Source organism: Lolium rigidum, chromosome 3, assembly GCF_022539505.1.
Source record: "Lolium rigidum isolate FL_2022 chromosome 3, APGP_CSIRO_Lrig_0.1, whole genome shotgun sequence".
In the NCBI taxonomy this organism is placed as follows: Eukaryota; Viridiplantae; Streptophyta; class Magnoliopsida; order Poales; family Poaceae; genus Lolium; species Lolium rigidum.
The window spans coordinates 38,727,916-38,800,004 of NC_061510.1; the positions used below are offsets into that span (position 1 = coordinate 38,727,916).

General features: G+C 44.2%; 2 protein-coding genes and 1 non-coding gene across 3 annotated transcripts; 1 reads left to right on the forward strand and 2 right to left on the reverse strand.

Annotated features, from left to right (window-relative positions):
• Window positions 1–27,825: 27,825 nt before the first annotated feature.
• Window positions 27,826–32,665, forward strand: LOC124701461 (transcription factor-like protein DPB). The gene is made up of 9 exons (XM_047233523.1): window positions 27,826–28,130; window positions 28,687–28,769; window positions 28,999–29,042; window positions 29,959–30,036; window positions 30,113–30,259; window positions 30,338–30,406; window positions 31,239–31,337; window positions 31,435–31,505; window positions 32,194–32,665. The coding sequence occupies exons 1-9, from the start codon at window positions 27,826–27,828 to the stop codon at window positions 32,435–32,437; spliced, it is 1,140 nt and encodes a 379-aa protein (XP_047089479.1). The 3' UTR covers window positions 32,438–32,665.
• Window positions 32,666–33,567: 902 nt separating this feature from the next.
• Window positions 33,568–33,670, reverse strand: LOC124704790. The gene has a single exon (XR_007003674.1). It is a non-coding gene; the product is annotated as a U6 spliceosomal RNA (small nuclear RNA).
• A 1,655-nt stretch (window positions 33,671–35,325) lies between these two features.
• LOC124694697 (peroxidase 44-like) lies at window positions 35,326–36,576 on the reverse strand. Its single transcript, XM_047227653.1, has 2 exons — window positions 36,364–36,576; window positions 35,326–36,264 (listed from the first exon to the last, which is right to left on the reverse strand). Exons 1-2 carry the CDS (start codon window positions 36,574–36,576, stop codon window positions 35,326–35,328), a joined length of 1,152 nt encoding a protein of 383 aa, XP_047083609.1.
• Between the last annotated feature and the right edge of the window lie 35,513 nt (window positions 36,577–72,089).

A 72,089-nucleotide genomic window follows, 5' to 3' on the forward strand; every position in this document is an offset into this window, starting at 1 on the left:
TGGTAGTTTCATTCGTGCGGGCAAGCGGCCAGCTTTGTAATATAAGTTGGTATACGTTTATCAGCACGTTTGACATGGGAACAAATTATGGAATGCACTCGACGCTAAGTTTGATGCTACCGATAGGAGTGGTGAATTATATATGGTATTATAGAATGGTTGAGAACCTATGTAAGTTGAGCAAGCTTATTAGATACAAATCATGGCAAAGGAATTTGAATTTCTTGAATCTTAACTATATGCAGCCAAGGACGCAGATGAGATACAGGTTTCTGCTGCCCCGTTGTGCGCATCATGGGCAAACGTCGGCAAGTTCCTTGGTGCGAGCGGCTGGCTGGCTGTTTGCGGCTGGTCCAGTGTCAGTTATGGTCACCTGGGACGTCAAGATGTCGTCAACGCATACGCATCCTTATCCATGTCGCGGGCCGTAGCGTATGCCATAAGACCATGCACTATGTGGAGTCGACTCAACGAAAAATCTGTCATACTTAGAATTGCTTGTAAATTATCTGCTATGTGTTAAGTCGGTTGTGGGTCTCAAATTGCCCCACTCTTGAATAAACAACTACCACATTTTCAGCTAATCTTCTCACAATTATGCCAAAGGGCCCATAGCTGCATACAAAGAAGCGAATCAAGATGTTGATTCGTTTTTCTCGTCAGAATGTAGGAACCAATGCACCACTATGTGGTGAGCCGGTTCATAGCACCATATGATTCCAAGGTAATTTCTTTGTTGCTCCCTTTTTCCTTTTAGCTGGTGGAAATTGCCTTGAGGAGCTCACGCGCGACAGCTTTAATACACAGCTTCTTTGCCGTGTCTACCATGTGTAGCTCTCTCTTTTATCTTCGCTTTTTTTTCGATGGAACCTCCAGAGATTTGGGTGAATGGGTGTCATGGTACGGGAGGCACTACTCATGATTTTGTTTTCCTCTTTTAGGGAAAATAGATGAGCAAACCTTCCAATTAAACAAGGTTCAACAAACGGATTTATTTAACATGTAATTAAGCCTCAGACGAACAAGAAGTATTCAACAACAACAAAAGAATGCTCCAGTTTGTTGCCGCCCCCTTCCCCTCCCCTTGGCGTCAACGACGCCGTACCATCAGCGGATGTAGCCGACTAGGGTTCCATTGCCGCATGAGTCACCCAGACGGAGTAATGCGGGACTCCGACAAAACGTCCCCCCAACCCCCCACCCCAGCTGTATTTAAAAAAAAAAACTTTGATGGATATAAGCAATTCACCAACTTAATTCTTTGGCAAACTTTTAAAATAGTAATTCACCTTAAACAATAAATCGTTGCTTGCTCTATCTTCATTTGCACCCCGTTTCGCCTTTTCATCTAGCAATTCAATGACCCGGACATGACACCATTATATCATTCTTCATGTCTTCTATTTCCTCTCACCCCGTGGCTACTCCACCAGCGACGCCCTCCTCGTTTCGACATCGGTTGCCACGCCTTAATATTGCCATATGTCACCCCCCGATGATCCTCGCCGCTTCCAACACGATAAAAGCCGACAATGCGGCCATTTGATCATCCATGTATGCATTGACCCTTGTACACCGTAGAAGCCATACTGTCTCAGCCAGCCTTCCGTAGACGCACTTGTCAACATGTCGCCGTGGTGCTCGAGGTCGACAGCGCTAAAAAGAAAAACAAAGGTGGGAAGGAACGATAGAAAGACAACCTTTACAACCGTATACAATAGAAAGAGGAATAGAAAATTGGCATCATTCGTGTCTGCTTGTCAGTTATTTAGAAAAAAGAAAAGTATAGACAAGGAAACCTCTCGTCCTCTCCAGGTCTCCTAGCCGTTGAGCTTCTCCTGCAGCACAATAAAATGGTGAACGTTGCTTCTCCCATGAAGTAATCAAAAGTACTGCACAACTACGAAATGTGAACGGCTCGACTGGGCAGATATATACGTCAGCGGGCGTCCTCGCTGACGACGATGTGCGCGCCGTCGCTGTGGTGTGAGCTCGTGCGTCGATAACTTGAGCACGTCCAGGCGCCATGCGGTACAGCTAGTCCCGTTCGGATCGATCTTGCGATGCGAAAAGCGAGACGGAGGTTTTGGCAATACGCGCGGTGTTCTTCCCCGTTCCGGCGTCTTTCTGCATCGTCCACGAGCATTTTGTGGAGACGGGAACCATAGGAGCCATACACGGTCCCAGAGACAAGGGGAAAACTACAAGGAGTTGAGTCTCATTTCCTCCCATCTTGTTATTTTATACTAGGACTTCCATTTTATTACCAGGCATGGGAGTACTTCTTTTCATTATACCTTCCCCTGCAACTTTGTACTCCCTCCATCCTAAATTAGTTGCCTATAATTTCCAGTTAAAATCAAACTTTTTAAAGTTGGCACTTTTAAATGCACATAATATGATAATATTATAAATATTGACACTTTTTCGATATAGTTGGTCAAACTTTGAGAAGTTTGGCTTTATCTAAATATTATAGGCATCCTATTTAGGATAGAGGGAGTATGTCATGATGAGAACGAACCGATCCAGACCTTGCCTTGGAGTGATCGCCGTGTAACCAATTTAAGAAGCCATGGGTCGACCTATTTCAGGACAAGTCAACGGCCTCGCTAACCGGATGGTTATCTCATGTTGGCCATGTTTTAGCTTCCGTATTCATCTCATATGAATGAACAAACTACCTAAGGAAAACGAGAGGAAACTCGGGAGGTTGTGCCATTAAACTTGATATGGCCGAGGCGTATGAATGGGTAGAATGGCCATACCTACGGTCCATAATGAACAAGATGTGTTTTGATGCTTGATGGATTAGTGTCGCCATGAGATATGTGGAATTAGTGTCCTTCTCCTTTAGGGTGAATGGATAAATGTCACAAGGATTTAAACCGTCAACATGTATTCAGCAAGGTAACCCCAAATCATCATACCTATTTCTACCTTGTACAAAGGGCTTATCAAGTTTACTCAAGCTTTTAGGCTCTCAATTCCTATTACTTCATCCATCCAAAAATATGTTGCATATAATTTTTTTTCAAAGTTAAACATTATAAATTGAACATTGTAAATTGATAAAAAAATATAAACATATATAATATGAAATTAATATTACTAGAATTATCTTGAAATGCATTTTCATACTATATGTATTTAGTATCGTAGATGTTGGCATAATCCTATATAACTAAGAAGTTCATCCCCACTAACCTATTTTTCTACACATGCAGCTATGCCACGTCAACAGGCCCACCACATAATGTAGCGTTCATGTCATCCCGTGCATAGCTGCCATGTTACTGTTGATGTCTTTCCAGCTTACCCTATCCCTATCACTTCCCCTGCAAATTTCCTCGATAAAAACTGCCCTTGCAATTATATGAGCCGCTCAACTCCCTTGGTCTTCCTATAGTGGAGGTAGATTTAATTCATGCAATCTAGAACCGATGATTTTACTCTTCAGGAACCATCCTTTCCCCTCCCCGCTATCAAATCCTCCTCCTCTCGCCTTATAATGCACCCATCGACATGATCGCCGATCTACACAAGGAGTGGCGAGCGGCCAATGATTCATTCGCGATCTACACATTGTTGTTTCTCCGTACCAAGTTTGCAGGAAAAGTGTTGCATCTATGTTACATCAATCTAATCGATATTTCCTCGTCAGCAGAAGGCATATCTGCGTATTTGTGGCTGGATCAGGTTTGTGATCAGTGTACCTCGATTCCTTCTCCTGCTTTGTTCGAGATTTTCTGCTAGCCTCCATGCTCCAGGCATCAGACGTAATTTGCCGTGGTGATTACCTTTGTATTCTTCAGTGGTTACGGTTAGCCTTCCAAATCATTAGCCCACCATGTGCTTCTTTTCTGGCCTCCACTGCATGCGGCTGATCTATTTGATGAAATGCCAATGAGGCCATGAGGTTACGGCAATTGATCAATATTGAGGTAATTTTTGTAATTGGTTCTGGACTTCATCTTTTCTGGCAGCGTTCCTTCCATTTATCAAATGAGGGAAATTTCCTTCCTTTTAGATCAAAACGGAAGTTTGTACATTAGTTTCCATGTTCATGGATATTTGAAACCTGCACTATGTGAGGAATTTACACCAAATTTATTGATTACACAAAGCTTCTATGTGGTTTAATTTGTCAACCCTTTTTTTCTCTGACATGTAAGTTGCAGGGCTGCAATCTGAACCTACGGCCATTCGCCCCTACAAAGTACTCAATGAGTGTCATCAGCGGAGGATGTATATTTGACTTCATCTATGAGTGACTTCAGACCTTTGAGCCGTGAATCTCTTCTTCCCTGCTGTCTACTTCCTGCAACTGCCGAATGGTACTGGTCTATACTGTCGTCAGTTGAACCAGAAACGTTTGATAAAATGAAAGTCACGTTCTGACTCTTGATGGTGCCATACCATACCACACGAAATACTTAATCCAAGTTGAATATGCAGCTCTTTAGGTGTTTTCGTCAGTGATTGCTCCACCATTTCATATCAACAGTTCTCTACATTTCACGTACCACCGGAGACCATATTTCGATTATATTTATGGATTTCTCAGAACCACACTTGAGGATCTGCAGTATGACCTATGGAAATAATTTAAACATTGCAAAAACATGCAGTTATGAAACGATTGTGATTTTTCCTATTGAAAGGTTGTTGTTGTTGGCTACTGTTAATTCTTGCCAGTTGTTGTTCAGCAAATGTGAAGAGTGAACTTCAAACAGTTTTGAAGATCACATAGGAATTTCCATGATTCTAATTTTCTAGAAGATACTTTGGTAAATCATATATTCCCCTTTTCAGGTATGAATCATCGATTTATGATTAAATTGTGGATCACAAGGGTGAAATCTATTTTTTTCGTTCACCAGTGCCGGCATCCTCTGGTCATGCGGAAGATAAAAGGTCCATTTTCTTGCCGTCGCAACCTTGGCTACACCCGGTGATCTTGCAGCCTCGGCTCCACTAAGCGCTCTTGTGGCTTCCATCAACTGCCCACATGTGAAACTGATGGAACGGCCAAGAACAAAAATATTTGGGAAAAAAGTTATCTCCGTGTTTTGCATTATATACTCTCCTTTTTCATTTTCAAAGATGGATGATTTGAAAGATGCACTCCAAGAAGTATAATTCCTCAGTATTTTCTATTGTGAAAACCAAAGAGTTCTTGAGATGGACTAGAACACTGTTGAGACAACCAGATGCCACATATCAGTGCAAGCCCTCTTGCATTTCACACCTAAATCAAACCTAAAAATAACTCATTCTCCTATTGGTTCGAATGTTATAGTATGCCGCCACCCCCATTTCACACCTAATACATAGTCTGTTATAGTATTCATGTCCGCATCAGGAAGCCCGCAATTACAAAAGTTTCTCCTCTACTGACATCATTTCCCGTGACCCCATGATTTACCCATGATATCGCATTATCTTTTATCTATAGGAAGGTCGATGAGTACCCCGCTATATCTTTTAAAGTAACATAGGTGATTTTCACATTATTGCAAATGAATAATGAAGCATAGAACTAGCAAAGCATGATGCTACTTTTTCAGCATGTACAAATCGTCTTTCTTGCCGGCAGGACCTTCATATGGTTTCTATTTGTTGTATAGATTATGGCTGAAGATAAGCATGGACAATTAAATTATTCGATGTCTGCCCATGACTCCTTTTTGTTATTTTTGTTTCATGTGATTTGCAAATTTGTTATTATTATTTGCATACCGCAAAAATTCCGCAGCAATGCGCGGGGTATCATCTAGTTTTTTATATTCTTGGTCACAGTTTTACTACACGGAAAATTATGGGCAACATATTATGGGACGGCATGCTCCAATTTGTTATCAATGGGGCCCTCCGCTGCGAAAGAAGAACGAAAGTGAAGGCGAAAGCATGGTCTTGGTGTGGAAGCACAACAAGCAAGGTGAAGACGTACTCGTCCTCACGCCCCAGCAGAGGTGAGCAATCGTCGGACCGATGTGGTCCGAATCCCAATGTGAACCCTGCCCCTCCACTTGGCTCCAACGATGTTGTGTCATCTGCAAATGGAGCCAACTAGGGTTCCATCACCGCATGACTGACCCTGAACGAGCAACGTTGGACACGGATAAAACACATCTCTCGCCCCATGGCTACTCCATAGATTCGTCGACTCCCATCGCCATCTCCTCTTCTTAGCACCGATTGGCATGCGTAAATCTTGCAATATGTTGCCCTTTGGTGCTCCTCGTCGCTTCAACACGGTAAAAGCCGCCACCATTGCTTGTCAACATGGCCCTTTGATCATCGATGTATGTATTGACCCATGTTAGCACTTATTAACCATAAACTGTAATTATCGAAGACATGCTCTCTTGACACATGTGCGCCGTAGACGCACTTGTGAACATGTCATCGTTGTGGTTGACGTCGAGTGCGCTGGCTAAAAGAATAAAACAAAGGTCAGGAGGGCGATAGAAATACGATTGTATACAGTAAAAAATGAACATCCAAGTATCTCGTTTCTTGTCAATAGAAAAGTAGACACGGAGATTTTTGGTGAAAAAATAAAGTAGACAAGGAGACTTCTCTTCTTCGATCTTCTTTTTTTCTCATAGCCGTACGTGGAGCTTCTAATAAATGCTGAATGTTTCTTCTCGCATGAATGAATGAAGTAATCAAAAGGACTAAATAAACGCTGGTAATACTACTCCCTCCGTCTCAGATTAACAGGCGTGCACGTAGTTTAAGAAATTGCTTTTACCATTACTAGGACAAAGCCCGTGCTTCGCTACGGAATAAATCAGAGATCTATCTCGGTTGGCCTATATTGCGATTGTCATCCATACACGGTCTTTGTTCTTGTATGCTAGCACCCACCAACCATGTGCGAGGTTAGTGTCGTGTGACTCTTTATTTCATCGCTCTCTCTTTCTCCCCATTGCACCACCCCTCAAGAATTTATGACAAGCTAAAACACGAAGGTCTTAAAAGAAACAATCATTTTTTCTACAATGAACTGTTTTTGTTAAATATTTTTTGATAGAGCAAATCGTTCTTGACATGGTGAGATGCTACTCTAAAAATCAGTATCAAGCAGGAATAACAACACAATTCTACAATAATGAGCGGAAGGTCGTTTTGACTCCCGAGCACAAGTTGCTTGGCATATTAGAAAATAAAAAATTACATATTCAAAAAATTATGAAACAAAAATGTAAAAGTAGTAATTAAATATCCTAACAGTAAAATCTCAATTTCAAATGTTTTTCTATTATGAACAACACAAAAATGATGAAGTATGTATTTTTAGAGATTTGAAATCACTATGCTCAGATCTACACATTTGTTATTTTTGTGTGTCCATGTACAATGAAACTTAAGTTAAACTAAAAACTTTTCAGGTGCGAGTAGTACCAGCTGGTCAATTCCATCAGCTTTGTCATCTGAACGCTGCAGGTAGGAGAGAGCGGCAATGATATTAAGGCAGAGGAAGCAGCGACACTGCAATGGCGCGCGCAGCCGTGCGTCCGATCCACACCAGATATTGATATGAAATTCCCACCTGCCTGCGCGCTGCCGTGCGTCCGATCCACGCTGCGGCGCGTGTCCTTGTGTGCTCTCTGGCGAGCAGCCGCCTGCAGCATCTTGAGGGAGAGTGTCCGCTGCCGGCCATGGCACATCTCAGGAGATGCAGGTCGACGAGCAGTTAGTCAGGGGTCAATACTGTCGACTGGAAAATCATCAGACCCTGAGTCCAAAATAAAGATCTGAGGGCTCAGCCTCCTCCCGAAGTCTCAGTCGTACCACCATGGCTAGCATCAGTAGGATAAGAACGAACCTCCCGAGCACTAAAAATCGAAATCGAAACGGTAGTTGAGGGCCACGGCCGCTCGGGGGCCTCGAGGCGTTGAGGTGATGGTGCCGCGGGCGGGATGGGCGCCGGTTGGCATCGCTGGGGGCAGTCTGCCGCCGCTCGTACGGGAGGCAGGTCGGGCCGCCGACTTGTCCTCCTCCGCAACCCGCCGCTGGGATCCCCCCCCGGCCCCCGGCAGCTTCCCCTCTATCCCGGCGGCTGCTCATCTTCTCACGCCACCCCCGGCTCCACTTCATCAAGCCCTCCATCAGGTGCCCTTCCCCACCGCGGCCGTCGTTTTCCTTTACCTGTCCGGCTGCTTAATTTCCAATACAGATTATATCCTCCCCATATGAGCCATCCGAGTCTTCCGCTCTCATTGATCATTAGAGCATCTCCAGTCGCGTCCCCCAAACCGTCCCCCAAAGCGATTTGGGGCGCGCCGGACAAAAAAAGCGTTCCAGCCGCGTCCCCCAAAGCCCTTTTTTGTCCGGCGCGGCCCGATACGGTGTCCGGCGCCCGAGCCCGTCCCCGTCCCACGGGGGACGCTCCGGGACGCCGGACACAACGAAAGCGAGGCCAACCGACGCGGGCCCGACGCGTCGGCGGCACGGTTAATTTTAACCTAACCGTCGCCTACCTCGCGACGGAAGTTATTCGCGCGCGGTGACACACGGCGGCATCTTTGCCTTAATGGCGACGGAGGGCGGGCGAGACGTCTCGTCGGTCTCTGCGCGGCCTCCACGCGTCGCCGGCGTTCGCACGCCACCGCCCGTTCCCGCGCGATCTTCCCGCCTCTTCTCGTCCGTTCCCGCGCTTTCTTCCCGACGCCGGCGTCTATAAAAGGTCTCCCGGCTCATCAATGGTAGCCACCACACCCCGCCGGCAACAAACACGGCCCTCGTCGCTCCACGCGCCGTCTCCTCCATCACCGGTGGCAATGGCGAACCGCCCGGCGATGGCCACTTCCCTCCACCGCCGTCTCCTCCATTGACGAGCCGGCTGCGGCGTGCGGCACTCGAGGAGGCACTCGAGGAGGAGGCCCGCCGGCGGCGTGAGGCGCAGCAGGGCGGCGGATCTTGCGGCGTTCTCCGCCCTCGCCTCCGCCGGCGAGAGGCCGCGGCGGCGGCAGCGTGGCGAGAGCGGCGGTGCGACACCGTTGCGGCGTTCGACGCCTCGACGGGACAAGAGGCGCGACAGCGCCGTGCACGGGAGGAGATGGAGCGGCGATGGGTCGAGCGACCGCCGGCGCCGGCGCGATGAGCGGCGGCCGTTCCGTGAATGGCGTGACTCGATCGAGCGCCGGCGGCGTGAGTCGATCGAGCTCCGGCCAGCGAGCGGCGGCGGAGGAGCGTCGACAGGCGGGAGTCGGCGCTTACGGCGCTATGGGGAGGCGGGCGGAGCGAGTTGGCGGCGGCCGACGCGTATGCGGCGGCGATGATGGAGCGCCAACGGATGTGGAGGAGGAGGCGCCAATGGAGGAGGAGGCCGAGGCGGAGGAGACCGAGGTGGAGGACGACGACGACGACGACGACGAGTTCGGCCGAGTCCGACGACGACGCCCCGCACCCGGACGAGACGGCCGATCGGCAACGCGCCCTCGTCGAGTCCTTCGCGTCGGAGAAGAAGCTCCCGGGACGACGCCGTGCCCGCGAAGAGGCGGAGATTTGTCGCGCCATCGAGCTCTCCCTCCTGCCGGCCCCGGCGGGGAGGGCGGAGGAGGACTATCGGCGGGAGCGGCACCGTCCGGCCACCGCCGAACGCAAGGAGAGGAGGCGCGCGCGGGAGGAGGCTGCGGCGTAGGGGAGGCGACGACGGGCGGGGCCGTCGAACGCGCCGCCGGGCGGTCGATAGCCTAGGTTTAGATGAAATCTAGCCGTTTTCATTCAAACTTTGTAATATATAATCAAAATTGAATGAAAACCTTTATTTTCCTGCACAAATATTCATTTGGGGCCGGCGTTTGGGGGACGCGGCTGGGGAGCGACGTCCCCCAAACGCGGCACGAGCAAAACACGTCCCCCAAACGCTCAATCCGGCGCGGTTTGGGGGACGGTTTGGGGGACGCGACTGGAGATGCTCTTAGATCTTAGATCTGTTGGCTGCTGCTTATGCTTTTCTAGGCGACTTGTTGACATCGAGGAAACTTGAGTATATGAACCGGTAAAAGTTGTCCTAAAGAAACGAGGTGGTACTAATCTGGGCATCTCTTTAGATATCTCCTGGTTAGCACGGGCCAAAGATGCGGAACAGAGATAGCAGCACAGTCATGTGGCCCATCATAGCTAGAACAGGGACAAAATTGCTGGCGAAGCTAGGCCCACCCCGAGCGCTCAATCAAACCAAGAAAACGTTTGACATCCGCGGTGGCATTTTCATGTATTATGTATTTTGCTGGGAGGGCAAAACCGTCTAAAAAAAGCGTTGACGAAAAATCTGGCAGAAACCTTAGCTCCTTTATTATTACTAGTACAAAACCCGTGCGTTGCCACGGCGTCCCGTTGAATCAAAAAGATATCCTTTTATATCTTTACCCCAAAAATATATAATGAGCCTTTATTTTTTTTTGTTTTGAGAATGAGCCTTTAATTAACATAGCTACTATATGGTATATAAGTGCGTGCATTGAGACAGCCACATTAAATCTAACAAAAAAAATCTAACATAAATAGTAATTATGCATGTGAGTTGCAACATGAGAGAAAAAACTTGGCGCCTGATTAGATGACGTTGACAGGTACTCTAAAATAGTACTCGTAGGGTTATTAAATATGTTCCTCATCCAAGTTAATGTTGTAATTATATTTTATTTTTATCTTTATTTTGCATTATGGCATCGTGGCATTCGTTTTTGTCATGATCTTGCTAAACGCTAATATTTCTTTTGCAAACCCCCTACTTTTTGTTATTTTGTTCTAGTGTTGATGTAATATTATTTATATGTGTTGGACATAATTTAGCAAATATTCGATACTATTTTCCCTCATTCTGAATAGTAATAAAAAAAGGTTAAGGCAAAAAACCAAATAAAATTTCAAAGCTCTCCTAGGCAGAGTGTCCCAAATCCCAAGTGAACCTCTGTCCGTGAGTGCACCACAATCAGCTCCTTTACATTTACTTTTTCAATTTGGATTTCTTAGGCCACGGTGACTTCTCTAATTCGTCTGATTTCCTTTCCTTCTTCATGCCCACGAGAGATTCAATTCATCCTCTTAATTCTTTCCTTTGTCATGCATCCGAGGATGCAATTCCTCCCTCTAATTCGGCCCCTTTCTCTATTCATGACTCCGAGAATGCAATTCCTCCTTTCAATCCGCCTCCAATATCGTTGGCCCATGTAGCCATGTATTTGCCTTTTGTTTCAAGGCAACTTGTTACAACCCAGAAAAAATCTGTATATAAATCGGTGGAACCTTCCATCTGGAAGCGAGGTGGTACTATACCTGTGTGACCCTTCCTTAGCTGAAGGCTTACAACGAGGAGGTCGATCACGATTTTGCTTCTACAGTACATCGATGGAGCCCATTAAATTTAGCCCACCTCGGTCTTCCGTAACGCGTAGCGTGGATGGATATGGATCGGACGCGGAAAAAAAAAGAGAAACAAGCGAACGACTAAACGAATCGTTAGGTAATATGTGCGGTGGCATTGCTCGTAAATTCAACTGAAAATAAAGGGTAATTAAAAAACGGACGAAATTTTTGGGGAGAAACTTTACTTCCTTTATTAGTAGGTAAAGATTAGGTATAGATTTTAGTCAATAAGATATGAAATATATGGCACAAAAATTATATCATTGGAAAGCTTTTTTGCATTCGAATCTAACGATATATATTTTGTAGACATAAAAGTTATATTTTGTTGATCAAATCAAGGGTCAAAGTTTATCTTGAACTGTGTGCGTGCCTGTTAAATCGAAACGGTGGTAGTACCGTTGTCTCAAAGGAAATGTGAACGGCTCGATGGGCTGGGCAGGCACGTATGTACGTCAGCGGCCGTCCTGGCTGACGGCGACATGCACGCCGTCGCCGTCGTGTGAGCTACGCACGCTTGCGCGGTTGCGCCAGAGCGACCTGGTCGTAGATATATTTCACCACATCTAGACATCTAGTCCCGATTGGATCGACCTTGCGATGCGAAAAGCAAGACGGAGGTGCGCGCGCGGCGATTTTTCCCATTCCGGTTGGCTTCTTTCTGTATCGTCCGTCCGTCTGTCCGACTGTTATGTCCACGGAGCATTTCGTGGAGAGGAAGTCAGAGACGACGAGCGGAAAACTACAACGAGCTGCGTCCCGTTTCCTCCCATCTCCGTTGTTAGAGCATCTCCACTCGTCCCCCCGAACAGGTTCCCGGCGAGCGTTTTTTCATCCGGACGGCGTAATTCGGCCCAGTCGCGCCTCCGGTTCCTCGTTTTCGTCCGGATTTGGGCCTAAATTCATCCGGCGATCCCACGCCATCCCCGGCCCCCCGGGGAGCGCTCGGGGACTCCGGACGAAACGAAAGCGCGCGTGGCCCCAACTTGTCAGCGACAATGGCCTCCGATCTACGGCAATACCCTCGTCTTCCCGATCTACGGCAATACCCTCGTCGAACGAAAGCTTTGAAATCTCAAGTGGTGCAGCATAGATAGATTATATATATTTCGAATATAATTCGAATAAACATAAAAATTACATATAAAAACTTTAAAAATAACTTAAACTACTTCTTCTTCCTACGTGGCCCCGCCTCATCGTCGTCGCGGCGACGCTTCCGGCTCGTCACCTCCTCGTCGGAGGAAGTTGAGTCCTCCTCCTCGTCAGTGTCCTCAGCCTCTTCGTCGTCCTCCTCCTTCTCCTCGGCCTCTTCCTCCTCCTTTTCCTCGGCCTCTTCCTCGGCCTGCTCCTTGGCCTCTTCGTCCTCCTCCTCGTCCTCCTCGTCGTCATCCCATTCGTCCTCGGCCGGCCGGCGGAGGGGAATCGTCGCTGGCCGGACGATGCGGCTTTATCCCACCAATGGCGCCATCCGGGCGGCTTCCCTCGCCGTCGGTGTCCGATGGCCAAGAGAGATCGCTCATGGTTGACGGAGGATGGTGACGAGAGAACAGATGAATGGCGTCGGCCGTCGGAACCGTATATGTAGGTCTCCCGACGAAGAGAGCGGCGGTTGCTCTTCCGCGGAGTTCGTGCTCCATTACGGCAGTTCTCGCATCGAGGCCACTTCGACCGTTCCCGACGAGCCGTTTCGGCTCTCCAGACCACTTCGCGACGGTTCAATGCGTCGAGGTGATGGCGTGTATTTCACACGTTCGTTGGGCAACCCCAAGAGGAAGGTATGATGCGCACAGCAGCAAGTTTTCCCTCAGAAAGAAACCAAGGTTTATCGAACCAGGAGGAGCCAAGAAGCACGTTGAAGGTTGATGGCGGCGGGATGTAGTGCGGCGTGACACCAGAGATTCCGGCGCCAACGTGGAACCTGCACAACACAACCAAGGTACTTTGCCCCAACGAAACGAGTGAGGTTGTCAATCTCACCGGCTTGCTCTGTAACAAAGGATTAACCGTATTGTGTGGAAGATGATTGTTTGCAGAGAAAATAGTAAAAACAAGTATTGCAGCAGATTTGTATTTCGAGTATTAAAGAATGGACCGGGGTCCACGAGTTCACTAGAGGTGTCTCTCCCATAAGATAAAAGCATGTTGGGTGAACAAATTACGGTCGGGCAATTGACAAATAGAGAGGGCATAGCAATGCACATACATGACATGATAAGTATAGTGAGATTTAATTGGGCATTACGACAAAGTACATAGACCGCCATCCAACTGCATCTATGCCTAAAAAGTCCACCTTCGGGTTATCATCCGAACCCCCTCCAGTATTAAGTTGCAAAGCAACGAGACAATTGCATTAAGTATGGTGCGTAATGTAATCAACAACTACATCCTCGGACATAGCGCCAATGTTTTATCCCTAGTGGCAACGAGCACAACACAACCTTAGAACTTTCTCGTCACCGTCCCGTGTGTCAATGCGAGCATGAACCCACTATCGAGCATAAGTACTCCCTCTTGGAGTTAAAAGTAAAAAACTTGGCCAGAGCCTCTACTAGAAACGGAGAGCATGCAAGATCATAAACAACACATGTATAATAACTTGATAATTAACATGACATGGTATTCTCTATCCATCGGATCCCGACAAACACAACATATAGAATTACGGATAGATGATCTTGATCATGTTAGGCAGCTCACAAGATCCAACAATGAAGCACAATGAGGAGAAGACAACCATCTAGCTACTGCTATGGACCCATAGTCCAGGGGTGAACTACTCACTCATCACTCCGGAGGCGACCATGGCGGTGTAGAGTCCTCCGGGAGATGAATCCCCTCTCCGGCAGGGTGCCGGAGGAGATCTCCAGAATCCCCCGAGATGGGATCGGCGGCGACGGCGTCTCAGTAAGGTTTTCCGTATCGTGGTTTTTCGCCTCAGGGGTTTCGCGACGGAGGCTTTAAGTAGGCGGAAGGGCAGGTCAAGGGGCGTCACGAGGGGCCCACACTATAGGTCGGCGCGGCCGGGGCTTGGGCCGCGCCGCCCTATAGCCTCGGCCACCTCGTGGCCCCACTTCGTGTGTTCTTCGGTCTTCTAGAAGCTCCGTGGAAAAATAGGGCCCCGGGTCTTCGTTTCGTCCAATTCCGAGAATATTTCGTTACTAGGATTTTCGAAACCAAAAACAGCAGAAAACGAGGAACTGGCACTTCGGCATCTTGTTAATAGGTTAGTTCCAGAAAATGCACGAATATGACATAAAGTGTGCATAAAACATGTAGGTATCATCAATAATATGGCATAGAACATAAGAAATTATCGATACGTCGGAGACGTATCACGAGGAAACTCCGACGATTGCCCTTCCCGGTGACTGCGCCGTCGCTATGCACGCGGGTGCGCGTCCATGGGCTCGCGGCTGGAAAAATGGGCCTCCCCAGGCCAAAAACTACATCCATCCGGCGCTAAATAACGCCGGATTTCGGCCTGGGGAGCCCCAACGGCTGGGATGCTCTTATCTTGTAGGCCTTCCATTTTTTATCACCGTACTTACTTTTCTTTGTACCGTTCCTGTGACTTAACTGTCACACCGGAAATGGGAAACAGCTGTGTGGATGCATGCCTCCATTCTTGTCCCATTCTTTGGTTTCCACTGAACCTCGAGTACGCACGGCACAGTAAAATTTTGTTTGTTTCTTTCTGAGTGGGTACGCTACGGCAGTTCACGGTGGGACTTGGGAGGTAGATGGAAGTGTCCTCGACGTGGGTTCGCATTTCCGAGCGGGTCCAGTTGTCGAACCGGCGCGTAGGACGTGACCGCGTGCTCTCAGCCCAGGCCCACTAAGGACGACACGCTGCGACTGCGAGGCCCCCCCTTGCATCATCCGCGTGCCAAGCTCTGCTAATTCCAAACCACCATGGGCCCGACCTACCATGGGGTTAGAAACAATAGTGGGCTCTGCTTACTCCTGAGGAGTCCTCACTTTCTCAATTTCTGGAAGGTGGGTTTTTTTTTTTTTTTTTGAGAAAAACGTCCCCACACTTTATTTATTCAACTATCTGAAACGGGATACATAAGTTCATCGGTGGATTTCCAAACCAAACAGACCTTCCAACCTCCAGGGACGTAGATAAACGAGCTAAACGATGGGCTTCGCCATTGGAGGCTCGGCCCTCATGGCGAGAAAACAGCTTCGTCAAACTGTTTTGCCCGGTCTTGACACTCTCGGGTGATACAGCTGAAAATTCCTCTATCGTGCTCCCGAGAACGCATGCAATTTGCTACTTCCAAGCAATCAGTAGCTACCTTTATTCGCCTCGAGGTTTAGATCGGATGCCGGGGCCGGGGCCTCCCCGCACGCCGGGCTTTCCGGGATTGCCGGCACTCGAAACTCCTTCAACCTGTCACCGAAGAACTCCCCGGGAACTCCCCGTAGCAGATCTAGCAACAGCTGCAACCGCTCCTTTGTTCTCCGATTTTGCCAAGGCAGCATCAACATTGATCTTACACATATTTGGTGGCGGGGCAATCCACTTTGTTGCTTTACTGACGGAGCTGACCTGATTAACAGACTTAGCCTCCGTTACTCTTTTTACTTCCTGAGTATAAACCAAAGTACTCAGAAAGTTTTTGATGAAACTGAAAGTAGACAATGGACTCTGATACTCTTCATCGAAAATTGCCTTTCTTCTTGCATACCAGATTGACCACATAGTAACCAAGTTCTGGAAGGTGGGTAGGTGGATGAAAATGGGCACTTCTCCGGTGCTCCTCTTCTACAAGTTTTTTAGGCCCGTCAAATACAACAACGGTAGAGATCTTCCCATATCTATTTGTAAGTGGAGGCACGATCGTAATTTCAGTGTAGGTTCACCGTCCGTAAAGTCATGTATAGGCCCGTATGGCGCGCGTTGTGTTGTACGTCGTTTTTGTACACATCTACGGTCACGTGCGTGTACCGAAATAGAAATGTCCTATAAAAATCTTGCTCATGTGACTTTTTTTTCTTACGCGACGTACACATACCGTATCAATATAGACGGGTATACGGCTGGATATGGGTTTCGGTGAACCAAACATAGAAAAAAACAACTATGACCTTTCAACTTTATTTAGGGGGGGAGGGGGAGGGGGGCAGCACTGGAGCAGACCTCGAAAATGGGTACTTGTTCGCTTCCGAACACTTCCAAAAAAAAAATCCACATCTTGTTTTAAGGAATCGGATACGTAAGTATGTTCATGTTGTTGTTTAGCAGATGAGCTCGCCATACTATCTACTACTTGTGTTGCATCATCTTCAGCATAACGGCTAGAAATCAGCTTGTTCGGTTAAAAAACAATCGTATAATCCTAAATAATTGTTCGATACAGATATTCAGGAAAAAATCCATACGGTATTTTGTTCCGTGTGTTATATTGACTCGTTCTATTGTGTGACAGTCACTCATTTTACGAGTTCCTTTTCAAACTCATTTTATCAACTATTATTAGTTGCATGGTTTGCCAATCTACTACCTATCAACTACTATTGCATGTATTTGAATCTATAACGAGTCGTTATCCGATATGCTCCAAACCCGCCACAAAACGTGGTATAGGATTTGGTAATAAAAATCTAATCCGATTGAAACCCTAGTTTCTAGAATGTGTTCTAGCACCTAGACACCACAGGAAACCATAGGCCGACTTTTTCATAAGCTTAAGCCAAAAAAAAGCGGTCCTTAAGATTATGCTTTTTGTTACGAGTGTTAAGGCTCGTAGCGAATGGACTCAAAAGCTGATAAGTTTGGAGTCAGATTTGTGCTAAATGTAATAGACTTGCCGTTGTGACTTATTTGCAATCCAACTTGCAAAATGTACAACCATAGCAGACTTCACAATGGAGTCATGGTAATCAAGAGACATGGCAACCATTCTTTGCAACTTACATTCATGACCATCCAACCCTCCTCCTCCTTTCGAGTTTAGATCACTCTCACACTACAACCGTCGAATCCCATAAAACCAAACAAATTAACAATACTAAAAAAAATAAACAAAAGCAATCTCTAGCCCTTGTGGCCTTGTGACAAGTTCCTTCTCTCCATAAAGAAAGAAAATAATTGATTTTGAGAGTGTTAAGTTCGCCGTGAATGGATTTAGATGCTAGTTAAATATGATAATCAAATCGTCCCAATGCAAATAGTATCTTGACAATTGTATCAATTGTTGTTAAGTTATCTTAGGCCTTCTCTAATACATTGTTTTCAGTGTTTTCTTCGGGATGGTGAGGAGGCGGCTACATCTTAATGGCACAATAAGGTCCTCTCCGTCCTATCCTCGCTCCGGTGGTACGTCTAGCGTTACCGGAGAGCGTGTGGAGTTTTTTTGTCCAACGGATCTTCTGAGATCCGGTCCGTCTTCGTGTTCCTCTCTGTTGTTACATGTTTGGCTCTTGTGAATTATGGGTCTCATCATTGGCGAAGGTTGCTGCTCTGTTGCGTTGGTTATTCGAGAACTTAGCACGATAGACTTTCCACTCGTGTATAATAAGTTCTACTCCGACAAGTTTTGTCCAGCTCCAGTTGGAGGGGTGATGACGCGCATTTGGCTCGCTCTAGTGCTCATAGTCTTCGCTACTCGTGGTTCAAAGATCTTTTTATAATTTATAGTGTTTCTTAGAGCATCTCCAACAGGCGCTGTAAAATCTCGCGCGCTATACCGGCGATTGGGCGCGCTGTATACCGCTCGCGCGCGGCATAGCGAATTTGCCCCCGGCGGAGGCTGTATTTTGCAGCGCGCGTTGGTGTGCGAAAAACGCACCTCCGCCAGAGGCGCTATTTTGCAGCGCGCGCGCGTCACAAACTGCTAATCCGACCGTTTTTTTTTTGAAAATTCATCAAACAAACTATGAAATTTGATCGAAAATACGAATATATTTAAAGTGCGACGATACAATGCGACATTTAAACGAAAATACTAAATAAAACTACTGGTCGTCGGACTTGTCGTCGGACTCCCAGTCGAAGTCGGAGCTGCTCAGTGTCGTGTCCGACACCGGCGTCGATGTCGTCGTGTACTGGAAGTCGGAGGAGGACGAGAGGACGGCGGTCGACGGCCCTGCGGCGTTCTTCCTTTCCTCCTTCCTCCTCGCCGCCGCGTTGATGGCGTGTATTTCACACGTTCGTTGGGCAACCCCAAGAGGAAGGTATGATGCGCACAACAGCAAGTTTTCCCTCAGAAAGAAACCAAGGTTTATCGAACCAGGAGGAGCCAAGAAGCACGTTGAAGGTTGATGGCGGCGGGATGTAGTGCGGCGCAACACCGGAGATTCCGGCGCCAACGTGGAACCTGCACAACACAACCAAAGTACTTTGCCCCAACGAAACAGTGAGGTTGTCAATCTCACCGGCTTGCTGTAACAAAGGATTAACCGTATTGTGTGGAAGATGATTGTTTGCGAGAGAAAATAGTAAAAACAAGTATTGCAGCAGATTTGTATTTCGGTATTAAAGAATGGACCGGGGTCCACGGTTCACTAGAGGTGTCTCTCCCATAAGATAAAAGCATGTTGGGTGAACAAATTACAGTCGGGCAATTGACAAATAGAGAGAGCATAACAATGCACATACATGACATGATAAGTATAGTGAGATTTAATTGGGCATTACGACAAAGTACATAGACCGCCATCCAACTGCATCTATGCCTAAAAAGTCCACCTTCGGGTTATCATCCGAACCCCCTCCGGTATTAAGTTGCAAACAACGAGACAATTGCATTAAGTATGGTGCGTAATGTAATCAACAACTACATCCTCGGACATAGCGCCAATGTTTTATCCCTAGTGGCAACAGCACAACACAACCTTAGAACTTTCTGTCACTGTCCCAGGTGTCAATGGAGGCATGAACCCACTATCGAGCATAAATACTCCCTCTTGGAGTTAAAAGCAAAAACTTGGCCAGAGCCTCTACTAGTAACGGAGAGCATGCAAGATCATAAACAACACATATGTAATAACTTGATAATTAACATGACATGGTATTCTCTATCCATCGGATCCCGACAAACACAACATAGAGTATTACGGATAGATGATCTTGATCATGTTAGGCAGCTCACAAGATCCAACAATGAAGCACAATGAGGAGAAGACAACCATCTAGCTACTGCTATGGACCCATAGTCCAGGGGTGAACTACTCACTCATCACTCCGGAGGCGACCATGGCGGTGTAGAGTCCTCCGGGAGATGAATCCCCTCTCCGGCGAGGTGCCGGAGGAGATCTCCGAGAATCCCCCGAGATGGGATCGGCGGCGGCGGCGTCTCGGTAAGGTTTTCCGTATCGTGGTTTTTCGCCTCGGGGGTTTCGCGACGGAGGCTTTAAGTAGGCGGAAGGGCAGGTCAAGGGGCGTCACGAGGGCCCACGCTATAGGTCGGCGCGGCCAAGGCCCGGGCCGCGCCGCCCTATAGCCTGGCCACCTCGTGGCCCCACTTCGTGTGTTCTTCGGTCTTCGGAAGCTCCGTGGAAAAATAGGCCCACGGGTTTTCGTTTCGTCCAATTCCGAGAATATTTCGTTACTAGGATTTACGAAACCAAAAACAGCGAGAAAACGAGAGCTGGCACTTCGGCATCTTGTTAATAGGTTAGTTCCGGAAAATGCACGAATATGACATAAAGTGTGCATAAAACATGTAGGTATCATCAATAATATGGCATAGAACATAAGAAATTATCGATACGTCGGAGACGTATCAAGCATCCCCAAGCTTAGTTACGCTCGTCCCGAGCGAGGTAAAACGATAACAAAGATAATTTACGAAGTGATATGCCATCATAACCTTGATCATACTATTTGTAAACATATGTAGTGGATGCAGCGATCAAAACAATGGTGATGACATGAGTAAACAGGTGAATCATATAGCAAAGACTTTTCATGAATAGTACTTCAAGACAAGTATTAATAAGTCTTGCATAAGAGTTAACTCATAAAGCAATAAATCAAAGTAAAGGTATTGAAGCAACACAAAGGAAGATTAAGTTTCAGCGGTTGCTTTCAACTTGTAACATGTATATCTCATGGATAATTGTCAACATAGAGTAATATAACAAGTACAATATGCAAGTATGTAGGAATCAATGCACGGTTCACACAAGTGTTTGCTTCTTGAGGTGGAGAGAAATAGGTGAGCTGACTCAACATAAAAGTAAAGAGAATGGTCCTTCAAAGAGGAAAGCATCGATTGCTATATTTGTGCTAGAGCTTTTATTTTGAAAACATGAAACAATTTTGTCAACGGTAGTAATAAAGCATATGAGTTATGTACATTATATCTTACAAGTTGCAAGTCTCATGCATAGTATACTAATAGTGCCCGCACCTTGTCCTAATTAACTTGGACTACCGGATCTTTGCAATGCACATGTTTTGACCAAGTGTCACAATGGGGTACCTCCATGCCGCTTGTACAAAGGTCTAAGGAGAAAGCTCGCATTTTGGATTTCTCGCTTTTGATTATTCTCAACTTAGACATCCATACCGGGACAACATGGACAACGAGATAATGGACTCCTCTTTAATGCATAAGCATGTGGCAACAATTATTATTCTCATATGAGATTGAGGATATATGTCCAAACTGAAACTTCCACCATGAATCATGGCTTTAGTTAGCGGCCCAAAGTTCTTCTCTAACAACATGCATGCTCCAACCATGAAGGTGGTAGATCTCTCTTGCTTCGGACAAGACGGACATGCATAGCAACTCACATGATATCCAACAAAGAATAGTTGATGGCGTCCCCGAAACATGGTTATCGCTCAACAAGCAACTTAATAAGAGATAAAGTGCATAAGTACATATTCAATACCACAATAGTTTTTAAGCTATTTGTCCCATGAGCTATATATTGCAAAGGTGAATGATGGAATTTTAAAGGTAGCACTCAAGCAATTTACTTTGGAATGGCGGATAAATACCATGTAGTAGGTAGGTATGGTGGACACAAATGGCATAGTGGTTGGCTCAAGTATTTTGGATGCATGAGAAGTATTCCCTCTCGATACAAGGTTTAGGCTAGCAAGGTTATTTGAAACAAACACAAGGATGAACGGTACAGCAAAACTCACATAAAAGACATATGGTAAACATTATAAGACTCCATACCGTCTTCCTTGTTGTTCAAAACTCAATACTAGATGTTATCTAGACTCTAGAGAAACCAAATATGCAAACCAAATTAGCAAGCTCTAAGTATTTCTTCATTAATGGGTGCAAAGTATATGATGCAAGAGCTTAAACATGAGCACAACAATTGCCAAGTATCAAATTATCCAAGACATTTTAGAGTTACTACATGTATCATTTTCCAATTCCAACCATATAACAATTTAACGAAGAAGAACTTCGCCATGAATACTATGAGTAGAGCCTAAGGACATATTTGTCCATATGCAACAGCGGAGCGTGTCTCTCTCCCATAAAGTGAATGCTAGGATCCATTTTATTCAAACAAAACAAAAAACAAAAACAAACCGACGCTCCAAGCAAAGTACATAAGATGTGGCCGAATAAAAATATAGTTTCGGGGGAGGAACACGATAATGTTGTCGATGAAGAAGGGGATGCCTTGGGCATCCCCAAGCTTAGACGCTTGAGTCTTCTTAATATATGCAGGGGTGAACCACCGGGGCATCCCCAAGCTTAGAGCTTTCACTCTCCTTGATCATATTGCATCATACTCCTCTCTTGATCCTTGAAAACTTCCTCCACACCAAACTCGAAACAACTCATTAGAGGGTTAGTGCATAATAAAAATTCACATGTTCAGAGGTGACACAATCATTCTTAACACTTCTGGACATTGCATAAAGCTACTGGACATTAGTGGATCAAAGAAATTCATCCAACATAGCAAAAGAGGCAATGCGAAATAAAAGACAGAATCTGTCAAAACAGAACGAGTCCGTAAAGATGGATTTTATTAGGCCACCAGACTTGCTCAAACGAAAATGCTCAAATTGAATGAAAGTTGCGTACATATCTGAGGATCATGCTCGTAAATTGGCGTAATTTTCTGAGCTACCTACAGGGAGATAGACCCAGATTCGTGACAGCAAAGAATTCTGGAACTGCGCGAGTAATCCAAATCTAGTACTTACTTTTCTATCAAAGACTTTACTTGGCACAACAAAACTCAAAACTAAGATAAGGAGAGGTTGCTACAGTAGTAAACAACTTCCAAGACACAAATATAAAACAAAAGTACTGTAGTAAAAACATGGGTTGTCTCCCATAAGCGCTTTTCTTTAACGCCTTTCTGCTAGGCGCAGAAAGTGTAACTCAAGTAACATCGAGAGATGAAGCATCAACATCATAATTTGTTCTAATAATAGAATCATAAGGTACCTTCATTCTCTTTCTAGGGAAGTGTTCCATACCTTTCTTGAGAGGAAATTGATATTTAATATTACCTTCCTTCATATCAATAGTAGCACCAACGGTTCGAAGAAAAGGTCTTCCCAATATAATGGGGCAAGATGCATTGCATTCAATATCCAAGACAACAAAATCAACGGGGACAAGGTTATTGTTAACCATAATATGAACATTATCAACTTTCCCCAAAGGTTTCTTTTTAGCATTATCAGCGAGATTAACATCCAAATAACAATTTTTCAATGGTGGCAAGTCAAGCATATCATAGACTTTTTTAGGCATAACGAAATACTTGCACCAAGATCACATAAAGCATTACAATCAAAATCTTTGATTCTCATTTTAATGATGGGCTCCCAACCATCCTCTAACTTTCTAGGAATAGAAGTTTCAAGTTTTAGTTTCTCTTCTCTAGCTTTTATGAGAGCATTTGTAATATGTTTTGTGAAAGCCAAATTTATAGCGCTAGCATTGGGACTTTTAGCAAGTTTTTGTAAGAACTTTATAACTTCAGAGATATGGCAATCATCAAAATCTAAATCATTACAATCTAAAGCAATGGGATTATCATCCCCAAGGTTGGAAAAAATTTCAGCGGTTTTATCACAAGCGGTTTCAGCGGTTTTAGCGGTTTCGGGTAATTTTGCGCGCTTTGCACTAGGAGTAGAAGCATTGCCAACACCAATTATTTTATCATGGATAGTAGGAGGTGCAGCAACATATGAGTCATTAGCATTGCTAGTGGTGGTAATAGTCCAAACTTTAGCTACATTTTCTTTTTTAGCTAGTTTTTCATTTTCTTCTCTATCCCACCTAGCACGCAGTTCAGCCATTAATCTTATATTCTCATTAATTCTAACTTGGATGGCATTTGCTGTAGTAACAATTTTATTTTCAATATCCCTATTAGGCATAACTTTCGATTTCAAAAGATCAACATCGGAGGCAAGACTATCAACTCTAGAAACAAGAATATCAATTTTATTGAGCTTTTCCTCAACAGATTTGTTAAAGGCGGTTTGTGTACTAATAAATTCTTTAAGCATGGCTTCAAGTCCAGGGGGTGTATTCCTATTATTGTTGTAAGAATTCCCATAAGAATTAGCATAACCGTTACCATTATTATAAGGATATGGCCTATAGTTATTACTAGAATTGTTAGATAAGCATTGTTGTTGAAATTATTATTTTTAATGAAGTTTACATCAACATGTTCTTCTTGGGCAACCAATGAAGCTAATGGAACATTATTAGGATCAACATTAGTCCTATCATTCGCAAGCATAGACATAATAGCATCAACTTTATCATTCAAGGAAGAGGATTCTTCAACGGAATTTACCTTCTTACCTTGTGGAGCTCTTTCCGTGTGCCATTCAGAGTAATTAACCATCATATTATCAAGGAGCTTTGTTGCTTCACCAAGAGTGATGGACATAAAGGTACCTCCAGCAGCTGAATCCAATAAATTCCGCGAAGAAAAATTTAGTCCTGCATAGAAGGTTTGGATGATCATCCAAGTAGTCGGTCCATGGGTTGGGCAATTTTTAACCGAGAGATTTCATTCTTTCCCAAGCTTGAGCAACATGTTCATTATCTAATTGTTTAAAATTCATTATGCTACTCCTCAAAGATATAATTTTAGCAGGGGGATAATATCTACCAATAAAAGCATCCTTGCATTTAGTCCAGGAATCAATACTATTCTTAGGCGAGAGATAGCAACCAATCTTTAGCTCTTCCTCTTAATGAGAAAGGGAACAATTTTAATTTTATAATGTCACCATCTACATCTTTATATTTTTGCATTTCACATAGTTCAACAAAATTATTGAGATGGGCAGCAGCATCATCGGAACTAACACCGAGAAAATTGCTCTCTCATGACAAGATTAAGTAAAGCGAGGTTTAATTTCAAAGAATTCTGCTGTAGTAGCGAGGTGGAGCAATAGGTGTGCATAAGAAATCATTATTATTTGTGCTAGTGAAGTCACACAACTTAGTATTTTCAGGGTTGGCCATTTTAGCAATAGTAAATAAAGCAAACTAGATAAAGTAAATGCAAGTAAACTAATTTTTTTGTGTTTTTGATATAGCAAACAAGACAGTAAATAAAGTAAAGCTAGCAACTAATTTTTGTGTGTTTTGATATAATGCAGCAAACAAAGTAGTAAATAAAATAAAGCAAGACAAAAACAAAGTAAAGAGATTGAGAAGTGGAGACTCCCCTTGCAGCGTGTCTTGATCTCCCGGCAACGGCGCCGAGAAAATATGCTTGATGGCGTGTATTTCACACGTTCGTTGGGCAACCCCAAGAGGAAGGTATGATGCGCACAGCGGCAAGTTTTCCCTCGAGAAAGAAACCAAGGTTTATCGAACCGGGAGGAGCCAAGAAGCACGTTGAAGGTTGATGGCGGCGGGATGTAGTGCGGCGCAACACCGGAGATTCCGGCGCCAACGTGGAACCTGCACAACACAACCAAAGTACTTTGCCCCAACGAAACGGTGAGGTTGTCAATCTCACCGGCTTGACTGTAACAAAGGATTAACCGTATTGTGTGGAAGATGATTGTTTGCGAGAGAAAATAGTAAAAACAAGTATTGCGGCAGATTTGTATTTCGGTATTAAAGAATGGACCGGGGTCCACGGTTCACTAGAGGTGTCTCTCCCATAAGATAAAAGCATGTTGGGTGAACAAATTACGGTCGGGCAATTGACAAATAGAGAGGGCATAACAATGCACATACATGACATGATAAGTATAGTGAGATTTAATTGGGCATTACGACAAAGTACATAGACCGCCATCCAACTGCATCTATGCCTAAAAAGTCCACCTTCGGGTTATCATCCGAACCCCCTCCGGTATTAAGTTGCAAACAACGAGACAATTGCATTAAGTATGGTGCGTAATGTAATCAACAACTACATCCTCGGACATAGCGCCAATGTTTTATCCCTAGTGGCAACAGCACAACACAACCTTAGAACTTTACGTCACTCGTCCCAGGTGTCAATGCGGGCATGAACCCACTATCGAGCATAAATACTCCCTCTTGGAGTTAAAAGCAAAAACTTGGCCGAGCCTCTACTAGTAACGGAGAGCATGCAAGATCATAAACAACACATATGTAATAACTTGATAATTAACATGACATGGTATTCTCTATCCATCGGATCCCGACAAACACAACATAGAGTATTACGAGATAGATGATCTTGATCATGTTAGGCAGCTCACAAGATCCAACAATGAAGCACAATGAGGAGAAGACAACCATCTAGCTACTGCTATGGACCCATAGTCCAGGGGTGAACTACTCACTCATCACTCCGGAGGCGACCATGGCGGTGTAGAGTCATCCGGGAGATGAATCCCCTCTCCGGCGGGGTGCCGGAGGAGATCTCGAGAACCCCCGAGATGGGATCGGCGGCGGCGGCGTCTCAGTAAGGTTTTCCGTATCGTGGTTTTTCGCCTCAGGGGTTTCGCGACGGAGGCTTTAAGTAGGCGGAAGGGCAGGTCAAGGGGCGTCACGAGGGGCCCACGCTATAGGTCGGCGCGGCCAAGGCCTGGGCCGCGCCGCCCTATAGCCTGGCCACCTCGTGGCCCCACTTCGTGTGTTCTTCGGTCTTCTGGAAGCTCCGTGGAAAAATAGGCCCCTGGGTTTTCGTTTCGTCCAATTCCGAGAATATTTCGTTACTAGGATTTCTGAAACCAAAAACAGCGAGAAAACGGAAGCGGCACTTCGGCATCTTGTTAATAGGTTAGTTCCAGAAAATGCACGAATATGACATAAAGTGTGCATAAAACATGTAGGTATCATCAATAATATGGCATAGAACATAAGAAATTATCGATACGTCGGAGACGTATCACGCGTCGGTCCTCGCCTTCTTCCTCGCCGCGGACTCGGCGCGGCGCTTCTCGCGGCTCGCCTTCTTCTTCGCCTTCATCGCCGCCTTCTCCTCCTCCTTCTGCGCGTGGATGCCGTAGAAGGCCTCCGTGGCGGCGACGTCCTCGGGGAAGCGGCGCGCCCATTCGAGGCGCAGCGCCTCGTCGCGCTCGGCGATGATGAGGCGGCTGCTCGAGCTCCCGGCCGTCGGCGGCTGCTGTTCGCGCGTGATCATCGGCGGCGGCGCCAGCATCTCCGCTTGCTCCCGCGTGTAGACATCGTGGAAGTTCATCGACCGACGCGAGCGGCCGAGCCGCCACGCGACGGCGTCGTACGCCCGCGCCGCCTCGTGCGCGGTGTCGAAGGTGCCAGGCGGATCCGCTCCTCGCCGGAGCGGATTTCCGCGTCGAGCCGGCCGCTCGGCCGCGCCGGACGCCGTGGTAGCCGGAGGAGGGCGGCGGCGCGGAGGCATCTCGCGGACGGAGGTGGAGCGGCGCGGGAGGAGGCGGAGCGGTCGGAGGTGGAGCGGCGCGGGAGGGAGAGAGACGAGGAGGGAGAGAGACGCGTGGAGGAAGTGACAGTTGCCCGCGCTCGCGCGTGGCGTGTTTATACCGCGCGCGCCATCACACGCGGCAAGTTTCCGCGCGGGATAGCGCGAAAGCGCGCGGGCGGCAAATTTTTTAGCGCGCGCCTTTTTCCCGCCTCTGCTGTAGCAGCGCGGCAGCGCCCGCGCGCGGCAAACCGGCGGTTTTTTTACCGCGCGGGCCTTTTAGCGCGTCTGTTGGAGATGCTCTTAATACTGCTGTTGATGATATAGGTAACCTGTTCGCAAGGATTACGGGCGCATCAGATTCCATGATAGACTCCTGCTAGGTCACGACTCTGACCTTTTTTTTTGGAGGGCACAACTGTCGTGACTATCCTCCCCTCTTTGCTTCCGAGTTCAACCGCATCTCAAAAAAAAAAAAAAAAAAAAATCAGGTCACGGCCGCACCGCAACCGCCAAATCTTGAAAGAAAAAAGAGAAAATCTCAAAAGGAAAAACAAAGGCCGTCTCTCTCCGTTTCATCGCGCGCGCCATCTCCCCGCCCCGATTCCGATCCGCGCGATCTCCACCTCCATGGTCTCCGGCATGTCCCACCGCCCCGACGACGCCGCCTCCGGCGTCCCGCACCAGCCGTCCGGCGCGGGGACGCCCCTCGCCACGCCGCCGCCCTCGCACTCCGCCTCCACCAGCGGCGGGAGCGCCGGCTCCCCGTCCCGCAGCGACCACAACGGCCCCTCCTCCACCGCCGCCGCCGGCACGGGCCCGCCCCCCGCCGCCGTGACGGCATCCACCCCCGCCAGCGACGGCACCACCTCCCTCCGCCTCAACAACCTCGACATCAACGGCGACGACGCGCCCTCCTCGCAGCCTCCCGTCAGGTTCGTCAACCCCCGCTTCGCTTCGCTTGCCTTGCCAGATCGGGTTACCCCATATCTGCCTGTCGTGTTCTAACTGCGCGCCTTGTTCCAGTTATTTTTGCCATCGGCTTAAGCTTTTGCACACTGGACTCGGTGCTGCTCACGTGTTTGCTGATCCGTAGAATTTACTGTGTTTGTTACTCGAATTACGCATTGCAAGTCTGCCTTGCTTGCTTGAAGTGTCAGTCCTAGATCTAACCATCTTCTGAAGGCTCTCGCTCATACATGTGTACACTTGTCATGTTGATCAGCAAAAATAGCAGACATATATGGTTCCTGTTCTGCCATAGTCATAGACTGTATCTAAGTGGACGCTCAATTTTGCTACTCCGTTCGGTCTATTCATTTATCATCATATATATCCTCCATATCCTTATATTTACTTGGAATCATCAAATTGTGGAAACTGCTGCTTAGTGTTTAATAGCATATACTTAGACAAGTAGCTTAAACTTCTAAGTATCCTTTCCATAGTTGCTATCTATTGGTTCACTGCACTAAGTAACTTCGAAAACAGCATCATCAAGAAGAAGAAGAGGAGAGCGGCATCGATTGGTCCTGATAAAGGTGGCCGGGGACTGCGACAGTTCAGTATGAAAGGTCAGTCCAATAGTTTTCTTTCCATATTACTACTTTCAACTGCAGGTCGTGTTCACATTTATAAATTATCCGTAAGCAGCACAATTGCGAATACAGCCAATGAGCAGAGCTTGTATTTTCTTCTTCTTCTATTTAGTATCAATTCAAGAGGGGTCATGTTCAGCGACTAGAGGTTCTCCTACTGCCAACATCGATTTATCATGACGTGTTATCTTTGTTGTTTTTGCAGTTTGCGAGAAAGTTGAAAGCAAAGGCAGAACAACATATAATGAGGTTCGTGGTTTGTTAGTTCCTAATTCAAAATTCCTCTTGTTATGTTAGTCAGCATCTACTTGGGTGGCATGAGTTTTCATGTATCTTAACCAGAAATATAAAATGGTCATCGCTGCATACCTGACCCTTTTTCTCTACGTATGCTTTCTCTTTGCTTCATATTTGAAGGTCCAACCAGCCATTCAAAATGGACCAATGCTGTGCTGTAGTATAAAGCCTAATAGCAGTTTTCATACAAGTACAGGGCATAATTATTTCACTAAACATTGAGATGGCTTTGTCCATGTAGTCCACCTGGTTTAATTGATGCAGCCCCTGGATCAATTCGTTTTGTTACTCTGAAGGCGTTTCATTATTCTACTAAGTTTAATCAAGCTGGCAGGACTAGTTTGTATCATAAATTGAGATCATGGAACTCGAACCACACATGCATGTTGTATGTAATACCACCATTTGATTGTTAAGACCTTATTGTGATGAAAGTCAGGAAACTGAGAATGGGGCAGAGGCCCCGTGGTTGGGGTTGTTGCAGTGACACACCCAACAACCAGAGCTTCACTCCCGCTGGGAGCGAATTTCTGGAATTTTTCTACAAAGATATGCCACCAAGGGCTAGTCCTGATTGGTCTTTTTTTACTTGAAAGTCATGAAACCATAAATATGTGTGATACTGGTCACTGTTAGCCACTGATCTTATTAATCCTTTACTGTTACACTTTAAACAGGTATGGTGCCTTTGAATATATTCAAGTTGATCTTTAGAGTTCCCTGAAACTGTGAAACATATCCTGTTTTATTACTGTGACAATAATAATATTTACGTTTTTGTTGTGTTTTTGTATTGGTTATTTGAAATCTCTAGGATGTAATGGAACTAAAATGAATGCCAATTTGCCAATTTTGCCAATTTTTTCAGGTTGCAGATGAACTTGTTGCTGAGTTCTCAGATCCCAATAACAACATTGAAGCGCCAGATCCTGATAACCCCAATGCAGTTAAGAAATATGAAATGCCCTTTGCATCAGTTACTTGTTTTTTGGGGTATGTGCTCACTCTATGTTAAAATGCAGCAACAATATGATGAGAAAAATATACGAAGAAGGGTTTATGACGCACTGAATGTTCTAATGGCTATGGAGATTATATCTAAAGATAAGAAGGAAATACAATGGAAAGGCTTGCCTCGGACTAGTGTAAATGATATTGAAGAATTGCAGGTTGCTTCTTTTTCAGTGATTGTCAACATTTGGTACACCTATGTACAGTCTTGCTCATCAGTTTGTGCCTGTTTACAGACGGAGCTCGTTGGACTGAAAGGTAGGATTGAGAAGAAAAGTGCTTACTTGCAGGAGCTACAAGACCAAGTAAGGATATGATTCACCTGTTTTTAAGTTATGTCATGTGAAATATATGGTATATTCTGTGTAAGATAATAGGATACTGTAGTTTTCAGATCACGTGGCTCTGACATAACAGAGCATCACTTAGTTGTTGTACTGTGTACTATTGTCTCTCAGTATGCGTACTTTGTCTTTACGGGTCAATGTTGTCCATGCCAACAAAGCAGAGTTCAATTCTTGCATCCATCTCACTGGCGCAGTTCCCTGTTTACAATCTTGAGTATGCTGCCAAATAAATAATGATAAGTACTTGATAGGTTTATAATAGGCGGAGGAAGGTCTCAATTTCTAGTTATTGTTTGCACTCCTGCTTTCTGACAAATATTATTACTTGTCGCAGATCAGTGTACTCTATATCTGTTTCTTATATGTTACCTTTCTTTGTGATGCCCTGTGCAACTTAAAAACCAAAAGTAGGTTTGCTATGATCTTTGCTGCTTGAGATTTAGAAAGAAGGATCCAATTCACGCGTAGTTCCAACCAGTGTGTTCAGTGAACCAAAAGGTGGTTGATTTTTGGTCCTGAGCCCCTGATCTCTAAAAATCAAGCAGTTCACTATTAAAACTACAATACATCTAACCCTTGGTATTCTGAGCGGGCGGGAAGCATGTTTTATGGTAAACTATGTTGCTACAGTAAAATACGAGTAGTATCTTGCTATATTTAGGTTTAATGCTTGAATAGAAATGTTCCCAAGAATTGTTGGTTCAGACTGAGTCATTCTTATTTTAAACATTTGTTATCCCCTGGTTATTTTTTTAATTGATGTATTTACGGATGTTCTTGGTATATCAAGTATCTAGGTATGCAAAACTTAGTACTCCGAAATGAGGAGCTGTATGGTTCAGGAACCACTCCTTCGGGTGGAGTGGCCTTGCCATTCATACTTATCCAGGTGAATAACTTTGAATTCTTTATCCTTCAATCTCATTCTACAGTTGTGCCTTCTGTTCATAATGTCAGGCCAAATGACAGTTTTTGTTATCCTGCAGACTCGGCCCCATGCAATGGTGGAAGTTGAGATATCAGAAGATATGCAACTGGTGCATTTTGACTTTAATAGGTAAGCCAATAATTCTGTTACTGTATTTATTTCTCTCTGGGCAGCTTTTTTACTTCATACCCTCCAGCTCACAGAAAAGTGATTCTGGCGTACATTCAGTCGGAATTGGAAAACTTTGGGTATCAATTTTGTTTTGAGTATTAAGTTTAGAAGCTTGAAAATCGTGTATATATATATAGATAGATTTGTCTTGAAATGTATTTTCAAAACACTATTATGTTAATAGAAACTAGTGGCCAAAGCTACATATTGAATATACTCTGTAAGTGTCTAAAACGCCATTTTTCGTGAACTGGAGGGAGTATCTGGATATAAAGTATGGAAATGACTAGGAACCAAGTTAAAATAGGATAAGGAGAACTCAAATCTCAGCTGTTAGATCATAGCTATGCATGTTTGGTCTCACATATAAAATGTGCATTTCTTTATAGAAAAAAAAAGTCAAAATGTGCATTTGCCTTCGTCACTCATCCACGATGGGGCACATTGGATCAGAAAATAAAGTAGACAGATGAGATGAGCCAAATGTTATTGTGAATCTTGTCTAAGAAGTATAGAACACAATTCATCTAAATCATCATATAAAGAATTCTGTTGAAATAAATAATTCAGTATGAATATATGCTGCTTCTTAGATCAACAGAAGGTCTCCTGATTACTTTTGTTATGTGTATTTCTGAAACTGCAGCACTCCATTTGAGTTGCATGACGACTCATATGTGATAAAAGCACTGAACTCCAGTGGGAAAGAACAGAATCATGTTACTCCAGAGCCAAGATCAAATGGTTGCGAGGGCTCAAGCATGCCAGATATTTATCGAAATCATGTACAACAATCTGCAATGGCAAATAACGGTACAACCAGATTACCAAGCTCTCCCCCTGTTCCAGGCATACTGAAAGGGCGAGTGAAGCATGAGCATCAGTTCTAGAGTGTTTGTTCGTTGCTGCTGTTGTTTGGTTCATCATTAATCTTATTTTCCTTTTTGATGTAAAGAGTGTAAATTATTGGGCAAAGGGGAAAAGTAGCTTGTTCTGATTTAGCTCTGCATTAGATTGATAGGATGATGGGTACCCTTATCTGTAATACTTCCATGTGTAACCCCTAACCGGCTTTGAATCTGTTCCTGTTTTTGGTTGAGGCAAGCGTGTTTATGTCATGTAATTGTGCACAGTGCCTAACCTATTTATATTCCTTGTGAAATTTCATCAGTTGGCATGTGTCGTTTCAGGAAAAAGCATTCGTTTGGAGTACTTACCTTTGGTTATGTGACTTTTCCTTCTGCTTCCTCCGTAACATAGGACATATAAGTCAAACCTTTTAAACTTTGATATTTAGATTAAGAACTCAGAATTCATGTACATGGATTAGTCAAGAGATAATAACAGAATATTTCTCACTACTTTTTATAATTCTTGTCCTGGTTTTAGTTTATACTAAATCCATGACATAAATTATGAAATGGAGGGAGTATGTTTTAGTCCGGTTTTGTTCATAGGGTAGCTGAAGCTGAATGTTTGGGCAAGTTTCACAGAGGTTTCCTTCAAGAATGCGCTACCACAACATAATAAACTTAATAAAGCGGCACATGTTTTAGCTATTGAATGTTTTGTTTATTCTATTTCTAGAGATTTTGCCCTGGATTTAATCCTAAAGACTTTGTATAATGATTTGTTAAAATCAGTAGAGTGCAATATCCTCTCCCAGAGAAGAGAAAACAATCAAACTTCAGGTTTGTGGATAAAGCTGTACTTCAATGGAGATGGATTAGTAAAAAGGCAAAGCAATAGCACATAGAGAAACAACACAGCAAGATCAAAGCATATGCAAATAAGGAGGAGCAGCAGGTGTGAAAGAGCAGTGTCACAAGGGCATCATCGAAAGAAAAGATGAAGACGTAGGAACCTTGGCCGATGGTAGAGACAGAGAGACTAGAGGGGTGAAACGGAGAAAAAGGAATAGTGAGGGACCTGTTAGTAAGACGTAGGAACAATCAGGGGGGAAAGAGCAAGGCCCTGGGCATACCTGTAAGACGGCATGGACCAGCGCGCGAAATCTCAAAAAAATTTGGACCATTTCTCGATTTGTGCGTGTCATCCTTGCGCAGGGGCCATGCTAATCTTCTCTGTATCGTTCCAATTTTATCGGATGTCCCCGAAGGGACAACACAGCTGCAAACGCTGGGCTTATAAACCGGTCGAAACTTCTGTGGCTTGCCGAGGTGGGACTAAACGAGGGTTTCCTGCTGCGTCCCGCAGCCGCAAGCGGCACCAGGAGCCAAGGCTAGTGGGTCGAATACGCGTGCGGGCTGGCTCTTCCCTCAGTCTCGGCCCGGCTTAAGGAAGCAGGCTGGAAACGTACACACGGCCTGCTCCCATCCTTGGTATGGAGCTGACTTTTCCAAACGATGGATCCTTTGAGCTGTATTTCTCACCGATGCAAGTAGTAATGGTCTGTTCTCCGAACTCCGAAGGATAAGCACATATTGTCTTAATTTCGTCTCGGTTATTTCTTTTCGCGAGAATTTTTTGGTTGTGACGGTGAACATCCAAGTGACCATGTTCGTGCTCCTTTGCTTTTGACAAGCCAACCAACTTGGACTACCAGTCGAGTATATAAAATGTACATTTACCCAAATTTAGATTAATAAATGCCTAATAGCTACTACTTTGTTTTTTGGGACAAATTTTTTATCCCTCCCCCAAGAATTATTGTGGACAGTGGACACTAGGGATTCTTTGAGTACTTCGTAGGGTTGCAAAGAGTTGTTCATTAATGGTACCATTTTCTTTTTCAGGACAAAAAAAATTACTCCCTCCCCCAAGAATTATTATGGATCGGAGGGAGTACATTTTTTTTGAAGTTTCGCAAAACCACTACACGTGAACTAAGCATGAATTGACACTGTTTATGACTGGTGGGACCCACCTATAAGGCCAAAGTGGAAGAAAACCTGGTGGACTTGCTGATCTGGACCGATGACCCACTTGTAAGCTAATTGAAAAAAGTAATTGCGTGAAAAAATAGTACTCCTCTTCCCCCGTCTCTACCACGCCGGAGAGCACCAGTACGGCACCGCCACCACACTCTAGTTCCAAGTTAGTAGACCAGTTTACCTTAATTTACAAGTTTGCGTATGAGTTTGCGCTGGTAAACAAGTTTATGTATACGTGCAATGCTATTAACTCTTTCTAAAAAAAGGCAACTGATGTTCCCGGCCTGTTCCAAGTCAAAGATAGGGGAAACAAATGTTTTTTTTTTCGAGGTGAATAGGGGAAACAAATGTACTCGAGTAAGTTATGTGGATCGGCGTTAGATGGATTACATCTTTGCCACCGTATATATTATGTTGACCTATCAACAAACAATACTACAAGTGTATAGTGCATCTATGAAAACAAGTACACTGTACAATGTATAACTCTGTATGCATACAAAACAGAAGCACAAAACTGGCAGAATTTTATTGGGCACCCAATTTGAGCTGCCAAAGGAAGAATAGAACAAAATCAAGAGAAACAATGGCTGTGGTCGCTGTTAAAAACTCGACACCTCGGTATTACTTAGCTTCGAATCAATTGATAATAAGCCTACTAATCAACTAGCCGTGTATTTGTAGGTACACGTCGACGCTCGTTCCTTCTACAAACAAGAGCAAGAGTACGTATTGTGAGAAGAAGAATGAACAAAAACCAGAAGAGCAATAATTTGAAGGAGAACGCTGGAGGTGGTCAGGCCTAGGCGCGTTGCAGGCACGGCGGCGCGCCGGAGCGGAGAGGGATGGCAGGTCGTAGGTGGTAGTAACAAGGGGCGCGGCTTCTAGGAGCTGTCTCCGCGGAGCTTGTGGTGCCTGCCGGCCACCTTCTTGCGGTGCCCGTCGACGACCTTGGCCTCCGGCAGGGGGTCCTTGGAGCCCTGCGAGACGATGCCGGACACCTCCTTCCCTCCGGAGGACAACCCCTCGAGGTCCTCGGGGTTGGCGGAGCTGATCCGTATGACCGAGCCCCCGGTGGCGGGCATGGGGTTGTTGAACTCGGAGCATGTCTTTCTGATCTCCCCGTCCTTGCCGGTGATGACCTTGAGCTCGCTGAGCTTCTCCATGGCCTTGGCGAAGGAGGGCAGGAAGTCGTCGGGCTTGTTGAGCATGTCCTTGATGATGGGCGTGGTCTTGGAGTCGATCCCCAGGAGACGGTCGATGGTGAGCGGCATCTTCTTGGCGATGACGTTGGCGAAGTAGGTGCCGTCGATGGAGTCGGGGTTGTGCTCGTCCATGTTGACGAATCCCGTGTCCCGGTTGGGCCCGTCGCAGAGCTTGCTGATGCTGGCCTGGTAGCCCGAGTCCATGGGCGTGGCGTCGGGCTCGATGAAGATGCACCTGACCTTGCCGATGCTGTGGCCTCCGGCGAGGAGCACCACCATCTCCTCGGCAGTGAAGCCCCTGGAGAGGAACTCGGACACGAGCTTGGGGACGGGGATGTCCGGGCCGGGCAGGTTGTTGTCGGCCTCCTCGCGGTTGGAGACGAGCGAGTCGCGGCGGCCCATTTGCACCTTGTAGGCGGGGCCGCCGGCGAGGTGGATGGAGTCGCGGGCGCTGAGGACGACGATGTCGGCGCAGGAGACGGTGTTGGGGCACTTGGCCTCCAGCTCCTTCTTGGCCTCGTCGATGACCTCGAAGCCGCGCACCGAGATGTTGGGCCCGGCCTCCTTCTCCGCGCTTTGGTTGGAGAGAGGGTCGATCAGGATGGACGCGTCGCAGCCCTACGCCATGCATGGACACCACCAGTTCACGTTGCCATCTCCAATGAATATACTATCATTTTCGTAATGAAAGCAAATGCAATGAAAATGGGTAGGTACATTGGCGAAGCAGTCGTGGAAGATGAGACGGAGGAGGCCGGCGGCGGTGCCGGGGTCTTCCTTGAGCTTCTTCTCGATGACGGCGGCGACGATCTTCTCGGCGTCCGGGCAGGAGTCCTTGTAGAACTCGGGGGAGAGCTGGGCGGAGGCCAGGGGCGCGACGGCGGCGAGGAAGCCGAGGAGGAGGAGGAGGAGGAGGCGACAGGCGTCCATGGTGCGCGGGTGGGAGCAAGGGAAGCCTTGCGATGCCGGGACACGCCCAGGGTCGCGCTTAATACCGAGGCGGTCAACAGGGGAGCCCCCGCGCGGCGCGGACAGGGCGCGCATCACTGGGTGGCTGTCTCTTCTCTGCCTTGTTCGAGGTGTGTGTAATAATAGGATGAGCCCATGGCTTCCTTCCATCTCCATTCACATCTCTAGCTTTTCTCCATCGATCGGCATGCATATGCATGTCCACCTGCCTATGCCTGTACTATGACACCCGACACTTGTGTGTCCTCAAGCAATCAACATGAAAATCGATCACAGTCTGTGCTAACATGCATTGCATTTTTTACGAAGTATTCCAATCAATTCTTTTTTTTAGATAAAAGGAATTTCGTCCCTGGTTTCATTAAGGAAACCATTTTGTTACTACAAAGTCACAGACCATACCACCAAACACTACATAGACACTCTTACTTAAGGTTTTACATACCAAACAGAACTGAGAAGACCCTAGTTCTTGTTCAACAGCAAAGAAAAGGGACCCGCAAAAAAAATAGCAAAGAAAAGGGAGGGAGGGAGGAGAGACGGCACAAACTTTTCCAACCAGGTGGAAATGCATTGTTCAGCAGTTTCAAATTGGAAGTTCATACCAAAAGTGCAACTGACCACATTCCAAATGTATCTAGCTGGAGGACATTTGAAGAAAAGATGACTGATAGTTTCATTGCATCCACAGAAGAGACATTTTTTTCACATCCTGCGGTGACCCAGCATACCACTGCATGTTGTAGTATACAAGTCGTTGATATGATCTTTGTGAAGGGACTTCTTCACAAATTGCCATATCCCTCCGAGTGGTACAACAGAAACATTGCAGGTCATAACACTCCATACATTAGTACAAACATTGTCTTACAAGTTGGTATTCTCACAGGTCCTATGAGAACACCCTAAGATACTACTTAAGTACGATTACAACTTATAACTAAATATTAAGAGAGCTCAACAACTTATTTAGGTAAGTTCTACGTTGCTCGGCTCTATGATGCCTCCACCTCCGTGTCATCTGGTCCGTAGACTATCCCATAGTCTACGCCTTCCACTCCGCCGGTAAGATCAGGTTCTTCGTAGACCAGCTCGTAACTTCCTTCTGGTGCTCCATCGTTGATGGCCTCCACTTCCGGATCACGAGTCTAGCAAGGGTGTCGAAAGAAAGTGAGTACAGGGGTACTCAGCAAGTTCTAAAAGAGTAAAAAGGTGTTTGATGCACTAGCTACGACCATTGATCGGAAATCGCGAGGTCAATGCATGTTTTGCAATCATTTCTTCAAAAGGTTGCTTTTATTATGAAAACTATGCCCGTCGGTCTTCACGAGTTGACTAGAACTTCGTGGAGTTCCTTTCTGCCGCGTTCGCAGTTCCCTTCCCGGAACAAGGAGTGACAACCACAATTTGATACACTCTGCGAGAGGTGCGTTACTTTTCCCACAAGAGATCTCACCCTTTTTGCCATCCGCGAGGACTTGCCCCCGTTCACACTTCCTTTGGTGTGAGGCCGGGTATAAAGATCCAAGCCCACACCGCCTTCTCCGCGATCGCAAACCCACCCTTTTGTCCAACCGTACACCTCCGAGTAGACTTCCCCGATAATACGGCTTTACTCATGGTGTACTCCGGACAATCCTTCATAGATCGTAGAGCCATCATCACTAATGGATGGGGATTTAAAAGGTTATCCCAACCTACTGCGAGTGCCTCCAACACCCCGCCGGCTCTACCAATCCGTTGGCGTGCGAAGGGAAAAGATACGGCTGGCTTCCCCGAGCCATTATAGATCTCATGGTCAACGTGATTTGTACGGCGCTAGAATCACTCTGGACGGCATTGGTAATTTAATCCTAGGGTGATATAACCCATTGCAATGGAACCTCCACCATATCAACACATACCATGGTTCCATTGCCGACCACATAGTCATATTCATAGTTGGAAAGTAACATTTCATTTGCGATGCGGGAATGATAAGTATATAGCTTTGCATTAAAGTAGTAGAAAATACTCAAGTTGACATGAGCAAGGGTGAACTTGCACTGTGGACTGCGAGATAGTGCGGTTCAATGCGGTTGATGGAACCCGGACCTCGGGTTCTGTAAGAAGCATCATTGTCCGGTAAGGACAATGTTATAAAATCCAAATAATGCAATCATGGATGTATTATTTTATGTTGAATCCCTATACCCCGCTGAGTTATAGCAATTTAGGGTTAAGTTTAAGATTTTATGTCTTTGACGGTAACTTGCAATTGATTTAAAAGTATAAACCATTTTAATTCACACAGAGTACAACAATTCAAAGTAAAACTATTTTTACTTGGTGATTTCCTTAATCATTCCAAAAATAATTTGAAATCATAGAGTTACCTCTATAGTTTTTGGAATAAAAAGGAATATAGTATTTTTCTTGGAAAAATACTCTTTTCCAATAGAAATGACTTGGAATAGTAGAATTTCATTTTGAAATGTTTGAAAATAAGTATTTGAACTTATTTGAGATTTTTCCTTGAATTTTATTTACAAGGAAATAATAGTTTAAAATTCCAAGTTATTATTTACATTCTTAAAATTCATAATTTTGAATTTGTCTCATAAATTCCATTTCATATTTTATTCTTGTTAAGATTTATTTTTCATTCATTAATCCAATTTTTAATGGATTTTTAGAGTTGTATTTGATTTATTAAAATTTGGTAAAGTTCTGGCCTTTTATTAAATGTTAAAAGACCAAAATACCCCCTGGACCCATATTGGGCCCGGCCCATTTACCTAAACCCGGGGACGGCCCAATAAGGCTAATCCCTTTTGGGTTCGGTGGCGCCGCACGGCCCACCACGCTCTCACTCACTCGGCCCTCTCTCGCTCTTCGTCTCTAACCCTAGCCTCTCTCGCGACGCCCTGGCGATGGCGTCGCCGCCATGGCCGCCGCCTCGCTCCGGCCATCGCCGAGCTTCCCCGCCGTAGCCACCTACCGATTCGGAACCGCCGCGTGCAGATCTATCGATCTGTCCGCGTGGTTTTCCCTTTTGCTTCCTCTACTGGCGAATCGCCTCCGTTCTGGATCTCGTGGAGATTCACCTCGACGAACTCCGGCGAGCTCTCGTCCTCGCCGACGATGGATACGCGCCTGGGGTTGACCTGGCGCGGGTGCTGCTCGCAGTACTCGTGCCGTCGCCTCAGGTGCTTGCTACGGTGGTGCTGGTTCGTGTCTGGGTTCGCCGGCGTAACGTCGACGCCTTCCCTGGACTTGCAGCTGTTAGGGCCGCGCGAGCACCTGCCTCGCCATGCCCTAGCTTACGCTTCCGGGCGCAAGTAAGTGTTGCATCTCTTCCTTCTCTTACGTGCGCCTCCCTTGCCATTGTTCTTCTTCCTCCTCATGCTCGTTACTCTGGTGATCCTGTGATCACGCAGAGCCATGCTATTGCTGCGCAATCTTCCTGTGCTTCTGTTTACTGCAAGCTCATGGCCCAATTACCATTTACTGGTACTGGCACATGCTGCTTTGCTTGCTATTCATGTTGTGCTTGCTTCTCTGCTGCTCCTAGCATGCTCTATACTTGCCATGCTCTGTTGTGCTTGCTCAAAAGCTAGCTATGCCATGCTATGCTTGATTGTGGCTTGTTTATTCTTACTTGGGATATCATACTTGCTTGTCTAGGTGTATTTGTGATGCATCGGTGACACTTGTGTGTGTGCCAGTGGTGCCTGTGATATACTTCAGTGCTGTCTATGCAAGCCAATGATCCATTGGATCATTCCTTGCTTGTTGGCTAACTTCCCTGTGTAGCTTGGCTTGCTATAATTGATCCATTTGATCAATTCAATGTCAGTGATGGCTTACTGATTAATACTGTGGCTAAGTGATTCAATTTCCTTGTGATGCTGATGCTCAAGCATCACTATGCTGTTGCTTACTTAAGCTACTGGACTTGCTCTAGTGGTTATGGTGCAGTGGTTAAATTGTGTTGCTTATTAGTATGCTACTGTCAGTGCTTAGCATGGATCTGTGATAAATTCATGCTTGTATTAATTAAATTATGATGAACTGCTTATGCAGTAATGATTTAAATGACTTGCTTGCAAATGATTTGGCTGTTCATGATTATCTGGCAAGCAATTGAATCTGAATCCATTCCTGGATAATGATGTGCTATGTTTGGCTTCATTTTAATTGATGCTAAGTGTGATGTGACCTCGGTAGCCTTGCTGCTGATTGGTTGCTCACTTAGTTAGTTGGATTTTGTGGCTACTCAACCTTTGCTTGCATATTTGGGAATCATCCTTGAGATGAATGCCAATATGCTTGCTCGATGAAAATCTAGGGTTCTCGATGGTTCATAGCTTAGGATTTACTTGTGTAGTCTTAGTCTGCTAATCCTTGCAATTCATCTCTTGGTGCTATCTGTGCATGTGATACGGCTAGTGTGTGCATCTGTGCATGTGTGCTAGTTTCAGTGTACAAGATACTGTACCTAGATGCTTTCTATTTTTAGTAGCTTTTGGTAGCGGTAATCCTTGGTGAAAACCAAGTGATGATCTACCCATATGAGCATCTGCTCATCCCATGCTTATTTCATGCATATGTGATGGATCAGATCCATTGGATGCTGTCCAGGTATTTGGTATACCTTGTTCCAGCTCCTAGTGTGAAATATTTGGTTGATGCAGACTTGGGGTTTCTGTTGTGCACAGCCCTTCACCTCCAGGGTCTGGTTGATCTTCTCAGGTCACCATGATTCCTGGTGGCTAAGTTGGTTGTGTTGGTTTCTGTTCTTGGTTATGAACTGGATGAACTGTGCTTGTTCTTGCTTCACCCTTACCTGGTGATTTGCAATTCTGGTCGACTGTCAAGGTTCTAGGGTTTGTGTGCTATTTATATGGCCTCTACTTCTTCCCTGGCCATGACACACAGGCTAATTTACTTTATGACTCATCCTTTGCCTTGCCTTGCTGTTGCTTGCCTAGCAACAGCCTTCATATGGTGAAACTTGAGCCCCTGTGGCTTGCTCGAGTCTTGAGTCTGCCTATGTCTATCTTGTGCTTGTCCATGATTTTTGGACAAGCACAAGTGTGCTTGTGACGGTTTGCCTTGTCCAAACTGAACTTTGTGTTATTTCTGCTAACTGTCTAAACTGAATCTTGTGTTAACACTTATATTCTGGCTAGTTCTTGTTCTCTGTTTTATTTTGCAGGTTTGAATGCTACTATGGCCAGAAGATCATCCTCAAGACACTTAGTTTAGGTTTAGTTTAGAATTAAACTTGTAATTTTCCTTTTCTTTTATTACTGATCATTATATCTCAATTCTTGTATCAAGAATATTGTAAAGACTTTGTAATTGTGTTGTATATCAATAAAGCTCAAGTTTTGGTTTATGAGCTTTGTATTATGTAATGTTTATATTCTTGATTAAATATTGTGTGTGATATTCACTTTGAAATTCAAGGTGATTTGAATTTATATCTTATGTTTGAATTTTAAATTCATTGTTTATATGGTGTGATGTTTATATTTAAATGTTTAACACTTATCAAATGCAAACATTCCCCAAAGTAACAAGTTACAAAAGAGATCATGTCGAAATTTCCCTAACTCACATTGCCTAACCCTAAGTGCAAAATGAGAGAGAACCTCGATCCCTCTTAGGTTTAGTTGCAATAAGGCGCGAAAATTTCCCCCGTTTTGCGATGAAATGCACATCCCATTTCTAAATCTACCCTTCGTTGTTCCTATGTTACGGGTTATTACAGCCTCTCCCCCTTAACGAAACTTCGTCCCGAAGTTAAGATTGGTACACTGAACATCTCGGGGTAAGACTTCCTTAATTCTTCTTCCGTCTCCCAAGTTGCTTCTCGCTCGGGATGATGTTGCCATTGAACTTTTCGGTATTTGATTGCTCTGTTTCTTAACTTCTTCCATTGTACTTCTAAGATCTTTTCCGGTCTTTCCACATAAGTTAGGTCGGATTGCAATTCTATTTCTTCATATGTGATGGGATCATCCGGTGCCTTCAAACACTTCTACGAGTTGTGAAACATGAAACACATTATGAACTTGACTTAATTGTGCCGGTAACTCCAACTCAAAAGTTGTTCCTCGATTACGTCGAGTATCTTAAATGGTCCAATATATCGAGGACTTAACTTTCCTTTCACTCCGAACCTCTTAAGTCCTTTCATTGGGCTAACCTTTAAATAAACCATGTCTCCCACTTTCGGTTCCCAATCTCTTCTCTTTAAGTCGGCGTAACTCTTCTGACGACTACGAGCTATTTTGAGTCTATCCCGGATCACCTCGATGACTTCTTGTCTCTCCTTGATGTAGTCCGGTGTAAACTCCTTGTTTTCTCCGGTTTCAAACCAACAAATTGGTGATCGACACTTTCTTCCGTACAATGCTTCGTACGGTGCCATCTGGATGCTACTATGATAACTATTGTTATATGAGAACTCCGCTAAAGGTAAATGATCCTCCCATGAGCCTCCAAAGTTCAGAGCACAAGCTCTAAGCATGTCCTCAAGTATCTGATTGGTTCTTTCGGTTTGTCCTCCGGTTTGTGGATGATATGCTTGTCTGAAATCCAACTTGGATCCCAAAGCTTCTTGGAGTTGTTTCCAAAATGCTGATGTGAAAATTGAACCTCTATCTGAGACTATCTTCTTTGGTACTCCATGCTTACTCACAATCTCCTTCACATATATATCCACAAGCTTTTCTGCAGTATCTTTTGTGTTTACGGCTATGAAATGAGCACTCTTGGTAAGTCTGTCCACTATTACCCATATCATATCCTTCTTCTTACTAGTCATTGGTAGACCAGTAACAAAATCCATTCCGATTTCATCCCATTTCCATTCCGGTATCTCTAGTGGTTTGAGTAATCCCGCGAGGACTACGATGTTACTGCCTTCACTCGTTGACATGTATGACATTCCGAGACATATTGTGCTATTTCTCTTTTCATGTTGTTCCACCGAACATCTCCTTCAAATCCATATACATCTTAGTACTTCCCGGATGTATTGAATAAGGGGTTTCATGTGCTTCCTTTAATATGATTGACTTCACTTCTGGATCATCTGGTACACAGATTCTTTTCTGGAAGTATAATGAATCAAAATCCCCTAGATGAAATTCCGATGGTCTTCCTTCTCCAATCCTCTTGATTTCCTCTTGGATGAACAAATCATCCGCTTGCTTTCGGATAATCTCATACTTCAAATCTGAATACATCTCATCCATAATCCTCATGGTTGCTATACTTCCCTTATCATCACCTTGAATAAACAAAATCTGAGCATCCTCTAACTCTTTCCGAAGTTCCTTTGGAATCTCCCATTCCGTAGGTTGATTCTCCGTACTCTTCCTACTTAGGGCATCTGCTACTACATTAGCTTTGCCTGGTGTATAGTTGATCTTAAGGTCGTAATCCTTAATCAACTCTAACCATCTCTTCGCATCATGTTTAATTCCTTACGGGTGAAGAAATATTTCAAACTTTTGTGATCGGTGTATAACTCACACTTGGATCCATATAGAAATTGTCTCCAACTCTTCGAGCATACACAACTGCCGCTAACTCTAGATCATGTCTTGGGTAGTTGTGTTCATGGGGTTTCAAGCTTGTCTTGATCCATAAGCTATTACCTTCCGATCTTGCATAAGAACACATCCAAGTCCATTCTTGGAAGCATCACAATACACCGTGTAATCCTTTCCGGGTTCGAGAACTGCTAACACCGGTCTTGTGGTTAACTTATCTTTGAGTGTTTGGAAGCTGGCTTCACACTCATCTGTCCACACAAATGGAGTATTTTTGTTGAGTAACTTGGTCATTGGTCCTGCAATCTTCGAAAATCCCTCAATGAATCTCCGATAATAGCCTGCCATACCAAGAAATCCTCGTATCTCCTTAGCATTTTTAGGTGATTTCCATTTCAATACGGACTGAACCTTGCTTGGATTCACCGCAATGCCTTCTTTAGTTATGACATGTCCAAGAAATTCAACACTATCTAACCAAAATTTGCACTTGCTAAACTTCGCATATAGCTGATGTTCCCTCAAAGTTTGCAGAACTATCTTCAAATGCTTGGCATGTTCTTCTTTATCTTTGGAATAGATTAGAATATCATCTATGAACACTATCACAAACTTGTCCAAGTACTTCATGAATATCTTGTTCATCAAATTCATGAAAATTGCTGGTGCATTTGTTAGTCCAAATGGTACAACCAAGTATTCATGGTGTCCATACCTTGATACGAACAGCTGTTTTTGGTACATCCTCCTTCTTGATCTTGATTTGATGGTATCCTGACCTTAAATCTATCTTCGAGAAGACTCCCGCTCCTTGAACTTGATCAAAAGGTCTTGGATTCTAGGTAAAGGATACTTGTTCTTGATAGTTACATTGTTCAAATTTCTGTAATCTCCACACATTCTCTTTCCTCCATCTCTTTTATCCACAAAAATAACTGGTGTACCCCATGGTGACACACTTTCTTGAATGAATCCCTTTTGTTCTTAACTCATCAACCTGAGCTTTCAGTTCCACTAATTCCTTCGGCCCCATCTTATATGGTGGTTGTGCTATTGGTGCTGTGCCTGGAATCAGATCGATTGTGAATTCTATCTCTCTATCGGGTGGCATACCCGGTAGTTCCTTAGGAAATACATCCTTAAACTCATTCACTACAGGAATATCTTCAATTCTCACCTCCTTCGGACTATTGAGTTCCAATCCAATCTCCAACTCACTGTACTTATCTCCTTGGAACACTATTCGACCTCCGATGGAGTTGCGAAGTGATACTTGTTTTGTCTCCACGAGTTAATCACCGCTCCATTTTACGTCAACCAATCCATCCCTAGGATGACCGATATGTCCTTCATGGGTATGATGAATAGGTCCACGAAATACACACGGTCACATATGGTTAGGACTTGTGCTTCTTTCACGTGGGTTACTAAGATCGTTCCCCCGCGGATAGAACGAGTTATAGGGGTTTCTAACTTAGAACATCTAAGCCCGAATCTTTCCACAAACTCCAATGCAAGAAATGATGTGGTTGCTCCGGTATCAAATAATACTTTGCCGGGATGAGTAAGAATGCTTAGCGTACCTAAGACTGTTTGATCCGACTCTTCCGCTTGTTCCAAAGATGTGCAATTCAGCTTTCCATAAGGCTTTCCCCTCTTGTTGTTGTAGTTGTAGTTGCGGTTGTTGTTGTTGTTGTTGTTGTTGCGGTTGTTGTTGTTGTTGTTGTTGTTGTTGTTTCCACCTCGTCCTCCAGAGCTCTGTCCGCTCCAAGACGCCTTGTTTGGACACTCCGGCTTGATGTGTCCTTCCTTCCCACAACCATAACAAATGATTCTGGGTTTCTGACAATCCTTACGCAAATGACCCTTTAGGCCACAATTGTTGCGGATGATTTGGTTGATTGGATTCTGATTCTGACCTCCCCGGTTGTATTGATTACCAGTAGTAGGTCGGTATCGGGGTTTGAAACTCCGATCAGGTGTTGGTTTACTGATTGGGTACTTCCTTGGCTCTATACGAGCCCTCTTCCTTCTGTCCTCCTGGACTTGCCTATAATCATCCTCGAAAGTGATTGCCGAGTCAATCAGTTCCTGGAATTCGGCAGTCCGTGCCAACCTCAGTTGCATCTTCATGTATGGATTCATGCCTTTCATGAACCGCTTCTTCCGCTTCTCCTCTGTATCTACATCCTCGGGTGCATACCTGGATAACTTGTTGAAATCCCGAACATATTGCATGATGGGTGCGGTATGCATGTCGTAGTTCTTCAAACTCCCTCTTCTTCGGCTCCACCACGCTGTCCGGAACATGAGCATCCCGAAACTTCTTCTTGAACTCCTCCCGGGTGAACACCTTATCGGGAGGGTGTCTTGCTACAAGATTCTCCCACCATGGCTGCTGCTGGTCCGACAACGGATAAGTGGTATATCCGATCTTCTCCTCATCGTTGCAACCAACGGTCTTCGGCTTCCTTTCCGTATCCATAAGCCAATCTTCGGCGTCCATTGGTTACGGAGCTGATGTAAATGGTAGTGGTCTTGCATTTTGGAAGTCCGATAGAGTTACTCCCTTGCCTTCATTACCCCTATCATTGATGACGTGGGTAAAGAAATCTTGCATGTTCTTGCTGCGGCTTTCTGGTAACGCCTCCTATCTTCCTCCATTGACCTCATATACTTGTTGGAAGTACGGGTGCATCATTGGGTGTGGTGGTGGTGGTGCGTTCTCTGCTCTAGCTGCTGCATTTGCCTCCTCTTTCTCTCTTGCTTCCCGCTCTCTGCGAGCCTCTTCGGTTTCTACTAACGCCATTTCCCCCTAGTCCTGTAACAAAGAGCGATTACTCATAATTACACCATGCAAATGCTTTCTGAGCTCAACTCAATGCCCAGAACTAGTCACACAATGAAATCAAGAAGCAAATACAAAACAAACATTTATTATGCATATACTTTGTATAATACATAACACACTCACAAACTTATATTACATGTGGTACATATAAACCACTTATTTGGCTCAAAGCCCAAGCCAACGGGAATTTAAAATACGCTCTATTACAATACCACCTAGATTACTTTATTCTTCCTCGGAGCTCTACTCCTCGTCATCATAGCTCGCCTCCGCGTACATCCACAGGGTCCATCCGGTACAGCGGTTTGTCCTCCGAACACCGTCCGGAATGAAGGTCCTTCCCGTAGGTATGTAGTCTGAATCGGACGAAGTGCCGAGACAGAGATCTGTCATGCCAAAGTAGCTCGATAAAGACTCATATATATCCCCAGTGGGATACAACTCATCTTCTTCTGTCATCCATGTAGGATTCCTATTCACTTGACCCCTCATCATCTTCTTCTTCTTCTTTTTCTTGGTTCCAGAACTCTCACCTACGACGTACTGGGATGTTTTGGGTAATCCCATCTCCAAATCTAAAGAAATGGAGTTGGTATCTTTCTCTTCCTGCCCAAAGCTTTGGTTAACATTACGGTTAACCGTGCCTCCTTCATCCTCGACTCACAAGTGATGGGTTCTCCTTCATCTCCAAATGGTTCCCCGAAACGCCAACCAGTCGAATTCTCGATTGGTGACTCCGAGCAGTTTAGGTTCCTGGAATCATCTCCCCCATATCCAGACTCATATGATGCTGACACATGTGGATAATGTGGAACAAAGTTGGGTGTGAGTGGATCTTTATGGGATAACTTGGTCACTCAAATCTACATAGCTTGTCTAGGCTAAAGAAAGGTGTAGTATGTTGTGGTTGTGCCCTCAAATCTCGCATCCGAGTTTGGACTTTATCAGAGTCCGTGAACTCAGCTAGCATGTGGTCAATCTCACCTCTCATCTTCATGTGTAAAAGATACATCGTGGTCAATAAAGACTTACAGCTATCCATGTGCTGTGTCTTGCAGCTTCGGGACTTCGTGTGCTAACACCAAATGATTCGAGTGGGATCCTCATCTTCCTCGGCATGAGGTATATGAGAAAACTACGAACATAGCAGTTCTACTTGACTTGTGCTTGCCTTATCTCAAGGATTGCCTTGAATAGGCCCATGTGGTAGGTTTGTGGTGATAGTTTTGGCTTCTCCGTATGGCATTATACGACTCATCGGCGGTTTTCCGGTAGTTGGACCGATACTCTGCACTTGGCTAGGATTTCCCCATCATAGTAGGTATACTTGATAACAGGTATCCAGTGGATCACAATGAAGTTCCTTCGACATCCCACACGGGAGAGCTGTTATTGGTCCATCATAATCACCAAGCCATCCCTCAACCTTCCTCAAAGTCCTCTTAGGAAAAGTGTTCGCCATTATGGCTGTATACAAAAACAGAATATTAGTAGTGATAATGCATCATAATAGCTATAATAAAGAATTATCGCACTAAAATATATGGTTTTGCTATTCTCAAGTGAATAATCACCATATTTCTAGAGAATCCTTTACTATTTCTACTAGACTCCTACAGGTTTCTTCCCTATACTAGGTTTTTCCAACCTAAGGTCGCAACATTTGCTACGATACCAGCTGCGGTGACCCGGCATACCACTTGCATGTTGTAGTATACAAGTCGTTGATATGATCTTTGTGAAGGGACTTCTTCACAAATTGCCATATCCCTCGAGTGGTACAACGAAACATTGCGAGATCATAACACTCCATACATTATTACAAACATTGTCTTACAAGTTGGTATTCTCACAGGTCCTATGAGAACACCCTAAGATACTACTTAAGTACGATTACAACTTATAACTAAATATTAAGAGAGCTCAACAACTTATTTAGGTAAGTTCTACGTTGCTCGGCTCTATGATGCTAGGGTATGTCACTACTCCTCCACCTCCGTGTCATCTGGTCCGTAGACTATCCCATAGTCTACGCCTTCCACTCCGCCGGTAAGATCAGGTTCTTCGTAGACCAGCTCGTAACTTCCTTCTAGTGCTCCATCGTTGATGGCCTCCACTTCCGGATCACAGTCTAGCAAGGGTGTCGAAAGAAAGTGAGTACAGGGGTACTCAGCAAGTTCTAAAAGAGTAAAAAGGTGTTTGATGCACTAGCTATGACCATTGATCAGGAAATCGCAGGTCAATGCATGTTTTGCAATCATTTCTTCAAAAGGTTGCTTTTATTATGAAAACTATGCCCGTCAGTCTTCACGGAGTTGACTAGAACTTCGTGGAGTTCCTTTCTGCCGCGTTCGCAGTTCCTTCCCGGAACAAGGAGTGACGGCCACAATTTGATACACTGCTGAGAGGTGCGTTACTTTTCCCACAAGAGATCTCACCCTTTTTGCCATCCGCGAGGACTTGCCCCCGTTCACACTTCCTTTGGTGTGAGGCCGGGTATAAAGATCCAAGCCCACACCGCCTTCTCCGCGACTGCAAACCCACCCTTTTGTCCAACCGTACACCTCCAGGTAGACTTCCCCCGATAATACGGTTTTACTCATGGTGTACTCCGGACAATCCTTCATAGATCGTAGAGCCATCATCACTAATGGATGGGGATTTAAAAGGCTATCCCAACCTACGGCAGTGCCTCCAACACCCCGCCGGCTCTACCAATCCGTTGGCGTGTAGAAGGGAAAAGATACGACTGGCTTCCCCAGAGCCATTATAGATCTCATGGTCAACGCGATTTGTACGGCACTAGAATCACTGGACGGCATTGGTAATTTAATCCTAGGGTGATACAACCCATTGCAGTGGAACCTCCACCATATCAACACATACCATGGTTCCATTGCCAGCCACATAGTCATATTCATAGTTGGAAAGTAACATTTCATTTGCGATGCAGGAATGATAAGTATATAGCTTTGCATTAAAGTAGTAGAAAATACTCAAGTTGACATGAGCAAGGGTGAACTTGCACGTGGACTGTGAGATAGTGCAGTTCAATGCAGTTGATGGAACCTGGACCTCGGGTTCTGTAAGAAGCATCATTGTCCGGTAAGGACAATGTTATAAAATCCAAATAATGCAATCATGGATGTATTATTTTATGTTGAATCCCTATACCCCACTGAGTTATAGCAATTTAGGGTTAAGTTTAAGATTTTATGTCTTTGACGGTAACTTGCAATTGATTTAAAAGTATAAACCATTTTAATTCACACAGAGTACAACAATTCAAAGTAAAACTATTTTTACTTGGTGATTTCCTTAATCATTCCAAAAATAATTTGAAATCATAGAGTTACCTCTATAGTTTTTGGAATAAAAAGGAATATAGTATTTTTCTTGGAAAAATACCCTTTTCCAATAGAAATGACTTGGAATAGTAGAATTTCATTTTGAAATGTTTGAAAATAAGTATTTGAACTTATTTGAGATTTTTCCTTGAATTTTAATTACAAGGAAATAATAGTTTAAAATTCCAAGTTATTATTTACATTCTTAAAATTCATAATTTTGAATTTGTCTCATAAATTCATTTCATATTTTATTCTTGTTAAGATTTATTTTTCATTCATTAATCCAATTTTTAATGGATTTTTAGAGTTGTATTTGATTTATTAAAATTTGGTAAAGTTCTGGCCTTTTATTAAATGTTAAAAGACCAAAATACCCCCCTGGACCCATATTGGGCCCAGCCCATTTACCTAAACCCAGGGACGGCCCAATAAGGCTAATCCCTTTTGGGTTCGGTGGCGCCGAACGGCCCACCACGCTCTCACTCACTCGGCCCTCTCTCGCTTTTCGTCTCTAACCCTAGCCTCTCTCGCGACGCCCTGGCGATGGCGTCGCCGCCATGGCCGCCGCCTCGCTCCGGCCATCGCCGAGCTTCCCCGCCGTAGCCACCTACCGATTCGGAACCGCCGCGTGCAGATCTATCGATCTATCCGCGTGGTTTTCCTTCTTGCTTCCTCTATTGGCGAATCGCCTCCGTTCTGGATCTCGTGGAGATTCGCCTCGACGAACTCCGGCGAGCTCTCGTCCTCGCCGACGATGGATATGCGCCTGGGGTTGACCTGGCGCGGGTGCTGCTCGCAGTACTCGTGCCGTCGCCTCAGGTGCTTGCTACGGTGGTGCTGGTCCGTGTCTGGGTTCGCCGGCGTAACGTCGGCGCCTTCCCTGGACTTGCGGTACGTTAGGGCCGCGCGAGCACCTGCCTCGCCATGCCCTAGCTTACGCTCCAGGCGCAAGTAAGTGTTGCATCTCTTCCTTCTCTTCTGTGCGCCTCCCTTGCTACTGTTCTTCTTCCTCCTCATGCTCTGTTGCTCTCTGGTGATCCTGTGATCACACAGAGCTATGCTATAGCTGCGCAATCTTCCTGTGCTTCTGTTTACTGCAAGCTCATGGCCCAATTACCATTTACTGGTACTGGCACATGCTGCTTTGCTTGCTATTCATGCTGTGCTTGCTCCTCTGCTGCTCCTAGCATGTTCTATACTTGCCATGCTCTGTTGTGCTTGCTCAAAAGCTAGCTATGCCATGCTATGCTTGATTGTGGCTTGTTTATTCTTACTGGGATATCATACTTGCTTGTCTAGGTGTATTTGTGATGCATCAGTGACACTTGTGTGTGTGCCAATGGTGTCTGTGATCTGCTTCAGTGCTATCTATGCAAGCCAATGATCCATTGGATCATTCCTTGCTTGTTGGCTAACTTCCCTGTGTAGCTTGGCTTGCTATAATTGATCCATTTGATCAATTCAATGTCAGTGATGGCTTACTGATTAATACTGTGGCTAAGTGATTCAATTTCCTTTGTGATACTGATGCTCAAGCATCACTATGCTGTTGCTTACTTAAGCTACTGGACTTGCTCTAGTGGTTATGGTGCAGTGGTTAAATTGTGTTGCTTATTAGTATGCTACTGTCAGTGCTTAGCATGGATCTGTGATAAATTCATGCTTGTATTAATTAAATTATGATGAACTGCTTATGCAGTAATGATTTAAATGACTTGCTTGCAAATGATTTGGCTGTTCATGATTATCTGGCAAGCAATTGAATGCTGAATCCATTCCTGGATAATGATGTGCTATGTTTGGCTTCATTTTAATTGATGCTAAGTGTGATGTGACCTCAGTAGCCTTGCTACTGATTGGTTGCTCACTTAGTTAGTTGGATTTTGTGGCTACTCAACCTTTGCTTGCATATTTGGGAATCATCCTTGAGATGAATGCCAATATGCTTGCTGATGAAAATCTAGGGTTCTCGATGGTTCATAGCTTAGGATTTACTGTGTAGTCTTAGCTGCTAATCCTTGCAATTCATCTACTGGTGCTATCTGTGCATGTGATCTGGCTAGTTTGTGCATCTGTGCATGTGTGCTAGTTTCAGTGTACAAGATCTGTACCTAGATGCTTTCTATTTTTAGTAGCTTTTGACTGGCAGTAATCCTTGGTGAAAACCAAGTGATGATCTACCCATATGAGCATCTGCTCATCCCATGCTTATTTCATGCATATGTGATGGATCAGATCCATTGGATCTGTCCAGGTATTTGGTATACCTTGTTCCAGCTCCTAGTGTGAAATATTTGGTTGATGCAGACTTGGGGTTTCTGTGCACAGCCCTTCACCTCCAGTGTCTGGTTGATCTTCTCGAGTCACCATGATTCCTGGTGGCTAAGTTGGTTGTGTTGGTTTCTCGTTCTTGGTTATGAAGCTGGATGAACTGTGCTTGTTCTTGCTTCACCCTTACCTGGTGATTTGCAATTCTGGTCGACTGTCAAGGTTCTAGGGTTTGTGTGCTATTTATATGGCCTCTACTTCTTCCCTGGCCATGACACACAGGCTAATTTACTTTATGACTCATCCTTTGCCTTGCCTTGCTGTTGCTTGCCTAGCAACAGCCTTCATATGGTGAAACTTGAGCCCCTGTGGCTTGCTCAGTGCTGGTCTGCCTATGTCTATCTTGTGCTGTCCATGATTTTTGGACAAGCACAAGTGTACTGTGACAGTTTGCACTGTCCAAACTGAATTCTGTGTTATTTCTGCTAACTGTCTAAACTGAATCTTGTGTTAACACTTATATTCTGGCTAGTTCTTGTTCTCTGTTTTATTATGCAGGTTTGAATTATGCTTTGGCAAGAAGATCATCCTCAAGACACTTAGTTTAGGTTTAGTTTAGAATTAAACTTGTAATTTTCCTTTTCTTTTATTACTGATCATTATATCTCAATTCTTGTATCAAGAATATTGTAAAGACTTTGTAATTGTGTTGTATATCAATAAAGCTCAAGTTTTGGTTTATGAGCTTTGTATTATGTGATGTTTATATTCTTGATTAAATATTGTGTGTGATATTCACTTTGAATTTCAAAGTGATTTGAATTTATATCTTATGTTTGAATTTTAAATTCATTGTTTATATGGTGTGATGTTTATATTTAAATGTTTAACACTTGTCAAATGCAAACATTCCCCAAAGTAACAAGTTACAAAAGAGATCATGTAAAAATTTCCCTAACTCACATTGCCTAACCCTAAGTGCAAAATGAGATAGAACCTCGATCCCTCTTAGGTTTAGTTGCAATAAGGCGCGAAAATTTCCCCCGTTTTGCGATGAAATGCACATCCCATTTCTAAATCTACCCTTCGTTGTTCCTATGTTCTGGGTTATTACACATCCCCCCCGGTAGCAAGACATCCCTTGTGAGAATGCTTCTTTTAAGCACTAACCATAAGAAAGTCTTTACTCTAAGGGGTATCTTAATTTTCCAAAAAAACTTGTAAGAGACCACATCATTACACTGCATTGCCAAATACAGAGATTTAACTGAAAATTTCCCTGTGTTAGTCAGTTTCTAGATCAACCTATCAGGTTTATTGTTCAGTGTGACTCTTTCTAGCAATTTTTTCAAATTAAGCCATTGTTTTCCTACCATTGCTCTTCTAAATCTAAGCATCTCTACACCTACATCAAAAACTTCCTTAACTTTGACATTCCTGTTCATAGATACCAAAAACAGTCTTGGGAAGACTTTGGATAGACAGGAAGATCCTATCCATTGGTCTTCCCAGAAAACTTGTTTTTATCCATCCCCAATTCTAATTTTGCAATGCTGCCAGAAGGTTTTTTTGATCTCCATCAAACCCCACCATAAATATGAATCCCCATTTTTGGTGACTGCCTGGCAGAGAGTTTGTTTCTGAATATATTTCCTCCTAAGAATTGTTTGACAGATATCATCTTCATTAAAAAGCTTCCATAACCACTTAGCTAATAAAGCAATATTCATTTTCTCCAAATCTAGAATCCCTAAACCACCTTGATCTTTTCGCAAACACACTGTCTGCCAGTTTACCAAGTGGTATTTCTTTTTATCCTCAATTTCATCCCATGGGAAACTATTCCTAATCTTATCCATTTTTTCTCTCACACCAACAGGTAACCTATAAAAGGAGAGCATATAAAGGGGGACACTTGTCAGAGATGAGTTGATCAGGGTAACTCTTCCTCCCATCACCAACATTTTCCCTTGCCAAGGCCCTAATTTATTTCTCATTTTCCCTTCAATAGGATCCCAATCAGAATTCTTTAACCTTTTTTGTTAATTGGAACTCCCATGTACTTCATTGGCAATAAACCAAACTTGCTAGTGAAAATTCTTTCAAAATATTTCTCTCTATCTGACCCCCTCCCAGACAATAAATATCACTTTTGTGAAAATTAGTTTTTAGTCCTGACATTTGTTCAAAAAGACAGAGGATCACTTTCATGTTTGTAGCTTGGTGAAGATTGTCTTCTAGAAGTAGGATTGTGTCATCTGCATATTGCAGAATAGACACCCCCCTTCCACAAGGTTTGAACCCAGTCCAGTCAGCAATCCCTCCTCTTGAGCTCTTTTAACAAGAACTGCAAGGATATCAACAACAAGATCAAAAAGAATGGGTGATAGTGGGCCCCCTTCCTCACCCCCTGGTATGTGGAAAAGTAGACCCCAATCTCACCATTAACATTAATCCCAACCTTACCACTGGTTATTGTTTTCATTATTAAATAAATCCATTTGGATGGAAAACCCTTAGCTTCCATTGATTGATGGAGGAAAGGCCATTTGACTTTATCAAAGGCCTTTTCAAAGTCAATCTTGAAAAGCACACCATATTTTTTTTCTTTTTGTGTGTGTCATTTAAAATTTCATGCAAAATATTAAACCCTTCCATAATATACCTCCCTTTGATGAAGGCAGTTTGATTCAAAAGTACAACCCTCCAAATTACTGAATGAGCCTATTAACTATAACTCGTGTGATAATTTTGAAGGACACATTTAAAAGGCATATAGGCATGTACTTTTGGATCCTATGTGCATCTTTTCCTTTTGGGACTAATGTGATTATACCATAGTTTAATCTTGCAATATCCAATTCTCCTTTTGGAAATCTTCAAGCAGACCAAAAAGGTCCTACTTTCACCAATTCCCAGTTTTTCTGGTAGAATTCTGCATTAAATCCATCTGGGCCAGCTGCTTTATTAGCTGCCATTTCAAAAACAGCTTTTTTGAGTTCTTCCATTGTAAATTCTTTCAGTAGTAGCTCACAATCTTCATCACTGAGTTTTTCCATTCCTACTTCATTAAATCGAATATTATTTAGATCAGGTTTTCCAAAGAGTTTTTTGTAGAAGTCAGTGATATATCTTTTAAGATTATCCTGACCTTCTATCAAACCCTCATCCTAATTTAAATTGATAATTAGAGTTCTCCTTCTCCTTCCATTTTTTTTGGAATGATAATACCTAGTGTTATTATCTCCTTCCAAAATTTATTTCTCTTTTGCTCTTTGGATCCATTTAATCCTCTCTTCTCTAATAAAGTTTTTTAATTGGTTATGTAGCATTTTTCTCCTCCATCTCTGATTGAGTAAGTCCATACATTCCCCCCTTCTTATCAATTTCATCTAACTGCATTGCAAAAGCACCTCTCTTCCTCTTGTATTCCCCCTCAATATTTAAATTCCATCCTTTCAAAGTCTTCCTAAGATAGTCAAACCTTTTTTGCCAGATATGAATATTCCCATCCCCTGAGTAAGCCATATCCCATACTTTTTTGATTATTTCTTGGAGATCGGGCCTTAAAAACCAGTAATTTTCAAATCTAAAAATAGGATTTGTTCTAGGTTTGTCTCCTGATTTAATCAAAATAGGAGTATGATCAGATAACTCACCAGGTAAAGTTATTGCACACACCAAAGGGAATTTTCCTTCCCATGATGGAGAAACAAGTACTTTGTCTAAAAGTTCACAAGTGGGATCTTCATGGTTATTACACCAAGTGAATTTCCTACCTGAAAGGTTTATCTCCATCAGACCACCCTGCTCAATTACAACATTAAACAGGGGGCTCCATCTATTATATCCTCCTGGTTTATTCTTTTCACTATCTTTTCTTGTCATATTGAAATCTCCAGTGATCAAAATGGGGTATGTAGAGCTTCTAATGACATTCACCAGTTCCACTAGGAAGTTAGCTTTGTCATCTTGCTAAGCATCTCCATACACCACCACTAAATTCCAAGTAAAATTATAAATTTTGCTAGCTATGAGGAATCTAACAAAATAAACTCCTTTTTTTCTTTTCTACCACATCATAAGTTTCTTTCCTAACTCCAAAAAGTATTCCACCAGATCTCCCCCTTGCAGGAATACCATCCCAATGAAATTCAACTCCCCCACTTATTTCCTTGAGAAATTTAGTGGGGTAGTCTTGCCTCATTGTTTCTTGTATTCCTACAAAGTCAATATTATGGTCTCTCATGTGTTGCCTAATATAGATTATTTTACTTTCTTCCCCAGTGCCTCTACTATTCCAAGTAAAACCACTAATCATTTTGATTCTTTCTTTTCCCCTTTCTACACATTATCTTAGTTTTGATGGGGGGTTTGCAGTGAAACTCCACAGGAGTCACTCCCCCCAATCTGTTTTCCTCCACTAAAATAAGTGGTGGTCAGATTATCTGGTAAAACCTCACAATCTTCTTTTCCCATTTTTAGAATATCCAGTAGAACTTGATCAACAACATCTGGCTGGTTGTCCATGTCTACTGAATGTTCCATTTCCCGAGGGCCTTCTTCCTTATTCAGAAAAATGTTAACACTGGCTTGTTCCTGCTCTCTTATTAAAGCTAAATTTGTGTCAATCATGTCTAGAGTAGTACCAAGGTCAATCCCTACCTTGCTAGCAATATCCAAAATACTATAATCAGAAGTGTTAGCAAGAGTAGGAAGAGTGTTACTACCTTGTGACGACTGGATATTTTTTGTCATAGCTATTTTCTTTGCCCTGTCCATGATGGGAACATCACTCTTATAAGCAAGTCGGTTGCTGAATCTGTTCCCATTGTCTTCAATTTCTTCTAAGATCCCCACATCTGTGCGCTTCTTCCTTCAATGACTTGGTGATTTTCCACCCACAACATTCTTGATTTTTGTTGTCATGCTCAAAGATGAGTCAGACTCCAAACGTTTGTCACCTTCATCTCCAGAAAGATCCACTCTCTCATTTGTTTCCAAATCTTCAGTTTGATCTTCCATTTCTTGCTCATTTTCCTTCACATTGTCACCAGTTTCTTCTATCAGATTTTCCCCTTCTATCTCCATGTTTTCCTTTACTTCCCCCACTAAATCTTCCTCAGCTTGTGGTTGATTTGGAGCTTGAACAGTAGCATACCCTTTCTTTTTTGTCAAAGCAATTGCATCCAAATAAATTTTTCTCTTAATTTCCTGCTTTCTCTCTTCCAAAGCTTTCTTTGTTTGTTCACTTGCTTGTATGTGTCAGTCTCTATCTGCCCCCTTATTTTCTTCAAGTCTCTATCTTTCTCTCTTCTATCCCCGAACTCTTGTGATAAAGTGTCTTCCATTTCATCAAATTCTTGTATGTATTCCTCCTCTGGCCTTAACCAACATTCCTCTACCACCTGCTCAACTTGGAAGTAAATGTAGTAGATCATCATCTTTTTTGTAGTAAGTTTTTCCATTGTAGGGATATTCTTGTAATTGACTACACCAACCAAGAATCTTATGCTTCCATCCTTCCCAAAAGCTTCCATGTCCACTTCAATAACTTGTCCAAGAGTTGAGTCAACTTCACAAATCCCTTGGTAATTTTTCAGAGTTTTTGGAACTCTCTTAGCCCTTACCCATATTGTATCCAGTTTTCCAGCTGCAAGGTTTTCATCTGACCACTGTTTGACATTCACTTTGATATGTGCACCTCTCAAAGTAACCCATTCATAGATAGAGATTTCATTTATCCTTGCAGCTGGTGGGAAATTGACTAAGAATCTGCCAGCTGAAACTTCTTTTGCTTGCCACTTCCACTTCCAAGGGTATGTTCTTCCTAGGCACATCACTAACAGCTCATCATCAACTTGAAAATCCACTTCCTTGACTTTTACTATTGTTATATCTTTTCCCTTCTCCTCAGCTCCAGCTCCTTCCTTTGCATGCTCAGCAACAAAGCAACATAGCCCAGGGCCTCCAAATCCAACCAGGTTTGCAGTTGGTTTCTTTTGCTTGAGCCAGACACATCTCATAGACTGATGTCCTTTACCCCAATTAACACACTCAATCTCTTCATTGCAGTCCTTTGAAATGTGTCCTTTTTCCCACATTTGTTGCAGAGGAGACTGTCACCTCCAGTGTCCTTCTTCCCTACCAATTCTGCTTCAGTGCTCGACCCTATCTGTACCTGTTGTGTTGCCCCATATGAAGCAGCTGCTGTTGTGGCTGAGACAGTTGTCCTTTCACCAGTAACTTTGTTTTGGCCAGTTGAAATCCCTTCAGAGTTTGCAGGTGTGGCTTTCTGCACATATGCACTGCTCTGCCCTTGGAATTGCCCCTGCCCCCAACTCTTCCTCCTTGACTCTGGTTGTTATTGAATTTCCCATTGCCTTGCCCATATGAACCTCTCCCTTGATTGCTGAATTGCCCCTGCCCACTCCCAAATCTCTGAGAATTTTGGTACTGGTTCCGCCAAACTGCCCAGGATAAGAGAAAGGTGGGCGCTGAAAGTTATTACCTCTGTAACCTCCATAAGATTGCTGCCTGTTTGGTCATCCATCGTCTCTACCATAATTTCCTCCTCCTCCCAGATTATCGTATCTATCTCCCATCTCTCTAGAGTCTTCCGCCACCGCCTTAGCCTGAGGAACCCTAGCTCCACGCTTCCACCAACCCTCCAGCAAGCTGTCCAAGTAATCTTGTGAGAATATCCCTTCAGACAGAGAGGTCATTGTCCTTGCTTTATACAAGCACATGGTCTGCATTGCCTGTGTTTTTGTTGGTCCAAAGTTGGGCTGGATAGCACTACTAACAAGCCCACGAGATGACATTGTCTTGATGGAAACTTTTATCCCAATAAAACAATCTATGTCATCCCCTGGCTTTCGAAAAGGTCTTTTATTAGATTTGGCAACAGAGTCCCCTGCTGGTGGCCTAGATAGCACATAAGCAGGTTCTTTCATCCCTAAAGCTTTTTTTGCCTCTAGAAAAGGATTTAAGTTTTGCCTAACAGCTTTACCTCGATTTTTTAAACCATCCAGGATCTAGGTTGTCAGAGAGAGTGTCATCAACATGTGTTACTGAATCATGTTGAAAAGAAGTTGTACTTCTATGTGCTGATACAGTAAAGCTTGTTTCACTACCTACAACAGATCCCCTGCATTTTCTATCTATTGAACCCCTCTTTCCTCTACGGCTTCTCTTGTCATTTACTCCTCTCTTATCCACTGCATTGGCAAGATAATCACCAAAGAAGATGGGGAGAGTTTTATGAAAATCAGCATCAGAGCAATCAACATCTATGTCATGATCTCCTTCCGAGAGATCACTAAGAACAAAGAACCGATTACTAGTGTCACTATGATACATACCTTTTACTGAATTTCGCTGCATCCTTCCTTGAAAGGCTCCTCGAACTGAACTTTCTTCTTACCTCCTAACAGACGCCTTGTGATGCGCTTGAACCTTGCCATGATCGAGATTGCAGTCAGATCCTCCTTCCTCATTGGCGGTAGCTTCCTCTCTGGGTCGTACGAGCTGTTGACGTACAAAGAGTCTTTTGTTGGAGGTCGAGACCATCCTGCCGAAGTTGGTGGTCTGATAGGGTTGGAGCCTATCAGCTCTGAAACTCGTCGGTTTGGCGGCGCCGGCAACGCCATGACCCCCGCTGGTGTCTTCCTCAGCAGCTCCAACCCCTATGCAGCCTATCTCATCAACTTCTCGCTCTCCGTCCTTCGGTGAAAGACCTTGCGCGAGCCTTCTGCCTCCTCCATTTTTGGTGCAGTCCTTCTTCTCTATGTCTCCCCCAAATATAGCACTATCACAAGAACCAGACGACAAAGTAGATGCCAAACACGGGAGTGCTTCCAGATTCTTCGCAGCTTTTACAGGCCATGAGTCGACCTTACAAGCCCATCCATGGAGAATCTCTGTGATTCCACCCGCAACAGAGCCAGCATTGCTCAACGGTGACCATATTCCCCATCCTTGTTGGCTCATGGCATGTTATCCAACTCCTCTATCCCTTGTCGTACCATCTCTCTCATCGGATCGCCTGGATCCCTGAGATCCAACATCCCCTAGGCCGCCACGATCTGCTCCTCGATCCCATGCCCAGACAGCTGCGGGCGCCACCCCTTGGTCATGTGCGCGATTGCCCAGGGCGAGGCGAGGCAGATATGGAGCATGAGCAATTTCCACTTGAGCTTTAGTTGCCTCCGCTCCTCGGTGGCCTTCACTTCCTCTTCCCTCCTGGCGCGCGCCTCGGCGATCCTCCTGTCTTCCGCGAAAGACATCATCCCCAAGGACCACTTCCGCGTCGCCATCTCCGCTAAGATCTAGGGCTCCCGCCGGTGAGATTTGTGTGTGGAGGAAGGTAGTGGTGGTGGGGGATTTTTGAATCACCGTGGAGGAGAGAGAGAGGGACATGAGTGTGTCTCTTGAACCCTCCACGTTGGACCATTCCAATCAATTCATATATAGCAATAATTTTTGATTTAGTGTAATCACGATGGTCTTCCTTTTGATTGAAAAAAGAGATGCCTCGTTGCTTCATGCTATTGAGCTAGCATGTTGCATCCATGTGCTCATAGTTATTCTACAACAGAAGGAATCAACCCGAGAAATTAACTTTTTATTTTGAAAACAATCAGCACAAGAAGAGTTCCCTCTTGTTAGGGTTTTCTGTTTCTCTCGCGGCACCTCCGTGTTGATCCTTTGCCCCCGTTTTTCCTTCCCCGCCGGTGTATCGTTTCCTGCCCTTGGCTTTCACGTGCGGGTAGGGGTTGGATTAGTGTTGTGGGTATACTTCATGGGTGTACCATCGACAGTGCCTGGATCCGGCAAGCCCGGGTGGCCCACAGATGGTGGTGAGGCATGTGGCCCATTGGGCGGCCCAGTTGCTGTTGATCCAGACGGAAGATGTCCGGCCCAGGAGCAGGGAGCCGGATCCAACCGACATTGAGGAGGAACCCGGATCCTCGGAGGCCCATTAAGGGACCCGGATCCGGTACGACGTAGATGGAAGGGTGGATCCTTGGCGTGCACGGCAAGACATTGTACCGTAGTTAGGAAACCTGTATCCGGGTAGGACTCTCCATGTAAACCCTAGATCTGTGCGCCTTTATAAGCCGGATCCTGGGAGCCCTAGAGGCAGAACCTCAACTCATTGTAACATCGCGAAAGTGCCCAGATAATTCCAGACAAGCAGCAGTAGGCCCTGTCATCGTGCAGGTGTTCCGAAGCTGGGTAAATCGCGTACCACCGTCCCGTGTGCACTCCGCCCTATGGCCCCTACTTCTTCTCCCCTCGTGAGGATCCCTCCTCCGAGGTACCGTCGATTAGGCAACGACGGTTGGCGCCCACCGTGGGGCCTGTGGCGTGCGGAGGCCGGAACCGGGAGGGTTCCGCCATGGGAAGCTACGACGACACCATCGGCTGTGGGGCGCGTCCTCTACGCCGGAAATCTGCCGATCGTCCCTCCGGATGAGTGTTGGATTCCGGCTAGGACAAACCCCTGTCAAGCTCTCCATCGTCCCGAGTTGGCGGCATACACATCTTCATCGGGGAAACCGTCGATTCCGACGGAAACCCACTGGTAAGTAACGCAGACGCGACCGCCGCAGAGCTGGACGCTGTCGCGAAGATCCGATCTGAGATGCAGGAGCTTCCCAAGGAAGATTCCGCCTTGGATCTGGAAAAATCAAAGCCCACCCAATCCGCCCCTGAGCAGGAAATAAAGGTGGAAGACCAATGCAGATCCTCCTGGATCTCCCAGGTGTTAGAGAGGCAAAGGTGTCACTTCGTACACTTCTTGGCCCATACCGCCGGAACCGCCCCTCAAGAAGGCGATGCTGGTCCCGAGCAGGTCGAGGTACCGGAAAACAACGCTGCTCCGGATCAGCATGAGGCTGTCGGAGAAAGCGGAACCCCGGTTGAAGAGTCGATTATGGGCAACCTAAGCCCAATTTCCGGGGATACGCCCTCCATGGATACTGAAGAGTTCGATCACAAGATAAGGGAATACGGATACGGTGATCAGCCTGAAGTTGAATCCGCCCAGCCTAAGCAGGTTCTCGCAACCGTAGCAGCGCTGGGACAACTTGGATCAGAAGAGGCAACCAACCAATCCGACCCTCAGCCATCCCGCCAAGGATCTCCAATGTCACGGGAGCAACCCCGCAGGGATTCTTCCTCGGAGGAACTCCTGTCACCTGAAGAGATGGTTGCACGAGCAGTTCTTAACAAACCTATAACCTCGGGCGACGCTGCAGATCCGGAGGCTCTAGAGGCCACGAGAAAGGAAATGCTGGCCACAGCCAAGAAGCTCGCCAATACCGCAGCCGCAATAAGGGATGAAAGGGCAGAAGCTGCAAACTTGATGGACCACTTCGAAAGACAGGATCGCGAAATTGCTGACACACTCGAGCATGTCAAGAGCATGAGGCAAGAGTGGGAAGTAAAAATGACCTATGCGCAGGCGGAGGCCGATCGAATCGTTAGAGAAGCAATTCCGCCCCGCAGAATCAATTTCGCCACGCCCGCAGAGCAGCAGCCGCTGGAAACCCCAAAGGATAACATGCTAAAAGGTTAGGGTTTTGGGTTGGGTTGGGGTTTTCCTGGGGTATAGAATACCATCCGTATCCAGAGTTCTTGTGATGGCGACGAATCCGGAATCATCCGAAGGCGAGAATAACATTGCTCACATGATGAAGCAATTGGGTCTGATGGAAGAGGATCTTGATGACATGATTTTCGAGGAAGAACCTGAGCAGCCGGTGGAAGCAACTAGATGGTTGGCCATTGCTAGGGTTTGCATAGAAGGCGAGTACTCTACTTTCTGGTTCTTGAAAAACATGCGTACAACTTGGGATCTAGCACACAATGTGAAAACTAGAACCCCAGAGCCAAATCTGCATATGTTTCAGTTTGCTTGTCTAGGAGGCTGGGAGAGGGTGATTGAAGGAGGACCATGGAGTTTTCGTGGAAACCCGGTTGTAATTGTTCCCTGGGATGGGTTCATGAAGCCATCAACAATTGAATTATTTCATATTGACATTTGGATACAAATTCATGACCTTCCCAATGCTCAAATCTTTAGCCTCCAAGGTGGGTAGGTTTATAACATTTGAAGGAGCCTCTAGTGTCTTAGAGGGGAACTTCTACAGGGTGAGAGTTAAACTGGATGTGATAAAAACCTCTGAAGATTGTGGTCTCCATGGCGAGGGCTAACAAATGTGAGCTATTCTTTGTAAAATATGAGAGGCTGCCTAATTGGTGCCAAGTATGCAGACATATGTGCCATGAATATAAGGATCATGGAGATGGCTTGCATCCGCCCAAGCTCTGGTTTTAAGGATATTTTTGTGCTGACTGGAGTATCCGACCAGGTGGCCAGTCGGAACGCGGTAGAGGGAATGGTCGTGGTACTGGTAGAGGTGGTTTCCAAGGCAGAGGCAGAGGAGACTATCGGTTTGCTAATGCTAATGCAACAACTGAAGAAGAGGTTGACGGTGAATGAAAGAATCATGATTAGGTTATGGACGATGTTGATCTAAATAGAAAGAGAGGTGCTTTACCTGAGGGTTCCGGAAGCGCTATAGCTTTGCTACCTCGTGGTAATGTGGCGACCATAGTGGCTCTTTCACAGGTGGTGCCATCCTACCGATGAACAATGTACCTCCAAGTCCACCTCCAAATTGGGACCAGAAACGCCCGAAGATGGGTAATGAAACTGAATAGAATCCTACAAAGAACAATCTGATATCGATGACTCTCAATAAGGGAGTCGACCGGACATAATGAAAATATTAGGCTATAACGGCCGCGGCCTCTTTGGGTTCGCGGCCGTCCGGGCTCTGCTAAATCTCCAGGAGCAGAGTGACCCGAATATAACGTTCTTGTCAGAAACTCATTTGGATGAGTGGTCGGCAGAGTGCCTTCATCGGAAATTGAAGATGTATTTCAACGAAGTAGTGCGAAGTGATGGACGTAGTGGTGGTCTGTTACTCTTGTGGAAGAAGTAGGTTAAAATTTCTCTAAGGTTTAAAATTAAGAATTTATCGATGTAAATGTTAACCACACTTCTGATTTTGTTTGGCGTTTTACTGATCTTTATGGTGAACCAAGGTGGCAACATAAGCACATTACATGGCAGCATCTGAGGGACTTGCATGCCCAAGCAAATTATCCATGGTTAGTTATGAGAGACATGAATGAAATATTATATCCTTTTGAGAAAGAGGGGGAAACCCAAGGCTAGAGTACCTCATGAGAAATTTCAGGGATGCTATCAATGACTGCAACTTGGATGATTTTGGATACACCGACAATAAATTTACTTGGCATAGAGGTCTCATCAGAGAAAGATTAGATCAAGCGTTAACTAATGATGATCGGAATGTGAAGTTTGGTGATGCGGTGCTTCAAAATTTGGAATATAACAGGTCTGATCATAGGCCAATTTTAATGACTTTTGACGGTGAGGGGGTTAATGAAAGAACTAGGCTGGCTATGCTCTGTTTTGAGGCCAAATGGCTGAAAGAGGCCCATTTTCAGCAAGTGGTCGAGGAGGCTTGGGAGCAGGCTGGTGTGCAAGTTCAAACAGGTTCTTTGCCGGGAAAACTTGCTATCGTACATGATCTTCTTCACAAGTGGGATAAATCAGTTTTACACAAAACAAAAAGGAATATAAAAATGATCAGAAAGAAATGGAAAGAGTGGTGAATGGCCCCCTCAATGATGAGATCCTTGAGCAACAAAGAGAACTAGCAAAGGAACTCGGTCACTATTGGAGAAAGAGGAGATACATTGGTCTGAAAGGAGTAGATTAAATTGGCTGCAAGCTGGAGACAAAAATACTTCTTACTTCCATAACTTTGCTAGTGAAAGAAAGAGAAAGAATAGAATCAACAAACTAAATGATGATGGGGGTAATTGGGTGGAAGGTCATTCTAATTTAAACACCATGATATCTCAATACTTCGCAGGTGTGTTTACTACTGAAATATATGAGCCTGACCAAGAAGTATTGTAGAAGGTAATACCAAAGGTCACCGATCCCATGAATGAGCATCGCATGAGACCTTATGGTGCAGATGAAGTCAAGAAGGCCATGTTCTCTATTGGAGATTTGAAGGCTCCAGGAGGGGATGTCCTTCATGCGGTTTTGTTTAAGAAATGTTGGGATTTTTTGGGTGCCACTTTAACAAAAGAAGTCCTATATGCAATAAATGAAAAAGTTATACCCGACTGGAATGATACGATGATTGTCCTTATTCCAACAGTGCTGAGCCCTGAGAAAATTTCCCAGTACCGACTAATTAGCCTATGTAATGTGCTATACAAGGTAATATCAAAGATGATTGCTTTTTGCCTCAAACATATTCTTGATGAGGTTATTTCTCCGGCACAAAGTCTGTTTGTCCTTGATAGACTAAGGTTGTGTTTGGTTGAGCTTTTGGAACCAACTTTTGGATTCTCTTCCACACGTACAAATTAAGCAGTCGATCGCAGCGAGTCCGGGCCAGCTTCTGCCGCGGTGGCTTTTAAAAATTAGACGAAAATTACCCACTGTCACCCGTAAGTCATACCGTTTCGTTCCGAAACAGAGCGAAGCAAACAAGTCCACCCCTGTCGATAGTCCAAAATCGAGAGAAACAAGTTCTGGCGGGTAGCGCTAGGGTTGCGCCGCCCCTGCGCCGCCCATCTGCAGGCCCGCCGGCGGCGAGTCTCTGCTCCATCCGCACCCGTCGCCTTTCCCATTCGCGCCTCCCGTCTCCCGACCTCAAAGTACCCGAGCTGACCCCGATCCTGACCCGTCCGTCTCACTCCCGAGGCCAACACCGTCTGTGACCTCGACGTCCTGCCTGACACATCGCTGCCCGCCGCTGGAGGTACGTGGTCCTCTTTCTCATCTCCAGTCTCTCCCGCTCTCATGGTCTGATGCGTATAAATTAGTACAAGAATGTGTGCTCTAGTCAATGAAATCTGAAACTCACCGCAGAGACTTGAATAGATGCCCAATCAACTCACCGCAGTTCCATCTCATCCATGCCGCTTGCTAGGCACATCGTAGGATCCCGCAGATCTGAGTTCACCTAATTAAAATTGCATCAATCAGCAACGTGTGCTGAAACTGTATAAAATTTAGAACAAGCAAATATATGTTCAAACCTCCTTTCCTTTTGTCATGATTCTGTCTAATTTTCTACTGCTTGTGCTGATATTTATTTTTACAAGAACGTGTGCTATAAACATGTATACAATTATTAGAAGAACGTGTGATGTAAATATGTATAAAATTACTACAAGAACCGTATGTTTTACATTGTTGGCTTGTACTGATATTTATTTCAGCGAAAATATGTCCGAAAAGGCCGAGAAAGCAGTGTGGGATGATGCACATTTGGTACACTTTATTGGTATTTGCAAAGAAGAGATTAGTAATGGAAACAGGCCACTGGGCTTTCTCAATCCGATTGGTTGGAAAAATCTTGTAGAGAAGTTCGAAGCAAGAACCGGAAAGAAGCTAACAAGAACTCAACTGAAGAATAAATGGGACAATATGAAAAAAGAGTACACATGGTTCATGGAGTTGAAAATTGCTGCTACTGGACTTGGATGGGATGATGCAAAGCAAACTGTTGATGCTTCCAAAGAATGGTGGGATGAACATCTTCACGTAAGAGAGTACCATTTTATTTGTAGAACCTATGTATAACTATATTTGCATTAGCTAACTTATTTACATTAATTTTCAGAGATGCAATAGTCCCGAGAAAGGTATAAAATGCAACCATTTGAGGTACAGGAAACGTGGACCGAAGCATTTGGATGATATGGATATGTTGTTCCAGAAGGCACATGTAACAGGGGCTAGTGCAAGCTGTCCTGGAGATATATCTAGTGATGAATGTAGTGATGATGATGATGTGGCAGTGGTAGATACAACTGATGAGAGTGCTGAAATAAAATTGGCTTCCTTGAAGAAAGCAAAAGCAAACAAGAAGCGCAAGGAGTTAGCTAATGACAATGAAGAGAAAGCTAACAAGAATCGCAAGAAATCCTCTAATGCTAATAAAGAGAAAGATGAGAAGAGCTCCTACTTTCGAACATATGCAGGCACATGTGAAAAGATAGGAATTGCAGCTGAAAAGATCTCCTCAAGTTTTGTAGCATCATCAGCTCCTCCAACAAACCATGTACCTTCCATTGCAGATGTTATGCAGATGGCGGAAGATTGTGGGGTGCAAGAAGGAACCGCTTTGATGCATACAACCACTATGATGATCGTGAAGCCTGACTTTAGAGAGATCTCCAGCTTGCTTCAAACAAAAGAAGGACGATTTGATTTGCTACAGAGAGAGCATGAAAAAGAGATGAAGCGTGTGTAAAATATTTTAGTTATCGTGTCAGACATATATATCTATTTGCTTGTCTTGTGTTAACCATTTTTGTCTTGTTGTGTGAACCATTTGTGTCGTGTCTCGTGTGAACCATTTATGTCTTGTTATGTGAACCACTTGTGACTTATGTGAACCATTTGTTGCCATGTTCGTGCTGTTGGTACAATAACAAAGATCTGAGCATGATTTTTTCATTACCTTTGTTGCCATTGTCTTTTGTAACTATCTGAGGACATTAGTTTCTATTTGTATTATCTATAAGTATGGATCATTATGAAAAAAATGCAAATATTCTTCCAGAATGGCGATTTACATATCAATTAGTGCACATATCGTTGTTTGCCGACCAATTCGTATATAAACAGTCGCTCTGGCACTCCGGGGCATTACATATATTTCCAATCAAACCCACAGTTCACAGTTGCTACAACTAAACAACTTCCAGATAGTTCACAATTCACAGCAGCTTTTTCACAGTTCATAGTTCACATCAGCTTTTCAGAATCCACAGCTCAACCAAACACACTCTAATTACCAAGGAAAAAAATAGTGTGCTAAATAAAATAGCGTGGCCTTCCAAAATATGCTATGAAGATTATAACGTGCTAATAGCGGAGGTGGCTTTTTGGCTCATATGAGCAAATGCTTTCATTATATAAAATAATTAAAAATTAATTTTAAAAATGTTAAAAAAAATTGGCATAATTTTTTTGGTGTACATCATGACATTCTATGTTCGTACACAAGTTTTCGTAGAAAAACAACATTTTGTGTAGTGTGTACAAAAGACAAAAAAATGTGTTGTATGTAGTCGTGTTACAACATCAAAATTTGTCTTTTTTACAGGAGCCACAAGAATTTTTTTCTTTTTTTTGAAAATTTGTGTACCAACATAAAATGTTTAGATGTACATGTAAAAATTTAGTATAGAATTTTTTGATACTTCAAAATGTGGATTCACATAATGAGAGCAAATGCTCCTATGAACCAAAGTGCATTTCCCGCTAATAGCATGCTATTTTACAAAATATCGTTTCACAAAAAGTTAAAAAATAACAAATATAGTATGCATACTAAGGATTTCAGAAGCTCAAAAATTATCCACATCGCAACGATCAACAAATCAAATTGACAAAATCCTGATGGCACTGAAAGATGAAGATTTATCAGCCCAACAAGTAGATAACTAATGAACCTGCCAACATGCAAACAATTAAAGAGCCAACAAGATAGCAGGAGTGGTAATTAATAAAATGAGATGAAATAGATGGATAATGCATGCGGTCATCATCTAATTTAGAAGAAGAACCACATATTGTAGCTCATCACAATGAAAAACCATAAGCAACTTCTTCTTCTTAGGCAGATTGCATCAGCAGCTTTTATTCGTTGTGATGTTGATTCTTCTTCTTCTTCAACATGTACCCATTGTGTGAGGAGGAGTGAGAATTGTCGATGTGCTTCTGGGATTTCCAACGGGTTGAATGGCTACGGTTAGAATGTTGATTTCAGAATCTCGTGGGCCAAAAGATCTAAAATAGCTAGTCAGCTGCTCAATTTCCCTGTAAAAAATAGCACCACTACAATGCTATAAAAATAGCGCCGCTATAATGCTACGAAAAATAGCGTGCATAGCGCCACTAATAACGTGATTAGCGCCATAGCGAGCCAAATGTCGTTCACTCTCCAAATACACTAGAGCGCCTCTATAGCGCCGAAATAGCGCACTATTTTTTCCGTTGCTAATTACTGACAATGTTCTGTTGGCATATGAGAGTCTACACAGAATCAAGAATAAGAAGAAAGGTAAATGGGGTTACTGTGCAGTAAAACTTGACATGCATAAGGCTTATGACCATGTTGAATGGGTGTTTTTGGAGAAGATGATGATCAGTCTATCTCCATGAAGAGTTTGTTTCACTCCTTATGGCGTGTGTTCAGTCTATCACATATTCAGATTCAATAATCAAGAGACAGAGGAATTTGTGCCAAGCAGGGGTCTAAGACAGGGTGATCCCCTTTCACCCTACTTGTTCTTACTTTCTGCAGAAGGGCCTTCAAATCTTCTGGCTCATAGAGAGGAGGTTTGTGGCATAGAAGATGTCAGGGTTTGCATAAATGCTCCATCAGGGTAGCATTTACTCTTTGTTGATGGTTCCTTATCCTTATGAAATCTGACATGACTAATGCAACCTCATTGATACAGGTTCTTGACAAATATTGTGCAAGCCCGGGGAAATTAGTGAGTGAAGCCAAATGCATCATATTTTTCAATCCAAATGTGGACCCTAATATAAGAGCTGAAATCTGCTATGTGTTAAACATTATGACAGAGGCAATTTCTGATAAATATTTAGGACTTCCTGCTGAAAGTGCATGGAGCCCCCATATGTGGTTTTGGTAATTAATGAAAATCCCTATGGACTAATGTTTGCATTGAGTTATATTTGTAGGAGTTGTCCATAGGCAATGCTTGAACCATATGTTGGCTTCAAGGTTGCAATAAGAAGAAATTGGTGAATGATATCAAGTGTCAAATATGTCTTGAAGATGAAGATGAAGTGAGCCCTCAATTTACTTCAAGACATCAACATGATGAAGAATGAAGAAATGAAGTGCAAGTTCAAGAGGAGCCAACTCAAAGAGATCATATGCTTGAAGCTTGCTATCCATATGGTGATCATGGATATGTGAAGTTGCACCGAAGAAGAAGCTCTCCCATGGTGGATTATGGGGGAGCAATCCACAAGACTTCGTCAAGCAAGCACAATCAAGAAAGGCGTTCCATCTTGTTGCGTTCAAGATCATCATCATTGAGCTTAAGTGGAACATGCAAGGTTAAGGTTTGCTCTTGATAGGGTTTTTTCTCTCCGGTCTCATGGTGTAGTTGGAGATCGGTTTATAGTTTAGTTGCCGTACTATCAACAGGGCTTTCGAGTGAGTAACTCTATCGTATCGTTCAGAGGGAGCTCAAACCTTTTCATCCTTGCATCCTCTTTCTTGGTTGTTATTTGTATCTTATCCATGTGGTGTTTTAGAGCTTGCTCTTACTTCCATAGCAAGCTCTAGTTCATCGAAAACGGATTCCGCATGAATCACTTGTTGCGTTTTCGATATTGGAGTTTTTCTCGGTTTCTCGTATTGAGAGTTTTTACTCTAAAATACATAGAAAAACCTACCCACTTGTTCTTAAGCTTTTCACTCTTTGTGGGGTAGCTCTTGTCATCCCCTTTACAACAAAATTGGTTTCACCTAAATCCGAGTTTCCTAACTCAACTTGTTGCATTTTCGAGGTTGGAGGTTTTACCGGTATGCCTTTTTTAGATAGGTCAAACCTTTCATCATTTATTTCTATCGTACCTTACTGTACTATGATGGTTCCCTGCATTATCTTGTAGAGCTTGTTGCTAGCTTCGAAACGAGCCCAAGATCATCAAAATCGGAGTCCGGATGCAAAAATTCTTAAGGTTTTCGTATCGGGTGCTTGGGTAACAACAAGGGGGGCCGGAACTGCCGCCGGAACTGCCGCCGGGAGCACCCCGGCACTGCCGGTGGCACAAGGTCGGCACTGCCGGCCTGTCGCGATTTTGGCCCTAACGGGCAGAAATCTGAGACCCCTATTTAAGGCCTTCTTCCTCCTTTTTCTCCCCACTTCTTCTTCCTCCTTTGGCTCTCCACCATTATTGACCTTGAGAGCTTGCCACATCCCTCTACTCCCCAATGATTCTTGAATCCTTTTGAGGGAAAAGGAATAGGAGATCTAGATCTACAATTCTACCAATCAAATCCATCTCTTTGTGAGTGGAACTCTCTAGATCTTGATCTTGGTGTTCTTTGTGAATTCCTTTGTTCTTCCTCTCTTATTCCCCCAATAGCTTTTGTAGCTTAGTTGGAATTTGAGAGAGAAGGGTATGAGCATTTTTGTGGTGTTCTTTCCATTGCATTTGGTGCATCGGTTTGAGTTCTCCATCGTGATTCGTGGAGGTGAAAGCAAGAAAGTTGTTACTCTTGGGTTCTTGGAACCCTAGACGGATTCTAGGCCTTTGTGGCGATTTGT

Bases quoted from the DNA above. Each gene is read 5' to 3' on its own strand.
- LOC124701461 (XM_047233523.1), top strand. From the start codon at position 27,826: ATGGTCTCCGGCATGTCCCACCGCCCCGACGACGCCGCCTCCGGCGTC. The intron at 29,043-29,958 runs GTTCGTGGTTTG...CAATTTTTTCAG, and splicing joins GCAGAACAACATATAATGAG to GTTGCAGATGAACTTGTTGC. The intron at 30,260-30,337 runs GTTGCTTCTTTT...GCCTGTTTACAG, and splicing joins ATGATATTGAAGAATTGCAG to ACGGAGCTCGTTGGACTGAA.
- LOC124694697 (XM_047227653.1), bottom strand. From the start codon at position 36,576: ATGGACGCCTGTCGCCTCCTCCTCCTCCTCCTCCTCGGCTTCCTCGCC. The intron at 36,265-36,363 runs GTACCTACCCAT...TGCATGGCGTAG, and splicing joins TCCACGACTGCTTCGCCAAT to GGCTGCGACGCGTCCATCCT.